The 66,477-nt window shown below is 45.9% G+C and overlaps 4 protein-coding genes across 5 annotated transcripts; 3 read left to right on the top strand and 1 right to left on the bottom strand.

The window, feature by feature from the left end:
* Positions 1-21,811: 21,811 nt before the first annotated feature.
* LOC309346644 (uncharacterized protein) lies at positions 21,812-27,780 on the top strand. The gene is made up of 3 exons (XM_081870528.1): positions 21,812-21,960; positions 24,788-24,935; positions 26,875-27,780. Exons 1-3 carry the CDS (start codon positions 21,918-21,920, stop codon positions 27,440-27,442), a joined length of 759 nt encoding a protein of 252 aa, XP_081726654.1. The 5' UTR covers positions 21,812-21,917; the 3' UTR covers positions 27,443-27,780.
* A 2,027-nt stretch (positions 27,781-29,807) lies between these two features.
* On the top strand, positions 29,808-36,984 carry LOC309346020 (uncharacterized protein). Its single transcript, XM_081869647.1, has 3 exons — positions 29,808-29,959; positions 34,760-34,907; positions 36,259-36,984. The coding sequence occupies exons 1-3, from the start codon at positions 29,917-29,919 to the stop codon at positions 36,815-36,817; spliced, it is 750 nt and encodes a 249-aa protein (XP_081725773.1). The 5' UTR covers positions 29,808-29,916; the 3' UTR covers positions 36,818-36,984.
* Positions 36,985-48,408: 11,424 nt separating this feature from the next.
* On the top strand, positions 48,409-54,105 carry LOC309346040 (uncharacterized protein). Its single transcript, XM_081869689.1, has 3 exons — positions 48,409-48,563; positions 50,860-51,007; positions 53,253-54,105. The coding sequence occupies exons 1-3, from the start codon at positions 48,521-48,523 to the stop codon at positions 53,755-53,757; spliced, it is 696 nt and encodes a 231-aa protein (XP_081725815.1). The 5' UTR covers positions 48,409-48,520; the 3' UTR covers positions 53,758-54,105.
* A 3,848-nt stretch (positions 54,106-57,953) lies between these two features.
* LOC309346084 (uncharacterized protein) lies at positions 57,954-66,095 on the bottom strand. 2 transcript variants are annotated; one of them, XM_081869765.1, is made up of 4 exons: positions 66,027-66,095; positions 64,330-64,395; positions 60,580-60,673; positions 57,954-58,619 (listed from the first exon to the last, which is right to left on the bottom strand). In XM_081869765.1, the coding sequence occupies exons 2-4, from the start codon at positions 64,370-64,372 to the stop codon at positions 58,148-58,150; spliced, it is 609 nt and encodes a 202-aa protein (XP_081725891.1). In that variant the 5' UTR covers positions 64,373-64,395; positions 66,027-66,095; the 3' UTR covers positions 57,954-58,147. The 2 variants fall into 2 exon arrangements, with proteins under 2 accessions (XP_081725891.1, XP_081725892.1); XM_081869766.1 differs by having other exon boundaries at positions 65,911-66,058.
* Positions 66,096-66,477: the final 382 nt, after the last annotated feature.

The following is a 66,477-nucleotide window of genomic DNA, read 5'->3' as shown; positions in this document are numbered from 1 at the left end:
TAGGCTCTGTGGTTTAACCCACAGTGCCACCCACATCCCAAAGACATGTTATGGCCCCCCAAAGCTGTACCTGTAGCAAGCCAGCTCTTAAAGCAGGCTTCCCCGACCTGTTTCTTCTCCAGATGTTTCCGCCTGCCACTCACACAGGCCTGGTGGGAATCAGAGCCCAAAACATCTGGAGAAGAAGCAGGTTGAGGCAGGCTGTCCTAAAGGCATGCAGGGATCTCTGTCGGGAAGAAAATACTAGCTGCAGGCAGTTTCCACCACGTGGTGACGAAGCCCCAGCTGTTTGCTTATCTGCTAGAAAAATAAACCCCCAAGATGTTTTCTGCGTGTCTCCATGAACCTCAGATACGGTCATCCTGACCTCTGGTCTCAGCAGCGCTTAGGAGGGTTACTTTAGGTCAGACTTTGAAATGAGAAGCACGCTTTGCATTGCAGCCCGAAAGGGTAGCTGTGTGCTAGTTCCTTTTCTGAGCGGACGTTCCCAGGACCCCATTCTTTTATTCTGAATTAATTGCCGCCAAATTGTGGGATTAGAAGGGGCTTCCAATGAGCTGCCTAGCCCTGGGGTTGCCAGCTTTTCAAACCAGCCCTGCACCTGTGTCTTTTGATAAAAAGACGCCTGCTTCTTGGGAGAAAAGCAATGACAAACCTAGACAGCATCTTAAAAAGCAGAGACATCACCTTGCCAACAAAGGTCCGTATAGTTAAAGCTATGGTTTTCCCAGTAGTGATGTATGGAAGTGAGAGCTGGACCATAAAGAAGGCTGATCGCCAAAGAATTGATGCTTTTGAATTAGGGTGCTGGAGGAGACTCTTGAGAGTCCCAAGGACTGCAAGAAGATCAGACCTCTCTATTCTGAAGGAAATCAGCCCTGAGTGCTCACTGGAAGGACAGATCGTGAAGCTGAGGCTCCAATACTTTGGCCACCTCATGAGAAGAGAAGACTCCCTGGAAAAGACCCTGATGTTGGGAAAGATGGAGGGCACAAGGAGAAGGGGACGACAGAGGACGAGATGGTTGGACAGTGTTCTCGGAGCTACCAGCATGAGTTTGACCAAACTGCGGGAGGCAGTGGAAGACAGAAGTGCCTGGCGTGCTCTGGTCCAGGGGGTCACGAAGAATCGGACACGACTAAATGAACAAGCAACAACAATGCAGATAAACCAAGTGGCCGAAGCTTTTCCTGAAGACCTATAGAGGAAGAACTTCACCTTATTTTTGACATTTCACCAATAGCAACAACAGGATGGGTGTGGGAGAGCAGTTGGTAAACAGTAGCCAGGGTTGCCAACTTTTCAGCCAGCCACTGCAGCTGTGCCTTTAACAGCAGCCTGTTCTGAGCTACTTAGCAGATGACAGTGTTTTACCTCCAAGCCGTGGAGGTAAAAACCACCCAGAGCTGCAGAAGAGCAGAGAGTGCTGTTCTGGTCAATTGGCAACATGGTACTAACCAGTAACTATATTAATAAGTCTTGCAAACACAGCCAATTAAGCTCAAGGCCCAATTGTTACAAGAAACAGTGGTGTGGTGTGGGGAGGAATATTGTTTTGTAGGCCCAGCTGAAGACTTTGGCTTCCAGAAGCAAGCGGCTTCTTTAAGAGCTGCAATACAGGCAGGCGTCCCAACAGGAGATTTCCTCCCCATCGCCATATCTCCAGACTGGGGGGAAAGTCACCCATTGGATTTTTTTACCTGTTGTGATTAAAGCAAGAAAGGGTTCTGCTGGGAAAATAAAACTCCCATTGTGCCTCAGCTTAATTCCTAGCTAGAAGCTCGAGAAAGGCACTTGTGTGTGTGTGCTTGTGCTTAGAAGGGTGTGTGAAATGGCGCTGATGTTAAAAAACAACAACACTGTTTCATAGAACTTCCTACCCAGGTGTTTTTAGACACCGAGGTGTTTTTAGAGCACCTCAAAGGCCCTGCTTGTAGTATTCATCACAGCACCTCAGCCAAGCCTACAACCCAAAATACAGTCTGTGGTGGAGGAATTCCACCTCTCATGTTGACTTCCTTCCTTAAAAACTGGACAGGCTGTGTAGTTTGAGCTATCCGGGGTGGGAGGAAATTTGGGGGCTTGGAGTCCTGTTCCCCACACACCACAGGAGATTCACAGTAAAAAAGGCTTCAGTGGTAGACTTGGCAATTAAACTCCTGCGGTTCAGGAGAAGCAGTAAGGCCAAACAAGGACAGCAGCGACTGCGAGGCGATAAAGGCCACATTCACATAATGTATTTAAAGATTTCTGGGAGCATCACAAGGATGCTGAGAGTTGTTAGGAGACACCTATCCCCGCCCCTCCCAGAGCTACAATTCCCAGACTTCCCTGGGGAGAAGGATTTAATGCCAAACCACTCTGGGAATTGTAGCTCTGGGAGGGGGAGCCAGCATTTCCTTGTGACTTCCGGCACCCTCAACAAACTGCAGGTCCCAGAATTCTTGGGAGGAAGCCATGGCCCATGACCATTTAAAATTGCCTTGTGTTTTAAACATATGGTATGCATGTGGCCAACGTCAGTGGGTGGTGAGGGGGAAGTAGTAGACCCTCCAACACCAGAAAGGGTGTTCTTTATTTATTATTATTTTAATGTATTTTTAAATTTTGTTGGAAGTGGCCCAGAGTGGCTGGGGAGACCCAGCCGGATGGGAGGGGTACAAATAAATTATTATTATTATTATTATTATTATTATTATTATTATTATTATTATTAAATTTGCAATCCTCTTTATCTCACCCAGAGCAACCCAAAGCAACTTACAACCAAAATGTTACCCTGAGCCCAATACATTTGACTCCTGAAGAGGCACACCCCTGTGATGCCGTCCCCTTGCTGGTGGTTGTTATTCCATTTGCTGCCTTTCAATGGTGCCCCGAATTTGCTGTCTGAAACAGCAGCCTCGCTTTACCTCAGATCCATCCATGCAACTCTGTGACCCGCCAAGCTGAATGGATTGTGGGCTCCGTTTGTCTTGGTGGGTCACGCAGGTTGTATGTTTGCTCTACTGCTGAGGCAGCAAGAAGCCTGTTAGCACTTGTCTAGAAAACAGCTGTCGGCACAAGGCAGAACCTCAGACTGTCACTGGTTGGGTGTGTCTGCAAGAGTTTGTGCCTTCCATGTGCTCATTTTGTTAGGCCTTGATTTCTTGTTCAGTTCAGCATGTGCCTGGCAGGGTGAATTAGCCTCTTTGGCTCACAACCCTGCTAACCCTTCTCTCTCGAAGCACCCTTATGAAATCCCTCCTGTCAACAGAGTCACAAGAAGAGAAGTCTCCTCCGTCCCAGTGAGCCAGACGTTTGTGACAGGACACCCACCATTTCCTGGTTCCTGCATCCTAGTAGCAAAGAATGACGTTTTTCCCAGTAAAACCCCACCTCACTTCTGAAAGTTCTGTCTAGAGTTGTGCACAAATGGCCTCTCAAAATTCTGTGCTCTTATTTGTGGGCAGAGAAACCATGGGGAGAAACATTCACAGCCAGCCCTACCGTTGGGCAGATTGAGTTGGCTGCCTCAGGTGGCAAAATGCAGAGGGTTGGGAGCAGTGGCCAGATGATAGTGGACTGCATCATGTGGTCTGCAGCCTCCTAAGCTCAGGTGCTCTGGAAGGCACTGCCCTGTTGAGAACGGCGAAACAAGATTCAGGGCAATGTCTGGACACTGCTGCATTGAATGAAAGACTTCAGTGGGCCAGATACTATCTTGTTGTTGTTTAGTCTTTTAGTTGTGTCCGACTCTTTGTGACCCCATGGACCAGAGCACGCCAGGCACTCCTGTCTTCCACTGCCTCCCGCAGTTTGGTCAAACTCATGTTAGCAGCTTCAAGAACACTGTCCCACCATCTCGTCCTCTGTCGTCCCCTTCTCCTTGTGCCCTCCATCTTTCCCAACATCAGGGTCTTTTCCAGGGAGTCTTCTCTTCTCATGAGATGTCCAAAGTATTGGAGCCTCAGCTTCACGATCTTGCTTTTCACCCAAAGCAGCCAAGGCTACATTTGCACCATATATCTAAAGATCTCTTATACAAGTTTATGTCTCATGGCTCCCCCCAAAGCATACTGGGAACTGTAGTTTGTTAAGGGTACTGAGAGTTGTTAGGCGATCCCTATCCTCGCCCAAGAGCTACAATTCCCAAAGCGGCTTAACAAGCAATCCATCTTCCCAGAGAACTCTGGGAATGGCAGCTCTGGGAGCAGAATAGCAGTCGTCGCGCTGTGGGTTCGAAAGCACGTCAAAGTGCAAGTAGATAAATAGGTACCACTCCGGTGGGAAGGTAAATGGCATTTCCGTGCGCTGCTCTGGTTCGCCAGAAGCGGCTTAGTCATGCTGGCCACATGACCCGGAAGCTGTATGCCGCCTCCCTCGGCCAATAAAGCGAGATGAGCGCCGCAACCCCAGAGTCAGCCACGACTGGACCTAATGGTCAGGGGTCCCTTTACTTTTACCTTTAACATGGCTTTGTATTACACTCTATTGTTCACAGTATCATAGAATTGTAGAGTTGGAAGGGACCTCCAGGGGCCATTAAGTCCAACCCCCTGCAATGCAGGAATCTCAACTAAACCATCCATGACAGATGGTCATCTAACCTCTGCTTAAAAACCTCAAAGGAAGGAGAGTCCACCACTTCCTGAGGGAGACCATTCCACTGTTGAACAGCTCTTACTTGTTCCAGGGTCAGTTTATGGTACCGACTTTAACCACTGCACGCGAAACTAACACTTTAACATGCAAACCAGAGGCATTCCCTTCCCATTCATCTGGGTCCCACTCAGATGCAGCAGCTAGACTGGTGACTGGGGGCGGCCGCCAAGACCACAAAACACCGGTCCTGAAAGACCTACATTGGCTCCCAGTATGTTTCTGAGCACAATTCAAAGTGTTGGTGCTGACCTTTAAAGCCCTAAATGGCCTCAAAGGCCCAATATAACTGAAGGAGCATCTCCACCCCCATCGTTCTGCCTGGACGCTGAGGTCCAGCGCTGAGGGCCTTCTGGCGGTTCCCTCACTGTGAGAAGCAAAGCTACAGGGAACCAGGCAGAGGGCCTTCTTGGTGGTGGCGCCCGCCCTGTGGAACGCCCTCCCACCAGATGTCAAAGAGATAAACAACTACCTGACATTTAGAAGACATTCAGGGAAGTTTTTAATGTGTGACATTTTAATGTATTTTTAACCTTTGTTGGAAGTCACCCAGAGTGGCTGGGGAAACCAGCCACATGGGCGGGGTACAAATAAATATAATTATTATTATTATTATTATTATTATTATTATTATTATTATTATTTTGTGTGTGGATCACCAATGCGCACAAAACAGTTTTTTTCACAGCCTTAAAGGGCAACGTCTTGACCTTTTTCCCCCATGAAGAAATGAGCGTCTTCAACGCTTCAGATCAGAAAAACAAAGCATCAAACCGTTGCTGTTGTTTTCTCATCAACTTGCCAGCTTTTTTTTTTTTCTTTTCAAAGATCTGGCTCATTGATTTTAAAATCTTGTGCTGAAATTGCTGGCACACTGGCCCTCTTGCCATGCTGTGCCCAAGGGTCAGAAATCAAGTGTTATCTCCTTGCCAGCCCGACGTGGCATTCTCATGCAGTCATATAGGAGGGAAACAGAGTCCAAGAGTGCTCATAATATCTCATTTTGCCAACGGTGGAAGGGAAGGTGCAACGGTGCTGGCATCACTGCTATCCGAGCACAAAGCAGCAAGCAAGGTTGGATCTGCAAGTTGTCAGAGTTCAGCTACCTTCCTTTCTGACCTCTCCACACTTGCCCTGGTTTCATTATCTCAGCCACTGTTGTTGTTGTTTAGTCGTTTAGTCGTGTCCGACTCTTCGTGACCCCATGGACCAGAGCACGCCAGGCACGCCTGTCTTCCACTGCCTCCCGCAGTTTGGTCAAACTCATGTTAGCAGCTTCAAGAACACTGTCCCACCATCTCGTCCTCTGTCGTCCCCTTCTCCTTGTGCCCTCCATCTTTCCCAACATCAGGGCCTTTTCCAGGGAGTCTTCTCTTCTCATGAGGTGGCCAAAGTATTGGAGCCTCAGCTTCAGGATTTGTCCTTCCAGTGAGCACTCAGGGCTGATTTCCTTCAGAATGGAGAGGTTTGATCTTCTTGCAGTCCATGGGCCTCTCAAGAGTCTCCTCCAGCACCATAATTCAAAAGCATCAATTCTTCGGCGATCAGCCTTCTTGATGGTCCAGCTCTCACTTCCATACATCACTACTGGGAAATTCTCAGCCACTAGGGACAGGCAAATCTGTCCATTCTCTTTTTTCCTGCATTGTTTCAGGAAGTGCCAGCGAGGTAGGTTCACCTTTAAATGCAAAATGACTCAAATTTCCTCTCCTGTCTCTAGGAGAGCAGCAGAAACCTTTGCTCTGCGGCGTTCAGATGTGCCACAGATGTGCAGAATTCTCCCCAGCTTTTCCCACCGCAAAGTTAATTCACCAGCCTCTGACTCTCGTCCAGGGCTGTTGAGAAGCTGAGGTCCCTTTCAGCAAAGTATGAATCATAGAATCACAGAATCCTAGAGTCCAACCCCCTGCCAAGCAGGAAACACCATCAGAGCACTCCTGACATATGGTTGTCAAGCCTCTGCTTAAAGACCTCCAAAGAAGGAGACTCCACCACACTCCTTGGCAGCAAATTCCACTGCCGAACAGCTCTCACTGTCAGGAAGTTCTTCCTAATGTTTAGGTGGAATCTTCTTTCTTGTAGTTTGGAACCATTGCTCCGTGTCCGCTTCTCTGGAGCAGCAGAAAACAACATTTCTCCCTCCTCTATGTGACATCCTTTTATATATTTGAACATGGCTATCATATCACCCCTTAACCTCCTCTTCTCCAGGCTAAACATGCCCAGCTCCCTTAGCCGTTCCTCATAAGGCATCCTTTCCAGGCCTTTGACCATTTTGGTTGCCCTTCTGCTGGATTCAATGAGATTTACTCCCAAGCAATGCAAGTGTAGGCTCTGGCTCAAACTTCAGGGAGTTCTGTGTCCGCATCCTCCCTGATGTGCTTTTTCAAAAATTAAAAACACGTCTAGAACATGTATAGTTAAGACTGCTTCATCCTCGCCCCCTCCTGTCCTTTTTCAGCTCCAGATCACACTTCACCAAGTGGCTTCAAAGATAACAAGGCCCGTAAAGCTTTCCCTCTAAGTACAGTGATACCTTGGTTCTCAAACACCATTGTTCTCAAACGCTTTGGTTCTCAAACTCCGGAAACTCGGAAGTGTTCCAGTTTCCAAATGTTTTTCAGAAGCCGAAAGTCCAATGCGGCTGTCAGCTATTGTTTCTGGGGCACCTGCACCAATAAGAAGCTGTACCTTGGTTTTTGAACATTTCAGACGTCAGTGGAGTTCTGGAACTGATTAAGTTTGGTGCTTTTGTTTTTGCTATTTGTATTGTTTTTGTTTTTGAGGCTTTTTCGATTAATTTGTTTTTGTGACTGTGTGGAACCCAATTCAGCTACTGATTGATTGATTGTGTGACTGCGGAAATAGATAAAAGCCCCCCATCCAAACAATGACTATCATCAATGCAGATGTGGAAAAAATAATAATTTTAATTTTTATCCTCTGCAATACTGTCTTCTTTATAGTACAGTACATTGATTATTGCTTTCATTTTATGGATCAATGGTCTCGTTAGATAGTAAAATTCATGTTAAATTGCTGTTTTAGGGGTTGTTTTTAAAAGTCTGGAACGGATTAATTTGTTTTGCATTACTTTCTATGGGAAAGCGTGCCTTGGTTTTGGAACGCTTTGGTTTTGGAACGGACTTCTGGAACGGATTAAGTTTGAGAACAAAGATACCACTGTATGAAAAACAAGCCTGGGGAGGGATTATTTGAAAAATGACCAGAGAGGAAAGGAGCCTCACGCCACCCACTTTTTCTCCTCAGATGGAGCCTGCCCTGACTCCAGAGGAAAGAACTGTGCAACCTTCCAGAACACTCTTTGTCTGTGTGGGTCAGCAGCACCATTACCCAAATAGTTTTGCAAGAATTTTTAAAAACACTCTTGGTATCTTCCAGAAATGTCTGCTCAGCAAGAGACTCCAGATTCACCTCAAAATGTTGTTTTAGGTGACATTTGCTGGCAACCCAAGGGAGGACATTCAGTGTCAGGTACAGGCCTGAGGTACAAAATGCTCAATAGCAAAACAGCAAACTCCTAATAACAGAGGCAATTTAGGCAGTCTTTCTATCTATACATTTTCTAGCAAGTGCTGCTAGAAGTAGACACGTATACAAGTAGACGTGTATAGTATTGCATTTGTGAATTTATTTAATGTAGTTGCTTGTGGTGAAACTGTATTTTAATCAGATTCAACCTTGCCCAAATCCAGGGAACAAGAGAGCTAGATGTGTCATTGCTAGTCTTATGTAATGTGCACATGGCACAGTACCTAGTTTTTTTCTAAGTGCTTATGAAATGTTGTTGTTGTGGCTGTTGTTATAAGAAGACTTCCCACCACTTCCTGCCAATGTGCAGCTGGGTTGCACATTTTCTCCATATGCCTCATTCAAGTACCGCTGAAACAAGGTGGATTTTTCTTTTTATGTGAATGAGGGTCAAAAGACAGGGCCAACTACAGCATGGTTGGGGGGGGCTGGGGGCGAGGGGGAAATTTAGTTCAGTTCACATGGAAAGGAGAATGTATCGAATCTGCACTTTCGAAAAAACAACAACCCCAAAACCAGTGAGAACCAAAACACAGAAACATCCTTTGAAATTTGCATGTATCTGAATTTTGTGGTGTGGTTCTCCAACAAAACAAAAAATGCATGTACTGCTGGAACTAATGATATATCGGTGAAGATAACGTACAGAATGCATTCTATTGGGGGGATTGCTTGCAAAACTATGGACACTAATTAAAATTGCAAAGAAAGATTGTTTACTAGGAGAAATTAAACGCTGATGAATTTTCGTTCTGGAGGTCTGTTCTGAAACTGAAACTGTTCTTAACCTGAAGTACCACTTTAGTTAATGGGGCCTCCTGCTGCCGCCACGCTGCAGCCACGCGATTTCTGTTCTCATCTTGAAGCAAAGTTCTTAACCCGAGGTAATAATTCTGGGTTAGCAGAGTCTGTAACTTGGAGCGTATGGAACCTGAAGCGTATGTAACCCGAGGTACCACTGTATTCTTAAAAGATTCGGTTCACAAATTGCTACAGAAATGTGAAGAACTGAATTTCAGGATTGGGAAAATCGGGAAATGGGCTAACCCTAACTTGACAGATCTTTCTGTCAGGAGTGGAAGCCCATTACCTATAAAACACAAGCGCTGCGTTTGAGGAAGCAGCCATAATGGGACCTGTGGGAAGGAACAGTTTCTTGGGGACCACAAGCACCCCCAGAATACTGCACTCCGATCTGTGTGTCTTTCATTGCATGACAACATAAGTAAACTTTTGAAATATATATTCCATTCCTTTGGAAACCTCCTCCCTAGATATGCATTTGAGTCCAAAGTCCTTTTTCTGCCTGTCCTCCTGGGCTGCTGCTGTTTTCCCCAGCCCCTTGACACACACCCATGTTGTGTTCCTCTGGCGCCAACTTCCCCTCCTCTTCCTCTATCCCAGCAGTGCTGCAAATCCCTCAAACAACAGAACATTTTTTATATATTAAAAAAAATAGATAATCAGAAAGAAAAGAATCTCTACATCTCCCCTCTGACTTTGATCTTGCGGAGTCTGATCCACTCACAGATCTAGGGGGGTTACTGGAAGAACAAGGCAACATTGTTTTGGGGAATTTACTGACGGGATATCAGAGGGTGTAATGAATGACTCAGCCAGAGCCATACAAAGTAACTCATTGGCGAAATCTGGAACAAAGCGCCCAGGATCTATGCCTCTCCCCCATGCAACCAAGACTTAAGCAATGGGTCCCATCCATGCTATACATTTAAAGCACATGACTTCCTCCAGAGAATCCCGGGAACTGCAATTTACTGATCGCGGAGCTACAGTTCTCAGCACCCTTAACGAACTATAGTCCCTGGGATTCTCTGGGGAGAAGCCATGTGCTTTATAGTGTGGATGTGAGTAGAAACAAATCAAATGGATATTCATGGCCTGATGCACAGCAGATTTGCGATGCGATTACAGCTGGAAGGTTTTGCCCGGTTTGTTTTTGAAACTGACTCCAAGGCAGGTTCTGGATCTACAGCAGTGGCCAGAGGAGGAATGACCGCTGGGTTGCACCGTGGTGCAACTGCAGCAGCACACCCGGATGCCTTCTTCTGCCCCAGCTGCAACAAAACATGTCTCTCCCATATCGGTCTCTACAGCCAAAGCAGGCACTATAATCTTCACCGCCAAAGGGGTGTCTCCTGAGACAGACAGGTGCCAACCTATTGAGGGTGGCAGGTTTTGCTCGTGCCATTCCCATCCATTGCACTGAACTCCTAATGGGCAGCGCCTTGTTTTAAGTGGCAAGGGAATGGCTGCTTGGGTCTTCTGCCTTGGGCAACCGAAAGGTCTCAGGAGGTGCAAGGAGATAGGATAATAATATATTAAGGGTGGAATAACAAATAAAGTGAATAACGCAATAATAACAAAAATAATAGTGGAGGGAAGAACTGGACTGTGGGGGAGGGAGGTGAAGGGATTAATTGAAACTGTTAAAGATTGGTATAGGATTTAAGAGATTTAAATTTTCATAAAGATTCTATAAGGAAAGCAGAAAGCAGCAAGAAATATCAAGTAAAGGTACTGGAGAGGAGATCAGTGTAAACAAAAACATGAGACTTACAGTTTTGTTACATATGATTTTATTTTGGAGTTGTTTGTTGTAAAGAATGTATATTATGTGAATAAAATAATAAAGGATGAAACAAAACGTCTCAGGTCAGCCCTTCCAAGATGGTGGCGATGGACACTGTGTGTTGCAAACGTTTCCTGTTGTGCTTGCGGTTGCAGTCATGCAAAGACCCTTGTCCTACTCATAAGAGGTTCTAGAATCCAGAAGACCAGGATTGCATGTACCTCAAAGCACAATTCTCTCTCTCTAAAAAAAAATCCCAGCCTATGACTTGTGATCAGCTGCTTTAACCACAGAAGGCGCAGCCTGCCTTGCTTCAGATGCTGAGACAGCAGTGTACCCTGAGGCCTTTAGCTCTACTGGGATGGCAAAACAAGCTGAAACAGCAAACCCTGTACGTTGGCTTGTGGGGTGAGAAGAAACAGCCACTGCAGAGTTAAATCCAGCTAGAAAAACAGTCGGAGCCTGGCATGTAGGAATTGGGAAATCAGCACTAACAGCAGTAATGACTCCAAAGACATGGTGTGCCAATTGGAATAAAACATTTCTCCATGTAATCCCTGTCAGCTGAAAGCAGGAGCGCCACTTTAGATTTTAGGGAGAGATTTCATTAGGGGAGGAAGTATTTTCAACTCATGTCAAACAGTTCTTTCCTTTACCCCTGCCCAAAGCAAGGACTGTGGGCCATCAGTTTAATTGTTTATAACAGTTGCTATGTTTGAAGAACAAATAAGTTAGGCAGAAATATTCGGGTGCTTCTTGCATGTGCTGTTTTTAAGAAAAATTCCACTCTGTTGGAGGAAATGTGGCCGAGTTGGAATGTTATAGTGGTTATGTGAAGCTCTAACTATATTTTGGAAGACAACCTTTCAGTAGATTAGCACAACTGCCCAACAACCTGTACCCCATAATTGGCTCTATCTTAAAAAGCAGAGACATCACCTTGCTGACAAAGGTTCGTATAGTTAAAGCCATGGTTTTCCCAGTAGTGATGTATGGAAGCGAGAGCTGGACCATCAAGAAGGCTGATCGCCGAAGAATGGATGCTTTTGAATTATGGTGCTGGGGGAGACTCTTGAGAGTCCCATGGACTGCAAGAAGATCAAACCTCTCCATTCTGAAGGAAATCAGCCCTGAGTGCTCACTGGAAGGACAGATCCTGAAGCTGAGGCTCCAATACTTTGGCCACCTCATGAGAAGAGAAGACTCCCTGGAAAAGACCCTGATGTTGGGAAAGATGGAGGGCACAAGGAGAAGGGGATGACAGAGGATGAGATGGTTGGACCGTGTTCTCGAAGCTACCAGCATGAGTTTGACCAAGCTGTGGGAGGCAGTGGAAGACAGGAGTGCCTGGCGTGCTCTGGTCCAGGGGGTCACGAAGAGTCGGACACGACTAAACGACTAAACAACAACAACAGCAGCAGCAATTTTTGACACGGAGAACAGAGACTTAGCGCCTTTGCAAAATGTTCTTTGGCTAACTCTATTTTAGGTGGCTAGCAGGGGCAACACTTTTTTTTGTCATGATTGTTGTGTATCTACTTGTAATAAAATAAAATTGTATCAGTGCAGAAGAAAAGAAAAGGTTGGGAAGCTGCTCTGCTTTCTGTTATAAGCCACTAACCTGGGTGGCATGAAAAGGTAAAGGACCCCTGGACAGTTATGTCCAGTCAAAGGTGACTATGAGGTTGTGGCACTCATCTCGCGTCAGGCCGAAGGAGCCGGCGTTTGTCCACAGACAGCTCTTCCGGGTCATGTGGTCAGTATGACTAAACCGCTTCTGTTGCAACGGGACACTGTGGCGGAAGCCAGAGCGCACGGAAACACCGTTTACCTTCTCGCCACAGCAGTACCTATTTATCTACTTGTACTGGTGTGCTTTCGAACTGCTAGATTGGCAGGAGCTGGGACAGAGGAACAGGAGCTCACCCTGTCGCAGGGATTCGAACCGTGGACCTTCCGATTGGCAAGCCCAAGAGGCTCAGTGGTTTAGACCACAGTGAGCCACTAACCTGGGTGGCAAGTAACCCTAAATGAAACCATAAGTTAAGGAGGAGCACACTAACATGAGGTTCCCAGAGAGGAGATTGTGGCCCTACCATAACTCCCCTGGTCCTTGAAGGAATGAATGATGTGGTGCCGTTTTTCCTGTGCTTATCTCTACCTGGTAGCTTCAGTTCCTGAAACTTTTTTGGAGGGGTGAAACCCATCCCAATCAAGATAAGGGGTTCTGGTAAGCAAATCAATAAAAAGAGGCACTCAAGACAAGGCTGAGCTCCTGGTGGGTGTTCTGCCTTTATCAGGGGGCTAGCTGAGAGCTGTCCTAAGAGGGGACCTGTCTCACCAGGAATGCGGCAGCAGGAAAAACAAAAGGACGCTTTTGCAATCTGACAACAAGAGGCTAATTGGAAACAGATACATTCCAATTGCATGGACCAAGGAGTTGGGTTGCAGCACAGCAGTGCTGACCCGGCGGGCCTGTGACCCCGTGGATGTTGCCAGACAACAATTCTCATCATCCCTGATGATGCGAGTCTAACCAGACGCTCTTCTCAGAGTTCTAGAGAAGCCAAGAGCGCTTCCAGCTGTTGTCAAAATATGAATAAAAACAAAACGAAACAGGGCACCGAAAATATAGCAAGACGTAACTTGAATTTTCCTTACATAATAATTTTTTTTAAACCAGGTCAAATGTTCCTATAGCTGCTTTTCTGCCTGAATATGTCTGCCTAAGGACTTGCTAAACTTTTCGAATGCCAAAAAGAATCAACAAGTCTCTAAATGTGAGGCTTCTTTGAACCTGAGCCCCCTGTTCCCCGAAATGGCCTTCCTGACCCCCCTGATTGGCCCTGAGTCAACCATAATGGTGTGGGGGGGTGTTTGTCACCCATGCAGTGTTGAAAAATCCTATTGCCTCATACCGAGGCTCAGCTGAAAGGGGTGGACTGCGGATGAGGGGGAGTATATTTAAAAGCAGAACTGGAACATTTTTTTTAAAATGCCCTGGGTTTCCACATTTAGGGCAAAGATCGCTGAAAGTTATAATTGCAGTCATGAACATTTGCCCTTGTGACTCCACCTGCATGAGAAATTCAGTGTCCTTTCCTTAAAGGAATAAATAAATAGAGATATTTACATATTACTATTTCCGTCTCCTGTACGGAATGGTTTTTTGGGGTTTAATTTGACCAGACCCTCATTTTATGATCAGGGGAAACGGTTCTTGCTATGCTAGGGCTTGCACCACCGTAAAACAATTAGGAGCCTGTTCTTCCTCCTGTTTTTTAAAACTTCAGCCACAGCAGTAGAAAAACAGACACAGGCTCTTTCAGATGTGGTTGGCCAATGGTTCTGGACGATGGGATGATGCTACAATTCCACAACAGGTTTTCCACCCTGGTAGGGATGCCAGCTTTTGAATTATGGTGCTGGAGGAGACCCTTGAGAGTCCCATGGACTGCAAGAAGATCAAACCTCTCCATTCTGAAGGAAATCAGCCCTGAGTGCTCACTGGAAGGACAGATCCTGAAGCTGAGGCTCCAATACTTTGGCCACCTCATAAGAAGAGAAGACTCCCTGGAAAAGACCCTGATGTTGGGAAATATTGAAGGCACAAGGAGAAGGGGACGACAGAGGACGAGATGGTGGGACAGTGTTCTCGAAGCTACCAGCATGAGTTTGACCAAACTGCGGGAGGCAGTGGAAGACAGGACTGCCTGGCATGCTCTGGTCCATGGGGTCAGGAAGAGTCGGACACGACTAAACGACTAAACAACAACAACAACAACAACAACAACAACAAGGGATGCCAGCAGGATTTCCCAGTGCTTGGTGCATCACATGTGGATTGGGCCCTCTGCACACACCCTTGAAATCTGCTACTTGTGTACATTTATTAACGTCGCTTGGGCCACATTCACACAATACACTGAAAGCACTATGGTACCACTTTAAACAGTTATGGCTTCCCCCTAAGAATTCTGGGAGCTGTAGTTGGTTAAAGGCACTGAGAGTTGTTAGGAGCAGAGGTGTACCATCCTAGAGGGTCCCTTGTGCCCTTGGCAAGGTGCTGTATCAGCAGCCCCCCACCCAAATAAATCACTGTCCTCCAGTGGGCAGGGGCTAACATGTGTGCATGCAAAATCTATAGGTAATACACACCCTCCACCCTCCCTGGAGACCCCTTCCACCCAGGAGCTTGCCCAGGGGCACCCAGCAGCAGCAAGATTATTGCACCCCCCCCTCCAAGCCCTTCGTGGGGGCCACCTTCACCAACCTCAAGGTATGCCCCTGCTTAGGAGACCCCCTATTCCCCTCCCAGAGCTGCAATTCCCAGAGTGGTTTAGAAGTCAGCCCCTCTTCACAGATAATTCTAGACATTGTAGCTCTGGGGGGAAGGAATAGGGGGTCTCCTATTCCCCCTCCCAGATCCACAATTCCGAGAGTTCGCTGGGGAGAAGGATTTATTTTCCATCTGTTATGTACTGAAGTTCTCACCCTGGGCCAGCAGGGGGATACTGTAGATAGTTTTCACTCAGGTCCACATATGCAAATAGGGGATTGAAGGTGACGTTCAGTGATTGGATAGTTACAGGAAGTGGTTACTGTTGCGTTGTAGTAGAGCTCTGTATAAGCAGGCTGGCTGAACCCTTCAGTTCAGTTCTGTTTTGGCCTGTGAATAAACAAGAGCTGTTTGAAGAATCACTGTGTCATCTGATATGTTCACCCACAACTTAACACCATCCACTCTAGAAATTGTAGCTCAGGGAATGAGCATTTCCTTATGATTTTCAGCACCCCTAACAAACTACAGCTTCCAGAATTCTTTGAGGGAAGCCATGACTGTTTAAAGCAGAGGTTTACAACCTTCTTGAGTCCACAGCTCCCTTGACCAACTACATTTTTTCTGTGGGAACCCCTGTGGGGCTCAGGAGCCTAATTCTGTCACCTCTTGCCTGCAGAGCTGGCAGCCCCTCACCCCTTTTCGAACACCCTCCCTTGTGCAGTGTTCCCCCAGCCTCCTCTCTTCTCCCCTCTCCTTGGGCGTCCTCCGGGCAGCCGCAGCTGCTGCCCCTGGTCTCTTAGTTGCCCCCCTGCCCCAAAGGGAGGTGCCTCCTCACACTGCCCCACAGGGGCCTGGGAAGCACCCCCTGGCCAGCCCCAGAGCCACCATTCATCTGAGGAGCTTGTAGCCAGGGCTGCTGCAACAAACAACTGTGCAAGCCTTGGGGAGCCAGAGACACAAGAGGGCATCAGAGGAGGGAGGGGGGGGGAAAGAGGGACAGAGGCCAAGGTTGCCCATGGCACGCCAGACCATCATTCTTTATATATATATATACATTTTTATTGGTTTTTTAAACATATCATTTCCAACAATCATATAACATAACCTCTTATCTTATATAGTGGTACCTCGGGTTAAGTACTTAATTCGTTCTGGACGTCCGTTCTTAACCTGAATCAGTTCTTAACCTGAAGCACCACTTTAGCTAATGGGGCCTCCCGCTGCCGCCGCGCCGCTGGAGCATGATTTCTGTTCTCATCCTGAAGCAAAGTTCTTAACCCGAGGTACTATTTCTGGGTTAGCGGAGTCTGTAACCTGAAGCGTATGTAACCTGAAGCGTATGTAACCCAAGGTACCACTGTACAATGTTTTAGACTTTTATACAATGTTTTAGACACCTCTGGTGATTTTTCGTTCATTATCACTTATTCTGCATTTCTTAATTTCTCTATTACTCTTAATTGTCATTAACTAATAACTTTCCTCATAGTCTTTCTTGCAATATTTCAAACAGTCCTCCTTACAAAACTTCTTGCAGTCCTACTAGCATAATCTGTTCATTACAATTACTTTTCAAATCGTTCGTATATTTACTCCAGTCTTCTAAGAATCTCTGGTCCCACAGGTTTCAAACCCTTCCTCTTAGCCCAGACCATCATTCACGGCACCCCAGGGCTCCCCAGCACATTGGTTGAAAACCACTGGTTTAAAGTCGTACCGTAGCACTTTAAATGTATGGTGCGTGTGTGAACCCTGGGCCTACCTCGCAGGGCTGTCGCGTGCTAAAAGGGAAGGGGGGATAACACACACCACCTTGAGCTTTTTGGTTATGATTCACAGATCATGTGAAGAAAGCCAGAAAAACAGCCTCCTTGCTTTAACTGCAAGGCACACACTGGGGTGGTTTCAAGAAAAGAGCCCGGCTCTGAGTGACGGACTCATCCTTTCTGAATCACCTGTTCGTGGGGTGCCTTGTCCTTAAATTGCGCTGTCCCATTTTGATCCTTGAGCCAATGGGATCCACAGGATTTGATACAGCAATCATTCTGCAGGCTAGATAAATGTAGGAAAACTGCACCACACCATCCAAGCCAGTCTTCAGCGCCCTCTAGCGGTGGATTGCTCATTTTGCATTTCATTTTAAAACGTAATGCAGTGGTACCTTGGTTCTCAAACACCTTGGTACTCAAGCAGCTTGGAACCCAAACACTGCAAACCCGGATGTAAGTGTTTCAGTTTGCGAACTTTTTTCGGAAGCCGGTCGTGCTCCGTTTTGAGTGTTACGCTGACGATTTGAGTGCCACACTTCCATTTTGAGTGTTACACTGAGGTCTGTCTGTTTTTGCAATTTATTTTGCATTATTGTTTTTGCAGCTCTTCTTTGTTTTGTTTTTGTGACTGTGTAGAACCCACTTCAGCTACGGATTGACGGATTCTGTGACTGCAGTACATTGAATATTGCTTTCATTTTATGGATAAATGGCCTCGTTAGATAGCAAAATTCATGTTAAATTGCTGTTTAAGGGGTTGTTTTCAAAAGTCTGGAACGGATTAATCCATTTTGCATTACTTTCTGTGGGAAAGCACATCTTGGTTTTGGAACGCTTTGGTTTTGGAACGGACTTCGGGAACGGATTAAGTTTGAGAACCAAGGTACCACTGTAACTTCTGGTTCTTAAGCCTTCGTTTCCCAAGGTATTTTTCCTGCACCCTTGAGAAACATCTGCATTTCACAATGCTTCCCACAGAAGCACTTAGGATGTGTGGGTCTGGCCTTTACATTCCAGGATGGAGAACTAAAGCTCTTCCACTTTTTTAACAAGACAGTATTCAGAGGGGTGGGACGCGGGTGGCGCTGTGGGTTAAATCACAGAGCCTAGGACTTGCCGATCAGAAGGTCAGTGGTTCGAATCCCCGCAACAGGGTGGGCTCCCATTGCTCGTTCCCTGCTCCTGCCAACCTAGCAGTTCAAAAGCACGTCAAAGTGCAAGTAGATAACTAGGTACCGCTCTAGTGGGAAGGTAAACGGTGTTTCCGTGCGCTGCTCTGGTTCGCCAGAAGCAGCTTAGTCATGCTGGCCACATGACCCGGAAGCTGTACGCCAGCTCCCTTGGCCAATAAAGCAAGATGAGTGCCACAACCCCAGAGTCGGTCACGACTGGACCTAATGGTCAGGGGTCCCTTTACCTTTACCTTTATTCAGAGGGGTGTAGCTGTACCCATTCGTTATAGCGAAAACTACAAACAATCCCAGGGCACCTTCAGTTCTAACAAATGGATAATGGACTCTTCTCATCCTCGCCAGTCTCACCCCCACAAGGCCACCCCTCTCATCAAGCTTGCTTCACATTCTCCTTGAGTGTTTCTGCTTGTCTGGAATACGTCCTTGAATTCGGATAATGGCTCTTGCTAACCCTGAACATGTGAGCAAGTGCGATGTGTGTGCAGAAACTTGCTCGTTTTACAAAGGTAAAATTTACATTCAGTGCTCTGCCCCGTTTTAACTCTGGCCCTGCCCACCTCTGAATGTGGCCCCCAGAAGCTGGTCTGGAAGAAGACATGGTCCCCCCAGGGACGGAAAAAGATTCCAGGCATCCCCACCCCCATTTACTCATGTTCTACTTGCGCATGGCCACATATATGCGCAGCGCCGGGAAATAAAATTTAATAAATAGAATAATAATAATAATAAATAAATTTTATTTATATCCCGCCCTCCCCAGCCGAAGCTGGGCTCAGGGTGGCTAACAACAATCAAAATAATCCAACGATTCTAAAAACATTTCATTATAAAAATTAATTAAAATCAAATTGATGGCAACCATTAAGCAAAATTCTGTGCAGGTTGCCAGAGGAGGGGGGTCAGGCTGCGCCCTGACCAAAGGCCTGGTGGAACAGCTCTGTCTTGCAGGCCCTGCGGAAAGATGTCAAGTCCCGCAGGGCCCTAGTCTCTTGTGACAAAGCGTTCCACCAGATTGGAGCCGCGGCCGAGAAGGCCCTGGCTCTAGTTGAGGCCAGCCTAACTTCTCTGTGGCCTGGGATCTTCAAGATGTTTTTATTTGCAGACCGTAAGTTCCTCTGTGGGACATACCAGGAGAGGCGGTCCCGTAGGTACAAGGGTCCTAGGCCGTATAGGGCTTTAAAGGTTAAAACCAGCACCTTAAACCTGATCCTGTACTCCACTGGGAGCCAGTGCAGCTGGTATAGTACCGGATGAATGTGATCTTGCAGCGAAGACCCCATAAGGAGTCTCACTGCGGCATTCTGCACCCGCTGGAGTTTCTGGGTCAGTCTTAAGGGCAGCCCCACGTAGAGCGAGTTACAATAATCCAGTCTGGAGGTGACCGTCGCATGGATCACAGTGGCTAGGTCAGGGCGAGAGAGATAAGGAGCCAACTGCTTAGCTTGGCGGAGATGAAAAAATGCTGCCTTTGTTATAGCTGTAATCTACGCTTCCATAGAGAGGGAGTTATCAAAGATTACACCCAAACTCTTAACGGACAATGCTGGCACTAATTGCACCCCCGCAAGAGATGGGAGTTGCCCCCTCAATCCCATATCGCCCCGTCCCAGCCAGAGGACCTCTGTCTTCAAAGGATTTAATCCCACCAGGAAATGGCAGGAGAGAAAACTATGGATTGACAAAGGATTTATTTAAAAATAGAGTTATGAAAGAGATGCTGAAGGGGAAATCATTACATTAAGATCCACAAGGGAGGGTTAATTCCTTTGTTTATGTAAAATATAAAATGCAGTGTTAAAATTGCTTTTTTATTTTTTTAAAAAAGGAAATGACAGGAGAGATCTGGATAGTCCTTGTGGCTCACAAGGAGACCCTCCTCTCTGGACGTCAGTGAGGGTGGAGGAAGTCCAAAATACAGTCATACCTCATGTTACATTTGCTTCAGGTTGAGCATTTTACGGTTGCATCCCGCGGTGATCTGGAAGTACCGGAAAGGGTTACTTCCGGGCTTTGCCGCTCGCGCATGTGCGCAAAATGACTCCCCGCGCATGCGCAGAAGCAGCAAATCACAAACTGCGCACACACAGATGCGCAGATGCAGGTTGCGTTCTGCTCATGTTGTGAACGAGCCTCCGGAACGGATCCCATTCGCAACCAGAGGTACCACTGTAGACTGGAAGCACAGTGGGATTTTATTTAGGCTGCTCAGCCTCCCCGCCTAGCAGCTGACACGTGGGGTAGTGCAGCCACAGCCGCTTTCCCCCGTGTCCTCCAGGCTCCAGCTGGCCCCAGGGTTTTGATTCTCTGCGAAAGAGAGTTATGTGGTGGAGAGACAGTGGGAGAAAGAGGTGCAGATCAGGGGGAAATGAGCATTTGGAGGCTTACGAGAGAGTACTCCCCACTTTATGTGATTTCACATATGTGCGGGGTGGTGGAACATAACCCCCAAATAAGTGGGGGGTGCCTGTATATCCACCCTTGTCATAAACCTTCGTGGACATAGCCAGGAGAGGCAACTGTCCCCCCATCAAGTAAATAAGTATTTTTATTAAGTAGATCAAATCTATGCTTCCAGGTGCCATAAGAAAGCTGCAGAGATAGTGCAGGATAATATGCACCCCGGAAATGATCTCTTTCAGCTTCTGCCTTCTGGAAGAAGCTACAGGGTTATAAAGACTAGGACTAGCCGCCTGAGAAACACTTTCTATCCAAATGCGATTTTGGTTTTAAACGCAGTACAGTGGTACCTTGGGTTACAGACGCTTCAGGTTACAGACGCTTCAGGTTACAGACTCCGCTAACCCAGAAATAGTACCTCAGGTTAAGAACTTTGCTTCAGGATGAGAACAGAAATCACACGGCGGCAGCGGGAGGCCCCATTAGCTAAAGTGGTACCTCAGGTTAAGAACAGTTTCAGGTTAAGAACGGACCTCCAGAACGAATTAAGTTCTTAACCCGAGGTACCACTGTATAAGGTAGTCTCTGTGGGAGTATATTGTATTTAATTACGGGGTATCAGAGTTTTTAGGGGGTTAACCAGGCTGGGATAGCTGGGATAGTAGGCTTGTTGGTTTTTGAATGTCTGATGTAGATTTTTTCAATTTCGTTGTTCTGTATGGGACAATGACAATAAAGATTATTGTATCGTAGGCTAAAAGTAGAAATAGTTTGAATCTTTGAAACGGAAATGCTCTTTGAGGTCACTTGGGTGATGTTGTGGCGCATTCTAGTGACACAACTGGCAGCCCAACTGAGCAAGAGACAGAGCCAGACAGAGGATGGCGACAGGTGGGTGTCCTGTCCCCCACCTCCATAAATCCTGGCTATGCTCACGACTTCATCAGACCACTTCATCAGATACATCCAACAATGCCGAGAAGACCCTCTGTCGCCTTTTGTTAGTGGGTACTCATCTCCGGAGTTAAGAGGAACCAAACGTAAGATCATCATCGCTGCTGATGAGTTCATAGTCTCTGACTTCCTCTTCCCCCAAGGGGCCTGGCCCACAGAGGCCATCTCACACAAATCAGGGAAGTCTTTGAGTCAATCAATTCCTGGAGATAAAAGCAAGGTTGACAGAGGAATGTCTTCCTTGATAGAGGGGGATATCTTCTGTCCATTGCAGCCATCTCACTTTGCTTATCAAGCCGGAGTTATTCGGCTATTCCAGTCAGTGCACCCCCTTTTTCGTTGTTGTTGCAATGCTTTTCGGAGACTTTGGCAATAACTCGGGGATGGAGAAGACGTCAGGTCAGCAGCCTGCGTTAATAAATGACAGAAGGCAGGGGTGGGCCCGGAAGGAAAGGATCATATAAATCTGTCCCCATGCTCAGAGAGAGACCCTGCCTTCACTTCACTGGTTCTCAAGAGAACCTTCCAACTGCACCACCATGAAGTTCCCTGTCATCACACTGGCCTTGCTAGCATTTGTAGGTAAGTAAAGGATTTGCCTCAGGTTGGAGGGAATTCCTGAATTCTTTTCAGGGGGCGGGGGGGGGGCCTCTTCAATTTGCCACATCCTTGGGGGTCTGAGGCACAATGGTCAAAAGATACATTGTTTACCAGAAGGTTGGTTGTTTGAGTCCGCCCAGGGATGGCTGGGTGGATTCGAACGCAGGGCAGGATTCCTGCATCACAGGCGATTGGACTGGATGACCCCCCAGGGTCGCTTCCAATGCAATGATTCTGCGATCATTTGTTTGTTTTTTTTAATCTGACTGGCCCAACACCTCCTGACCAGCTCTCAATTCAGGTATGACCCAAAATGGTCCACATCAGGAGTCTACGGACTACCAGTGGTCTGTGAGCTTCATTCAGGTGGTCCGCGCCTTAGATAGTCATATTGCCACCTGGATCTCCTTGGAGGAAAGGTGGGATATAAATAAATAAATAAATAAATAAATAAATAAATAAGAAGAAATAAATAAAAGAAGAGCATAAGAAAAACCTGCAGGATCAGGCCAATGGCCCATCTAGACCAGTTCTCACAGTGGTCAACCAGACGACTATGGAAAGCCTAGAAACAGTATACAGTGGTACCTTGTTTTGAGTCCAGAATCCGTCCCGGAGCCCCGGACGCTAGACGAAAGGGACGCTCAACAAAGCGCCGCTCTACACACACGTGCGGAACGGTTTGCGGTTCTGCGCATGCGCAAAACGCTATTTAGCACTTATGCCCATGTGCTAGCAGCAAACCCGGAAGTAACCCGTTCCAGTACTTCCGGGTTTGCTGCGAATGTTCGCTGAAATAGACGGTCGACAGGGTGGACGTTTGCAGAGGTATCACTGTAGAGACTTCAAATCCTAAAGTAATAAAATACAACATAAAAAATAAAAGAAGCAATTAGAATACATCTAAGAACCATACAGGTAGAAAAATCATTAAGTAGTATGACACAATCCGCAGCAATTTCCAAGCTTCTTTTGGGGGGTGGAGTTCTCTGGTCCAGAGGTTATGTTTTCTTGTTTTCTAGTTTGTTAATGGTTGCTAGGAGTTGTAACTCTGTGAAGGGTAAACTACAGTGCCCAGAATCCTTCGGTGCGGGTGTGTGGGTGTGTGCTTCAAATGTGTTTCAAAGGTAGCGTACACCGTCAATGTAGTAAGCTTTTGCATTGCACCGAACAATTCCTGCCTCAAGAATTCCATCCAGCTATGAACTTTGCTGTCATCCCTTCCCACAAAACGCCATTAGATGGAATCAGGCTTGGAAAGGGGTGAGAAGAACCCTTATTTGTCCTCTCAAATCCCTTGCTCCAAGAAGCTCATGACACCATACACGAGGCAATTCCATCAGGTTTATTTCCTTTTATCCTCACAACACTCTTGCAAGGTAGTATAGGCCAAGAAATTGCAACTAGGTGAGGGTCAGTCAGTGAGCTTCATGGCCTCTCTAATCCATCCTGCTTTCCAAGTTCAGCCTTTCCCAACCTGGTGCCCTTCAGAGGTTTTAGACTACAATTTGCATCGGCCTCCCCATTTCTCCCATTGTTTTGGATATATTGTTGTTGTTGTTTAGTCATTTAGCCGTGTCCGACTCTTCGTGACCCCATGGACCAGAGCACACCAGGCACTCCTGTCTTCCACTGCCTCCCGCAGTTTGGTCAAACTCATGCTGGTAGCTTCGAAGACACCGTCCAACCATCTCGTCCTCTGTCGTCCCCTTCTCCTTGTGCCCTCCATCTTTCCCAACATCAGGGTCTTTTCCAGGGAGTCTTCTCTTCTCATGAGGTGGCCAAAGTATTGGAGCCTCAGCTTCAGGATCTGTCCTTCCAGTGAGCACTCAGGGCTGATTTCCTTCAGAATGGAGAGGTTTGATCTTCTTGCAGTCCATGGGCCTCTCAAGAGTCTCCTCCAGCACCATAATTCAAAAGCATCAATTCTTCGGCGATCAGCCTTCTTTATGGTCCAGTATAATACCAAATGGGAAGGATCTCAAAAGAGAAGATAGACAGGGACTGGAAGGTGTTTAAAGGATACTTGCAAAACCATATTGAAAAATCAGAACTCCTATTTAGAATAAACAAGTTCCGTTTTAAATACTGAAATACTAAATAAGATGGATAACAATGTGTAATAGAAAAAGGAGCATGAAATTAGGTTAAAGGTGTGTGAAAGAAAGTAACAGAAGTAGAAAGATATTGTAATTACCGTATTTTTTGCGTTATAAAACTCACTTTTTCCCTCCTAAAAAGTAAGGGGAAATGTGTGTGCGTCTTATGGAGTGAATGCTGGCTGCGCAGCTATCCCAGAAGCCAGAACAGCAAGAGGGATCGCTGCTTTCACTGCACAGCGATCCCTCTTGCTGTTCTGGCTTCTGAGATTCAGAATATTTTTTTTCTTGTTTTCTTCCTCCAAAAACTAGGTGCGTCTTGTGGTCTGGTGCGTCTTATAGAGCGAAAAATACGGTAACTAGATTGGAAGTCTAACACAAAGGTGGGGTGAGGGGTGGTGGATGGTGATGGGAAAAGGAATTATCTGCAGGATTGAGCGTAGGTATGTTTGAACATTTCTAAGGATTGTATGAAATGTATGTTTGTATGCTTGTATATTCGCAATATGTGTGTATTAATGCTGAATTATTTTAATAATAAAAACGTTTTTTTAAAAAAATTGCATCGGCCTCAGCCCTTGGGGGTGAAACTGTGCCTCCTAAGACATTTGTTTTGCATAGCAAAGTTTTGGTTCACATGTGGATGTAACACTGTTCCCTCTGAGCTCCAGCCACAGATACAGCCGTTCAGATTTGCTTTTGTCTTCCAGGATCCCAAGCGTACGTCCTCCGAGATGAGCCGTATCCTCACCTGGCCCGGCTAAACCTGGAGCTTCAGGAATACCTGAGAAACATCACCAGGGTAGTTGATGAAAAACTAGAGGTGATCAGAAGGTCGGAGCTTGGACAGTCAGTGATGTAAGCGATTCGAGCCAATATTTTCACACCAAGTGGTTCCCAAACTTATCCCTCCCCCCACCAACCACTTGATGGCCTTTCCGGACAACTTAATGATTTTTTCCTGCCTGGTGTAGCATTTGTGCTAGGTGCTGTATGGTTTTAATTGTATTGTATTGCTTCTTTTATTTCTCAGAATGTGTTTTATTGTAGTTGCAATAAAGCAACGGCACTTTCTCACCCTGGCGCCGTCGGGCCCACCCTCAGTTAAATTTAGTGTGACCACCTCACGGTACACCAATTTTTACAATTTACCCCAGATTATCTAGTGTGGGGGGGGGACTTGTGTGAGGGAAAACTTAAAGAGTTAGAGTCTCAGGCAGGAGTTGATCAAACATACATGAAAAGTATTCTTAAACAAAGGAAGTTTATGACACAAAGTGGTTCAGAAAACTTGTTCTTTCAGGTAGAATTCAACCTAGTTACTTTAACTAGAAGATGTCTCAGGCTTAAACACAGTGTTATAGGTACAACTCTTCTTAAACGTCAGTTACTAAACATCGGTTGGCACACTTCAGGTAGATAAATATTCAGGTTACCAGAAGGGATGGTAAAATGTTCAAATCAGTGTCCGGCACTTAGATAATACAATACTTTCAACACTATACTTCCTTCTTGACAGCTTAATACAGTGGTACCTCAGGATGCGAATGGGATCCGTTCTGGAGCCCCATTCGCATCCTGAATAGAACGTAAGACGCGACGGCGTGTGCACAGGTCGCGTTTTGCCGCTTCCACGCATGCACGTGATGTCATTTTGAGCGTCTGCGCATGTGCGAGCGGCAAAACCCGGAAGTAACATGCTCCGTTACTTCCAGGTCGCCACGGAGCGCAACCCGAAAGCGCTCAGCCTGAAGCACATTCAACCCGAGGTATGACTGTACTTTGGTTCATGAGTGAGGGGCATTTTTCCTCAGTTACCCCCTCTCTTAACAATCCCATACCTGAGGTATTTATGGTATTACAGACCCAGGGGATCCCCTCTCCCCTTGTCACTGGTTGAGAGTCTTCAGTACCTAGAAGAATTCTCCCCTCCTAGTTAGACTGACACCCAGGGCAGTGGCGAAGCTGCATGCTCTGGCACTGGGGGCGGAGAGCAGGTGGGGGCATGGCTGGCGCGTGTCCCGGGGGCGTGGCATGCCACATGCAGGGGCGTGTCATGCATCCTGGGGGTGTGGTGCCCAGTGCAGTGGGGGGGTGCACGGCACGTGTCCGGAGGCGGCCGCGATGGTACCCCCCTCCCCGATGGTGCCAGGGGTGGTGCGCTCCCCCCGCCAGTGACCCAGGGAGCCTGAATTCCCACAGGATCTGTCGCTCCTGGTTCAGACTCTGCCCTCCCAGCACACTCCTGTTTGGACACCTTCCCCAGACCCTCAGCCTGGTCTCCCTATCCGAGCTGTGAGGCTCTGCCCTCTCCCTATGGATAGTCTCCTCAGTGTGTATATCCTTTTCCCCTCAGAACCCCTTCACCCTCTCTCCCAATCTGAAACCTGTCTAACCTTTCCAAACCAATCATATCCCTCCCCTGGAACTCTGGCCAATCAGACGCTGTTGCCAGCCAACTGTTTGCTGGCAAACAACAGCAACACTTGGTGACCCAAACTGGCCAGCATACTAACTTTCCCACCACATAGTACAATTTGCATTCCATGGAATCCCATATCCACCGTCTCTTTTCCCTTATGTCAGCCTGGCGGGCAGCAGATTGGAGGAGAAACATGCAAGTGATGCTTTGAAGGGTGGAGGGCCCACAATGACATGCCCTCCTGCAGTTGGCATAACATCAGAGATGGGGAAGGGAACCTGGCCTCACCACAGCTCTCCAGTCCAGGAGTTTCTCACTCAAAGAAGGGAGTTCTGCTTACCTTTTGTGACTCTGTTTTATTTCCACCCCCTGCAGAGACAAGCTCCATAACAGCTTTGCAAAAATGAGCAAGCGCTTGCACAACCTGAAGGAGAAGTTACCTGCTGAGGTGGTTCAAGGGTACGACCTGGTGGTTGGGGCGTCGCTGGGCGTGGTGGACAAAAGTCTCAACACCATCCGTGCCTTGCATAGAAAGGTATCGCCTGCCTCAGACGAGCTCGCGGAGGCTCTGTACACCATTGTGGCACCTTATGCAGATTCGGTCTTAGAGAAGGTGGATCGGTACTCAAAGTCCCTGCAGCGTTCTCTCATGGCCAAGGCCGAAGAGCTGAACCCCAAGCTGAACGAGAAGCTGAAGCAGCAGCTGGAAGACCTGAAAGATCAGCTGGCCCCTTACGCCGAAGTTCTCCAGCAGGAACTGCAAGAATTCCGGTCATCCATAGACCCCTACGTTGACCAGGTCCAGGAGAAGCTTGAGGAAGGAGTGGAGAGGGTCAACCAGATTCTTCAGCCTTATTTTAGCCGTATTTTCAAGGCACTCCAAGAACGCGCTGAGAAGTTTAAGAAGTGGGTTGAAGCCCCTACCTTTCCCCCAAGTCAGTGATGATGGTGGTGATTGTTTTGCACACGACGGAGGATGGAAACTTGGCCAACCCCAAGACAGACAGAAGATGGTGGTCTCTTCTGTAACTCATATCATAAACCAGATGTCCCTGTTGATGTCTACACATTGTTCCGGATACGTGGTTCCAATTTCTCATTACGTAGTGGTAGCTTCTGCTGGCTGGTTACAAGATGGTGTCCGTGCCATCACACCTAAGTCGAAGTAAATGGCATTTCTGTTTTATTCTTTCGCCCACAGTCTGAACTTTTCCTTCTTGTTCACTCTTAGTGCTCCGTAAACTTTGATTCCCTTAAAATAAAGTCGAGTTAAGCTTTTAATTGCCTCCTTTGCCTCGGTGTTGTCCGCCTATGCTAATGCGTTTATTAACCTCCTTGGAGAAAAGCCTGCAAGCGCCGCACACACGCTCCTCGGGGCTCCTGAAAGGGAGCGCTGAGCAGAGCCTGGGATGCATACAGGCTCGCTCAGCGCTCCCTTTAAAGAATTTTTCCCCCTTGCATGCCCCCTCTAAAAACTAGGTGCGTCTTATGGTCAGGTGCGTCTTAGGGGCGAAAAATATGGTATTTCAAGAAGAACAAATCTTATCCACGCTTATCCACAGAGTTCTGCCCCCACTCTGTTCAGACAGAGATCCACACTTTAATGCCTCATGTGCAAGTTGTGGACTCTCTTTCCTTTGAGGTTTTTAAGCAGAGGTTGGACAGCCACCTGTCATGGATCATAGAATCATAGAGTTGGAAAAGACCACAAGGGCCATCGAGTCCAACCCCCTGCCAAGCAGGAAACACCATCAGAGCACTCCTGACATATGGTTGTCAAGCCTCTGCTTAAAGACCTCCAAAGAAGGAGACTCCACCACACTCCTTGGCAGCAAATTCCATTTAGAATTTAGAATTCCATTTAGAATTCCATTTGGGCTTTAGCCAAGATTCCTCCATTGAAGGGGGTTGGACTAGATGACCCTTGTGGTCCCTTCCAGCTTTACAGTTCTATTATTCTATGATTCAAGTGTTTGGGGCGGGGGTTTGCCCCAAGCTTTCCCCATGAAAACCAGTTCTTTAAGGTTGAATCAGTCCGTGGGCACAGAGCTCTAAAGTGTATTGCGATCACACTAAAAGAAGAGCTTTCAGATTCTGCTTGTGGGATTTCCAGACGCATCTGCCTTGTCACTATCAGAAGAAGGAAGCTGGGCAAAATTTGTAGTCTGATGTGGCAAGCCTTGAGCATTTATTATGACTTCCTTTCCCTCTGCTTCCCTGCCCCTACTCAAGGGTGCCCCTTATGCCTTTACAAAGAGGACAAAACAAGCCACGGGTTATAACAAAATTTACAAATGCTAATGGATATTTATAGTACCAATTTTAAAATAATATCTATGATTTAAATAGAAATAAAATACAATGCACCACTGTGGGTGGGTGGGTGGAAGGAGCTGTCTGCGGTCCGGTAAGCTGTGTGCCTATCTTCTCAGTCTGCTGCCCAGTGGCTAAGCATTGATGGGCAACGTCTCAGGGTTCTTTACCTTTCTTTTTAAAAATTGTCTTGGTTTTACATTTTTAACAACAAACTATCACGTCACATAGAGAGACGTGGGTGGCGCTGTGGGTAAAACCTCAGTGCCTAGGGTTTGCCGATCGCATGGTCGGCGGTTCGAATCCCCGTGGTGGGGTGAGCTCCCGTCTTTCGGTCCCAGCTCCTGCCCATCTAATTCTCTTTTAACAATATGCAATATTCAAGTGACTTGGACCACACAGCCCTTCGAGTGGAGGACTATTCACTGTGAAGTCGGACACACGCTTGCCCTACTGTACTCACAGTGTAGGAAGAGCTCCAAAGATTTCCTAGGGTGCTGCCACTTAGAGGAATCACGTTGGGGAAACTTGCATGCAGAGTGACAAGATGACTGAGGTGACAAGGAAGCTCTTTCCCCAAATAAAGGAGATGTCCCTGACAAACTCTGATAGGTGTGGTGCCTGGAATGAGGGGTGGACGTGGAGGGAACGGATCCATTCTTCCCTTGCTCAGAGACAGACCCTGCCTTCTGAACGACCATATGGTTCCTTCTTCTCACACTGGCCTGACAAGCACATGGAAGGTCAACATCAGGCTATGAGCTGTCCAGCATTCCCCTTTGTTGGATACACATTTTAAATGTTTTGAGATGGTTGCTCAATCTGTTTGGATATCCTGTGTTGCCTTCTTTGGTTAAATCAGAATTTTTTTAAAGTTAGTCCTCTCTGTAGTTTTGCAATGACCATGGGAGATAACAAGTGATGGTTCCCCCTCAAAGGCACCTGCCCTCCAATAGCCCCACAATGTTAATGAGTGACCCAGGAGGCGAGGGAGGAGGAGGAGGAGGTTGGGAGGAATAAGTAGCCTCCCCCGTGGCTCCCCGGACTCAGAGACAGCCCCTACCTTCATCCCAGCAGGTTCTCAGGACCCTCCGCCAAAGCACCATGAAGTTTTTCGTCCTCACACTGGCCTTGGCCATCCTGACGGGTGAGTGGAAGGTCAACATCAGGCTAGCAGCTGCCTTGCGTTCCACCTTTTGGGGTGTAAATTTAGCAAGATAGATATCTGTTGGACACTGAGATCCAACGCCGAGGGCCTTCTGGCAGTTCCCTCATTGCGAGAAGTGAGGTTACAGGGAACCAGGCAGAGGGCCTTCTCGGTAATGGTACCCGCCCCGTGGAATGCCCTCCCTTCAGATCTGAAGGAAATAAGCAACTATCTTATCTTTAAGAGACATCTGAAGGGAGCCCTGTTTAGGGAAGTTTTTAATATTTAATGCTGTATTGTTTTTAACACTCGATTGGAAGCTGCCCAGAGTCGCCGGGGAAACTCAGCCAGATGGTCGGGGTATAAATAATATATTATTAGTAGTATTAGTATTAGTATAATAATAATATTAGCTAAACTGAAGCTCCACGTTCAGTGGCTGGGAGACAAAGAACGGACTGGGCAAAATGGGTCTTTAGTCTGATCAGCCAAGGCTTAAAGCCCTTATTATGACTTCCCCTCCCTCTGCTAATCTGCCCCTGCCTAAGGGTTCCCTTTGACAAAGATGACAACAGAAGCTGCCGGAACTGTCTGCAGTCCGGTGAGCTGTGCGGTTGTCTTCTCAGTCCAGCTGCTAAGCATTGATGGGCAAAGCCAAGAGCCCTGAAGCTCTCTCCCTTCTCAGGGTTCTTTCAACTGAACCTGGACCACACAGCCATTCAGGTCTTCTCTGTGAAGTAGGACATACGTTCGCCCTACTGTACTCACAGTGTAGGAAGAGCTCCAAAGATTTCCTAGGGTGCTGCTACTTAGAGGAATCACTTTGGGGAAACTTGCATGCAGAGTGTCATGACAAGGAAGCTCTTACTGCAAACAACCACTGCAAGAAGTTAAGGCTGAAAGGGCGGTTGGCATTGGGCCTGCTGCTACTGCCCCTCAGTTGTGCCCCAATATAGGAAGGGCCTTCAGTTCATATGATAAAATCCTGTCCTGTCCACCTTCTTGGTGTCTCACATTTCAAATGTCCTAGACATGGCTTTGTGGGAGCAAAGTCCGTTCTGCAAATCACTGTTGGAGGGTCAATAGCCAACGACTGGAGGGTCAATAGCCAAAGGCTGATCTCTTTCCTTTGCTGACAGACCAAGTTGTGTGTGGGGTTGTGTGTTTTGTGGGCTCTATTTCCTGAGGATGTGCTAGCAGGCCAAGCTGGGGAGGGTGATCTATAGGGAAACTGTAAATACCCCTTCAGTCTGTACTATTTCCAGAAGAACAAAACTATGTAAGATCTGGCTGGGATCCTATTTAGGTTCTCTGACACGCGGCTGGGACCACAGACCTTGTGTTTTAGAAACCTCACGTCCCCATTTTAGAGAGAGAGTTATAATCCAGTGTTGGGAACAGTGCCGGATTTATGTATAAGCTAAACAAGCTATAGTTTAGGGCCCCATTCTCTTGGGGAGCCCCCAAAAAATTTAAAGGGGAAAAAACTGGATGTATATTTCCAAAATATAAGATAAAAAAAGAAACAAAATAAAACCTACATACAGCAACATTGTTTTGTGTTGTGTATGGACCTATTAGGTCCATAAATTACCATATAGCATATATTCAACACAAAAAATGTGATAATTTGTTGTTCACAAAGGACAGCTGGACATATAAAGGGCCCCATTGCCTTCAGTAGCTGAGGGCCTCACCAAACCTAAATCTGGCCCTGGGTGGGAAGCCACTCCATAGATCTAGAAAGTGATTATTCCACAGGGAGTGTTGTTAGCGAGTGGCCCAGAGGCACAAGCCCCAGGTGTTTTGTGCCACACCTGAAACCACCTGTTCCTGGAGTGTCTGCTCCTTTCCCTGGTAACAATACTAGACCATATTTCAGCCTCAGCTCCCGCACAGACAGCATCTGTAATTACACCATTTCCCACATAAAATAAGGGACCTGACTGAGAAATAACATAAACCAGTGTTTCCCAAGCAGGGACCATATGGCCCGTGGGGCCCCCAGGATATTCCTAGGAATAGCTGTCAACGTTTCCCCCTTTTTTAAAAGGGAAATTCCCTTATTCCAAATAGGATTCCTCGTAAGAAAAGGGAAAAGTTGACAGCTATGTTCCGGGGGGTGGGGGTGGCCACAGGTGAAATTGGTGTAAATAAGGCTGTAGCACCCTGCTTGTGGTTAACGCTTAGCTGGAATGAAATATTCAACGCAGCAATAGAGAAATTAAAATAGTAATTTATTTGTCAGACAAATAAATAAGAGGCTCAGTGGTACGTGGTTACCAAGCTCTGGCCTGCCCTCCTGCCATTCTGGCCAGCACTTATATTCCCTTAATCCAGCCCCCTTTGCTCCTCCTGTGGCTGCCTCTGTCCAATCAGCCTGGTTGAAATTCCTATTGGCTGTTTGCTAGAACCAATCACAAAAGATACACCCACAAAAGATACACCCACTTCCTTGCCCTTATAAGGGAGACAAAGAGCTATATATATGACATATAAGTAATAATATATCTTACATGGAATCTTAATTACCAGCTCACCTCTTGCCCTTCTTTCCCTATTGCCTTTTAAAACAAATGTTTAATCTTACATTTTATGTTCAACAGATGTCAAGGATCTTGAGTTTCACATCAACATTGAAAGATTTCCTTCATTTAATGTTTCTAAACAAAATGCCTGACAACTATATATCAAGACTGCTTAGATGGCGTCTTCTGTCTGGCAGGGGGGGGGGCTGGTGGCTGACTTAATTTCAGGATAAATACAACTCTTACAACCATATGAAATAAGAATCTAGCATTCCTTAAATCCTTTGCATAATTACATTTAAGCCAATATATTTAAGCTAATATATTTCATACATTTATCATAGGTAGCCTCTTAAAAGAATAAAGCTTTTCAAAGTAAAAAGGAAGGAACTCAATAAAACACAGCTTTTAAAAGAAGCCTCTTCAGTTTGCACCTCCCCCTTTCCCCCTCCTCTCCAGCCTCAAAATAAAATAGGAAGAAGCTGCTTCTTCTGCCAAGCCAGTTGCCTTTCCAACATTTAACACATTTTAACCTTTTTAACTCTCTCAGTTTAAGAAACAGCTTTAGAAGAGACTTCCCCAAAAATGCTCTCTTTCTTTCTAGCTAAATGTTTTTCCTTCCATTTGCTCCTGGCCTTTCAACCTTAGAAAGAAGATCTGGCTCATTTTACTGGGAGGCACATTAGTATTATCTTTCCCCATTCCTAATGGTGTTTTCTCAGCCTTGGGGCAGCATATGTAATTCTCCCTTTTTATGACTTTGAGAATTGTTTTTCTACTATAAATCAATGGGGCCCTCTTGTCTTAGGAGAATGGCCAAGGTTTCTTCTGCCTGGCATGAAACATTTGAAAATCCGTTTTAAGCTCATTTTTAAATACAAGCCTTGATTGAAATATATAGAAGCTTTGATAAAAATGCAGGCTTATGGTTAGGTGCCTCAAGGCTAGAGGGAAGTGAGAAGTGAAGGGAAACAATAATTTTTTAAAATCCCTGATTGGATGTCTATCTGCCTCGCCAATCACAAGCGGGTAAGGGGGACCCACCAGGGCCTAGTGCTCCTTTTTGCCACGTGTGTTTTCTTGGAGCAGTCCTGGTTTGCTTCAGGCGGGACCAGTAGATCCCAGGATCCAGAACCCCCCGGGTCAGGTAAGTGCGGTGGTGGGGTGGCAACGGGTAAGGCTGGGCGTGCTGGGCCAGTGCTAGGCCCGGTGGCAGCCTGGGCCTGACTCTGCAAGGTGCGACTTGCATCTAGTACATAACTAAGTCTGCTGGCTTGCATCTAGAAAATAACTAAGTCTCTACTTGGAAGAAAGCTGCACTGAGTTCAGTGGGCCGTACTCCCAGGTAAAGGTGTGTGGGGCTATAGTGTTTTATCTAGGCAGCCAGGGCTACTCCGGATAACAAGATCTTTTTGCAGCAGGTCAGTGAGGACCACTTGCTTTTTAAAATTCTCCCATATATACAGAACTCCCTGTGCACCTTTTGCCCGATATCTGTAGTTTCCCCCTCTGTGTCAAACAACTGGTGTTCTGCTCCCACGTAATAGCTGGGGGAAGAACAGAAGCGTTGTCACATAAGTGTTGTTTGCTTTTTATAATGTATGGAAGATGGATCTCCCTCAGGAGACTCTCCTTCCTTGGAGGTTTCTAAGCGGAGGTCGCGTGGCCATCTGTCCCATGACAAACTCATGTTTTAGCTGAGTTTCCTATAGGGGTTTTCAATAGACAGAATACCCTTGGGGTCCCTTCCAGCCCCATGATTCTATGTTTTTCTGCTTCAACAATATTTTATTATCTTCCTATCATTTTATGTAATTTTCTAAAAATTATTAAAATTATAAATGAAACATGTTGTATTGAAAAACAAAACATTTAAATAACTACTTTTTCACCAGTAGACAAGAGGGGGTATGGGCATAGCCAGGATTTGGGGGGGGGGTGGAGCATCAGATTTGCATTGATTTTTACTTATTGGGGGGGGGGCAGCTGCCCCCTTGGGCTACATCCATGGGGGGGGTGCCACAGGAAGAAAACAAGGTCAGAAAAGGCCATGGCCAGAAAAGGGTTGGGAAACATAAACTATTTTGTTTCTACCTTTCTTGAGGGGGTTGAGGCACCAGCCCTAACAAAGACCTTCTAATTTAGACCCTCAAACATTAAAGAAAGGATTCTATATGTGAAGCTTTGAGTTGCAGCTTGGTGTACCAAACAGGCTTGACGCTTCCTGCAGTGGACGGTGCAATGCAGAATTATTATTTTTTGGGACTTCTAGGGACTTGGGCTTCTGTTCTCCGAGACGAGCCGGATTCCAAGCTGGAGAAGCTATTCCAACAGGGAAGAGAAGATGCCGATAAATTCATCGAAACATTGTCTAGGAAAGTCACCACTGTTGAAAGAGGAGAGGAGGGCCGGGAGATTCTGTAAGCAAATTAGTCTCGTTTCTGCTCTGTACTGCTCTCTTCCCATGTAGAAAAGAGGAGATGTTATTTCTAGAGAATAGATGGATGGAAGTCATTACCGGCATAACATTCTTGGGTTGGGGAAGGTATGGGAGCTGAACTACTGGATTCTGAGCCAGCCCCACTGCCACCACTTCACCCCATGGCTTGGCCAGCCCCTGGGTCCCTGGGTCCCTGTACCTTCCCCTCCCACTCTGGGCAGCATGTGTGGCAGGGCTGAGGGTATAACAGGTGGCACACACTGCCACATGAAGCCCCCCAGGCAGCAGACAGGGAGGTGCCCACTTTGGAATCCTCCTCAGAACAGAGTCTTAAAATCCTGGGTGTTTGAACAGAAATCTTGGATAGCGACAGCTCAAGCCACTTCGACTCAGGGTGGTGCCTCCACTTCGGCAGATGGGCAGATCAAGTGAACCCTCCCAGGAAGGCTCTCTCCCCACTTAAAGCGAGGAGAAACAGGTGCAGGCAAAGCCACGTGGGACTGCCCCACCTGACAAGAAAGGAAGGCTGCCCCTTAAATCCAGGACCTTCCCACTCAGTGAGAGAGGCCTGCCTACTGTGACTATGCAGGTCCAAGCAGGTTTTCGTTTTTTCCACCCAGGGCCAGATTTAGGTTTGATGAGGCCCATAGTTACTGAAGGTAATGGAGCCCCTTATATGTCCACAACAAATTGTCAACAACAAATTTTTGCAGTTTTTTGTGATGAATATACAGTCATACCTCGGGTTACAGGCGCTTCAGGTTCCTTTTTTCCGGGTTATGGACCGCCAAAACCCAGAAGTACCAGAACGGGTTACTTCCGGGTTTCGGCGGTCGCACATGTGCAGAAGCGCCGAATCGCAACCCGCGCGTGCGCAGACGCGCCACTGTGGGTTGCGAACGTGCATCCTGCACGGATCATGTTCGCAACCCGAGTATCCACTGTATGCTATATAGTAATTTATAGAACTAATAGGTCCGTACAGAACACAAAACACTGTTGCTGTATGTAGGTTTTATTTTATTTTATTTTTACCTTATATTTTGGAAATGTACATTCAGTTTATTTTCCCTTTAATTTTTTGGGACGCCCCCAAGTGAGGGGGGCCCTAAGCTGCAGCTCGTTTAGCTTATATGTAGATATGGCACTGTCGCTTTCCCTAGAAAAATCTACTGCTTACCGCTAAATCAGAACAAACATCAATCCACAGAAAAACTATTGACACTTGTGCCAGTTCAGGGGTAAACAGCAGTGGGACAAACAGGTGTTTGGACACCCTCCTTTTTCCTTCTTAAAGCTTTCCAATTCTCTGTTCTTTTTTTCCCCTACAGGAAATTTATTGAGTATGCCTATATGAATATCAGCAGGCGCTTGAATAGCCTGGAGAAAGAGTTACCTGATGAGGTCATGGAAGCTTTGGATCTGGTTTTGGGGGTGCCATACCAGGTTGCGGAAAAGGCTATCACTGCCCTGTTTGACCTGCAGAGACATAGAAGGCATAACTTAGAAGAGCTTGGCAAAGCATTGCAATCTGCCCTGGCGGGTTACATGGATCCCATCCTGGAGAGGGTGAGTCCGTACGCAGCAACCGTGCGCAGTGCCGTCGTCGCCAGAGCTCAGCAGATCAACCATGAGATAGATGAGAAGCTGCCGCAGCAAGTGCAAACTCTGAGAGCCCAGCTGGATCCACACATTAAGAAGCTGCAAGAATTGCAGGCAACCCTTCAGCCCTATCTTGACCACGCCCAGGAGCTGATCAGAAAAGGAGCAGAGACAATCCACAAGCACTTACTGAAGCCGTATGTTGGTCCCCTTGTGCAGTTGCGCCAAAAGTACAAAAAGGACTTTAGGGAGTGGTCCAGAGCCTCAGTGTTTCCCCCAAATCCATGATTATTTCTCTCACATGTATACGAGGAAGGAATCTCCCCCAGCATCTAAAGAGAGATCAGAAGGAAAAAGCTTACATTGGTTTTTGTGTCTTCATGACCTTGGCTGGGAGGTAGGGCAGGTGTGCAAGTCTTCTCCAGACGGGATAATAAAGGAGACATTCCTAACAACCTCTGTTCGATGCGTGGCCTGTTTCTCTTTAACCTTCCTCCTTCTGTTGGCTGTTGGAAATACATCTTCTTCGCACAAGCAAAAGTGAAGCGCTCTCAATACACCTGTAAGCCAACACGTGGGTTATGTTGTGCACATCATATATTATAATAATAATTTATTATTTATACCCCACCCATCTGGCTGGGTTACCCCAGCCACTCTGGGCAGCTTCCAACAAAATATTAAACTACAGTAATGAATCAAACATTAAAAGCTTCCCTAAACAGGGCTGCCTTCAGGTGTCTTCTAACATAACAGTTGCGTAGGGGGAGTTCAACTTCCTTGGCCCGCAGGGTGGAAATGAGGAGGAGTCCCTTTAACTTTCCCTACCTTGAAGCTGCTCCTTGAGTTTCAGAGGAAGCCTTCATCGGCCCAAGTGAATAGAGGGCTCCCTCGAAATAGCACCTTTGGAGAGGCCTTGGGACTCAGGCAAGGGAGGCGGGGAGGGCCCACCTTTCCTCTTCCCATCCATTCTCTTGAGGCAGTGCAGGTTTACACACACACACACACACACACACCCCACACCAACTATCAATAGGCAAAGGTAAAGGGACCCCTGACCATTAGGTCCAGTCATGACCGACTCTGGGGTTGCGGCGCTCATCTCACTTTACTGGCCGAGGGAGCCGGCGTTTGTCCACAGACAGCTTCTGGGTCATGTGGCCAGCATGACTAAGCCACTTCTGGCAAACCAGATCAGCGCATGGAAACACTGTTTACCTTCCCGCTGGAGCGGTATCTATTTATCTACTTGCACTTTGTGCTTTCGAACTGCTAGGTTGGCAGGAGACGCGGGTGGCGCTGTGGATTAAACCACAGAGCCTAGGACTTGCCAATCAGAAGGTCGACGGTTCGAATCCCCGCAACTGGGTGAGCTCCCGTTGTTCGGTCCCAGCTCCTGCCCACCCAGCAGTTCAAAAGCATGTCAAGCGCAAGTAGATAAATAGGTACTGCTCCGGTGGGAAGGTAAACGGCGTTTCCGTGCACTGCTCTGGTTCGCCAGAAGCGGCTTAGTCATGCTGGCCACATGACCCGGAAGCAGATGCTGTAGCAGATGAAGGAAGGGATGCAGGTGTGAGGAGAATTTATCACCCACACACAAGGCACCTTTTCTGCTGCTGCAATACTCTGCTAAAAGCCAGGAAGAAAGCTTAAGGCTTAAATCGGCACAGGGTGAAGCGTGCCAGGCGCCATTACATTCCAGCAGCAGGGCCACTCTATGTACGCAGTTGAGAGTCCAGTCGCTTTCAGCTCCTCCTTTCCCAGAACAGTTTCTATCCAGCTGGTCATTGGAAGTACTTGCACCCCAAAACCAGTACCTCCTTTGGCTTATTTCCTCCTTCATCCCAAGCCATTTTATTTCTGTGCTATGTCTTTTTTTAAAAAGAAATTCATGTCCAAGGACAGGGACTGTCTTGCTTTTATTGATCGGTAACCTTCTCTGGCAGCAATCTTTGGCTGAATGCCAGGCGATACATTACAATAATAATAATTATTTCTTATTTAGACCTTGCCTTGATGGAGGTGGACATGCTCCTTCAGGTATTCTGGGCAGAGACCATTTTTTTTTATTTTTTGGGGGGGTTCTTTCTTCCCTAAAAGATCCTGGCCGCTACAATCTTCCAACAGATCAAGAAACTGAGAGACACCCCCCCCCCAAACAATCTCCCTATGGAGATAAAGCAGGGTCTATCAATGATGCAAAACATAGCTTGGTTTCTTCCTATCTCCCCCAGGGGTTTGGGACACAGTGTCAACGACCTCAGGGTGGTATACGTAGTAAATTCCCATATGTCTATAGATTCCCTATGCCAGTGTGATATGTTAACAAATGACTTTCTCTTGAAGGAGAGTTTGCTTCATTTGGAATGATCCAAGTAAGTTCCAGCCATAAAACCAGAATAGATGTTACCTAAAAATATCAGGATGATGGAGAGGGTATTTTAACATTGGATGATATAAACTGACTGACCAGAACAAGACCTTGAAATTGTGGTGGAAATCTTGATGAATATGTTGACCCAGGGGTGTGGCAGCCATGGAAAAGCCCAATTGCAGGCTCTTTAGGAAAGGAATTGGAAATGAAACAGCAGTTACCACAATGACATTATACAAATCTATGCTGCGACCACATTTGGAATACGGTGTACAGTTTTGGTTGCGTCACCTCACAAAGTTTCTGAAAAGGGCAACCAAAATTATCAAGGGGGTGGCGCAACTCCACTATGGGGGAAGGTTCCAGCATTTGGGACTACTTAAAGGTAAAGGTAAAGGTACCCCTGACCGTTAGGTCCAGTCGCGGATGACTCTGGGGTTGTGGCGCTCATCTCACTCTACTGGCTGAGGGAGCCGGCGTACAGCTTCCGGCTCATGTGGCCAGCATGACGAAGCCACTTCTGGTGAACCAAAGCAGCGCACGGAAACGCCGTTTACCTTCCCATCGGAGTGCTACCTATGTGCTTTCGAACTGGTAGGTTGGTAGGAGCAGGGACTGAGCAATGGGAGCTCACCCCGTTGCGGGGATTCGAACCGCGACCTTTCAGTCGGCAAGCCCAAGCAGCACAGTGGTTTAACCCACAGCACCACCCGCGTCCCATTTGGGACTACTTAGTTGAGAGGAAAGGCAAGAAAGAGATTAGATGACAGAGGTTTATACAATTGTGCATGGCATGCAAAAAGGTGGATAGATACCCCTTTGTATCCAACCATGCCACGTAGTACAACGAGGCTTTGCCCTCGAGTGGGAAAAATATTGTGCCTGGGAAAGGGAAGTGGGAGTCAACAGACACTCAAGGAATAGTTTCAGAGAAAAGGCTTTTATTTCTACCATCCATGAACTGGTAGAAGGAGCACGTGTGATAGTCCACAAAAGCATGCATGAGTTCACAATCATGTGCACAAGCATATATACCCCTTTCCAGTTCCCTCCTCATTTCTCCTCCCTCAGGAGTCCTGCCCATGAGTTCCTCTGAGCATGAACAGAAAGCTGTCTTGGGACTATTGTGGACTCTTGGCACCCTTCCCAGGAAAGGGGTTTCAGTGTGTTCAGATATGTTTCATTTTTTTAAAAAATGATATTTATTAAAGTTTCAGATAAAAACATATAAATACAAACAACAATAGAAACATACATAAACCAACAAACCAAAAACAAGTATAAATTCAAACCTTATTTTCTACACCTAATTTCCCCGACCTCCTCACACCTCCCCCTTCTGTATTCTAATCTCATTTATCTTATCAGCAAATCCATTCCCATATTTCCCATAGTTTTAATAATTCTGTTCTTTTTCCTTAATGAACGCCCCTGCAAACCACTAATTTTTAAACCCATATCTTTTTAGCCTTCATTAATTTTATAATGTTTATTAAGGTAGTCTTTGAACTTCTTCCAATCTTCTTCCACTGTCTCTTTGTCCTGGTCTCGGATTCTGCCAGTCATCTCTGCCAGTCCCATGTAGTCTATCATCTTCATCTGCCATTCTTCCAGGGTGGGTAGATCTGGTGTCTTCCAATACTTTGCAATAAGAATCCTTGCTGCTGTAGTAGCATACATAAAAAAAGTTCTGTCCTTCTTTAACACCACATGGCTTACCATTCCCAGGAGAAAGGCCTCTGGTTTCTTCAAGAAGGTATATTTAAATACCTTTTTCATTTCATTATATATCATTTCCCAGAAAGCCTTAATCCTTGGGCATGTCCACCAGAGGTGAAAGAATGTACCTTCATTTTCTTTACATTTCCAACATTTGTTATCTGATAAGTGGTAAATTTTTGCAAGCTTGACTGGGGTCATGTACCACCTATAGATCATTTTCATAATATTCTCTCTCAAGGCATTACATGCCGTGAATTTCATACCGGTGGTCCACAACCTTTCCCAGTCAGCGAACATAATGTTATGACCAATATCTTGTGCCCACTTAATCATAGCTGATTTAACTGTTTCATCCTGTGTATTCCATTTCAACAGCAAGTTATACATTTTTGATAAATTCTTAGTTTTGGATTCTAACAACTCTGTTTCTAGTTTTGATTTTTCCACCTGAAAGCCAATTTTCCTTTCCAACTTATAGACCTCCAATATTTGATAATAATGAAGCCAGTCTCGCACTTTATCTTTTAGATTCTCAAAACTCTGCAGTTTCCACTTGTTGCCCTCCTGTTCTAAGATTTCACAGTATTTTGGCCATTTAGCCTCCATATTGAGTTTTTTCAAAGCTTTTGCCTCCATTGGTGACAGCCACCTTGGAGTTTTATTCTCCAGCAAGTCTTTATATTTAATCCAGACATTATACACTGCTTTCCTGACAATATGGTTTTTAAAACCTTTATGAGCCTTAACCTTGTCGTACCACAAATATGCATGCCAACCAAAGAAATTGTTAAAACCTTCCAAATCTAATATGTCTGTGTTCTCGAGGAGCAGCCAGTCCTTTAGCCAGCAGAAAGCTGCTGATTCATAATAAAGTTTCAAATCTGGCAGGGCAAATCCCCCTCTTTCCTTTGCGTCAGTTAAAATCTTAAATTTTATCCTGGGCTTTTTGCCCTGCCAGATAAATTTAGAAATGTCTTGCTGCCAACCCTTGAAGCATTCCATCTTGTCCACAATTTGCAAAGTTTGGAACAAAAACAACATTCTAGGCAATACATTCATCTTTATAACTGCTATTCGACCAGACAAGGAAAGCTTCAAATTTGACCAAATTTCTAGATCTTTTTTCACTTGTTTCCAACATTTCTCATAGTTGTCTTTAAATAAATTCATATTTTTAGCTGTCATATTGATCCCCAAATATTTTACACTCTTAACCACAGTTAAACCTGTCTCATTCTGAAACTTCTCTTTCTCAATAACTGTTAAGTTTTTCTCTAATACTTTAGTTTTTGACTTATTCAATTTAAATCCTGCCACTTGACCAAATTCTTGCATCAATTCCAGAACTCTTTTGGTACTAGATTCTGGCTCTTGTAATGTAAGTACCAGATCATCTGCAAAAGCTCTCAATTTGTATTGTTTCGCTCCGACCTGAACCCCTTTAACCAGCTGGTCCTTTCTTATCATGTTCAATAAAACCTCCAGGACCGAAATAAAGAGTAATGGGGAAATTGGGCACCCCTGTCGTGTCCCTTTCTCTATTTTAAGTTCTTCCGTAATCACATTGTTCACTATGAGTTTAGCCTTTTGTTCAGAATATATTGCGCCTATACCGTTTTCAAACCCTTGACCTACCCCCATACCCTGGAGATTCTTCTTCATAAAGGTCCAAGAAATGTTGTCAAAGGCTTTCTCCGCGTCCACAAATATCAGAACAGCTTTTGTATTTATATTAACTTCTAACATTTCCAAAATGTCTATTATATTCCTTACATTATCTGATAAATGTCTTCTTGGGAGAAAGCCTGCTTGGTCACTATGAATCTCCCCCATCAATACTTTTTTCAATCTTTTAGCTAAAATGTCAGCAAAGATTTTGTAATCCACATTTAGTAAAGAAATTGGGCGGTAGTTCTTAAGTTGGGTCTTCTCAGTCTCTGTCTTCGGTATAAGCGTGATGTAGGCCTCTTTCCACGTTTCAGGTGCCTTTTTCCCCTCAAGAATTTTGTTGCAGACTTCCTTCAAAGGTTGTAGTATCCATTCCTTTAAAGCTTTGTAGTATTTGGAAGTCAGTCCATCAGGTCCCGGAGATTTGCCCAGTTGCATACTTTGAATGGCACTCTCTATTTCTTGTTCAGTTATTTTCTGGTTCAGAAGTACTTTACCCTCACTTGAAATTTCCTTCAGTCCATTTTTCTCCAAAAATTGTTCTATATCAGAGTCTTTTTGTGGCCCTTGTGCGTACAGTTGTTTAAAGTATCTCTGGAAACAGCTTCTAATTTCAGTTGGATTATAAATGTTCTTTCCATCCACTTCCAGATTTGTCACTGTATTCAATTTTTGTCTCTTCTTCAATTGCCAAGCCAGGAATTTACCACATTTATCAGCGGATTCAAAGGTCTTCTGTCTCATTTGTTTAATTTTCCATTCTATTTCTTGATTCATCAATTTCATATACTGGACCTGATATAATTTAATTTCTCTCAAGATCTCCTGAGACTTTGGTTTTGATCTTAATTTCTTTTTCTTTTTAATTTCTTTTTAATTTCTTTTTCTTTTATCTTTTCCAAAATCTTATCCTTTTTCGCATTCTGGCTTCTCTTTTTTATTGCATTTTGTTGTATCAAGAACCCTCTCATAACGGCTTTACTTGCGTACCAGATTACTCTTTTTTCAACATTGGTCTTCAGTTTGATCTAAAAGTAGTCTCTCAATGTTTTTTGGGCCTTTTTACAAAATTCTTTATCTCTAAATAGGGTGTCATTCATTCTCCATCTGAAGGTGCCAGCTGTTGTTTGGTTCATTTCCATCTTCACGGCGTTATGGTCAGAGCATGTTTTTGGGCAGATTTCCACTTTTTTTTATCTTTGGTGCCAATCCTCTAGTAACCCATATTTGGTCAATTCTAGTCCAGGTCATTTTAGCTTCAGAAAAGAAGGTTCCCTCTTTCTCAAGGGGATTCTTTGTTCTCCAAATGTCAACCAAATCCATATTGTCAGTCAATTCAAAGAAAGTTTTTGGTAGTCTTCCATCCTTCGATATCACTTGTCTTTGCGCTTTGTCCATGTTTGTAGACACAACTCCATTCATATCTCCCATCAAAATTACATTCCATTCTAAAAAGTCCAGCAAGGTCTCATGCAACTTCTTAAAGAACTCAGATTTACCTTCATTCGGTGCATACACTCCTACAATCAAAAATTTCTGTCCTTGGATTTGAATTTCAATTGCCAGATATCTTCCTTGTTCATCTTTAAATATCAATTTCGGCATCAATCTGTCTTTTGCATATATAACAACTCTTCTTTTTTTCACTCTATCAGATGAGACAAATTCTTGTCCTAATTTTTTGTTAATAAGTAGTCTTCTATGTGCTCTCATCACATGTGTCTCTTGTAAGCAAATTAAATCCAATTGTTGTTTGTTTAATATATGAAATACATTCTTCCTCTTCCGAGGAATGTTCAAACCATTACAGTTCCAACTCAGAAGTTGCAAGGCCATGATGGGGTTATTTACTTACTCCTCCTACAGCTCCTAGTTGTTGTTCCTCTTCTGCAATCCAAACAATAGGTTCGCTAAGTCCAGGATTCCTTTTCCCAATGTTGTTGGTTCCTCTCCAGCTTCCAGCTCCTTCACAAGATCTTCTTCGTGTTCTCTCAAAAATTTGTCTTTGTCACTCGGTGTCTTGATTCTTATTTTTTCCCCTCTGTATTTAAAAGACAGGCCTTGAGGGAATTCCCATCTAAAGAAGATTCTGCTTTTCTTCAATAATATGACCAGCTGTCTGTAGTCACCTCTCGTATCTAGAATAGGCTTAGGAATATCTTTAAAAATCTCCACAGAAGAATCTTCAATTTCCAATAATTTTTGGTAGTGCAGGTTCAGAATTTTATCTCTTTCTTCCTTTGATCTCAAAGTGATCAAGCAGTCTCTTGCCTTGTTCTTTTTTTGTCTTATTCCAAGTCTAAATGCACTCACAATCTTTACTTCATCCTCTTCTAGGCCCTCTTGCCAAAAATCAAGAAACTCTTTTGTATGAAAGTCCACCAAATTATCCTGTTCTTTTTCTGATACAAATCTCAATCTTAAATTCCGTTCTTTCCTTTGTAGGTCCAACATAGCAAAGGACAAATCATGGTCCGCCAATTTCTTAACAACCGGTGGTATTCTCTCTTGTGTTGCAGTTGCAAGCTCCTTTGCCTCCTCTGCAATTTTCCTGGTAGTTGCTGATTCTTCTAAAAGTTTCTCTATATTTTGAGCATTTGCGTTAACTTGTGTTCCCAATTCTTTTATGCTTGAAGTATTCAGATCAAGTTTTGCTGAGATCTCAGCTACATTTTTATTTGTTTCTGCAACTTGTTTACTTGTATCACTCCCTTGTTTCGTGAGAAGTTCCAAAGATTGATTTATTTTTTCCAATGCTTTGGCCAAAACATCTTCTGATGACATAGTTTTAGATTTTGTTTGTGAGGCAGCAGCTGCTCCTGTCAGTGAGGCCCTTCTTTGCTGTGAGGTATCAACTCTGTATTGTCTGCCGTATCTAAGACTTTTCTCCTGAAATGATTCTAATTTTCTTTTATCATTTGCCATGCCACTATCATGCCCAGCCAAGGTCAGTCTCAGGCTTGAGAATTTGTTTTCAATAGGAAATTTCCACTGGCTGGGCTTCTAGTAGCTTAGTTGTTTCAAAAAGTAACAAAGTCTGCTCTAGGGGGGGAAGTTCCCAACTTAGTTTCACAGTCTTTTAAAATAAAGATACTCTTTGCAAGTCCCCCCCCCCAGTTCTTTTTAAAAGGAGAAAGAAGTCCTAGTTCCAGCTCTTTTCTAAATAGTTGCAGATATGTAACAGTTTTAAAAGGCAGTCTTCAAATACAGTGTCTTTCAGTAAAGTTCAATAAAGTTCACAAAGTTATTCCACAATTCAGAGATCTTTATCCCTTTCAAGGCAGTCCTCCCTCAGGATGCAAAGACAATGGATATAGTTTCCCTTCTCATTTCATGCAGGCAATAAACTTTCAGCAGGTATTCTCCCCCACCGCTCCTGCCAGCTAGGTGGGGGGTTAAGTCTTGCTTTTTGTCAATGGGTTACACTTAGGCAAAATACAGCCTTCAAAGGTTACAGTTTAGCAGTCTCTTTGCTTTGCTGTGTCTACAGATCGGGAAAGGCGGACTTCCTTTTTGTACCTTTTCCCGTGATGGTATTTATAAAATTATTAAGTCCAATTTAAGCTTTTTAATCCTACTCATGAGTAGTTGTTTTTGACTCCAATTTGCCGGAAGAAATCAGCGCTCTCCGATAATGGCGATGCGGCTTCGCTCCACGGACTGGGTGACAGCTCTCAGTGCCACGCTCCCCCTGCGCCATTCCGAAGCCTTTAAAAAGGCTCTTTCACGGTTTGGGGAGACCCCTAAGGCACCCGCCGAGCCTCCTTGTTCGCAGGCTTCACTGCCTGCGATTTCTAAGGGTCCCCGCTTTGCCGTAGCGGCAGGACCCGAACCTCGGAGCTCCGGGAGAAGTCCGCCATTAATCGCTGGCGCCGACCGGAAGGGTCGTGTTCAGATATGTTTCAATCTCTTGTTCTGGCATGGTTCCCGGACAGAAAGTAAGTTGCAATGTGGTTCTTTAGCAAGTCCAGAAGGCATGAGAAAGGCCTGAGAAACAATGGACTACCTTTTGTTACAGCAGAGCGGAATGTTTCTGATGCTTAGCTGCTGAGAAGATGATTTTGAAAAGCTTTGAGAAGCTTTGAGCGTGCTTTGGTGGGGGGTGACTTCGGGCCTAGGTGAGGTCACCTGTCCTCACCTTCCTTCAAGTACTTTCTTCATTACAGGGTCCTGACTCATAAAAGTCACTCCAAACTTCCCCAAAAGCAGGGTAGAAACCCTTTAAACAATATCGAGGCAGGGATAAAGCAGGGGTCTGTGGACATTGCCTGGAGGTTCAGGGATGCTGTCTGTGGATAGTCCTGATGCAACACTGAATGAGAGACGGTGTGGCCTAGTGGTTAGTGTGTTGGACTAGTACCTGGCAGACTAGGATTCTGATCCGCACTCCAGCAGTTCACTGGGTGACCTTGAACCAGACATGGCCTCTTAGCTTAGCCTACCTCACAGGGGCATTGCTGTGAGAACAATATGGGTTTAGCAGGAAAACCAGTTGTGCCACCTTGAGCTCCATGCAGGAAAGGTGTAATATAAATGTAATAATAAATAAAGTAAATATGCACCTAGCTGGTGTGGAAGGTTTTACAGTCAAAACACAACTGCATGCTTGCTAGTTGGTATATGAAGGGGTTAAGGACCACAGAGTTTGAATTGCTGGAGTAGGCTCAGTTGGGTAGGGAGGAAGTGAGGGAGGAAGTGATGTATTCCTTCTCCTCTTTCCTCATTCTCCCCTTCGCAATGTGAGCCACGGAAGGAGGACATTCCTCACTATAAGCTCCCTACTTCAGACACATGTCAGAAACTACATTGCTGTATTTCTACCCAATAATATTTTTGACTGCATTTCCTAGTATTGCTCATAGGACAATGCATGACTGAGTTTCCTGCATTGCAGGGGGGGGGTTGGACTAGATGACCCCCGTGGTCCCTTCCAGCTGTACAATTTCTATGAGACCTTAAATCTGCAAGTAAATCATTTTTAAACATACTTCAGTGTGTGGTCTATTCATGCAGAAGGGGTAGAAGGAACCTGACACAGGATGAAGAAAGGCTGGCTAGCCTATTCCTATGCCTCACGAAACTGCCTGATGATGAGAATTAAATTCTGCTAGGGGCCGACAGTAAGGACTGACATAACCCGAGACCAGGAAGAAGAGACGCTGGAGGAAGATTGGAAGAAAACTTTTTTAAAAAATTGGGGGGGGGGGAATTGGTGTAAAATTAATGAGCATTAGGAAAAATGTTGGAATGAAAATATTTGGCTTTAGTAGAAATGATATAAGGAATTATGCACAAATAAATATTAAGTTTTAAGCTTTAAGGTATTTTATGGTAAGATAAGGTTAAAATAAATTAAGGTAAATTGAATGACAGAATATAGTGAAAGATGGAAAGGATTTGCTGAGTTAACTAATAGGTTAGACTGTTAAGACAAATTACTCAATAAAAATTGAGAAAGATGGAAAGAATTTGCTGAAACAAATAACTAAACTAGAATACAAAAAGGGAGGTGTGAGGAGGTCGATGAAACAAGTAAATGAAGGATGGAGATATGGAATATTGGATGTGTGTGTTTTTTATTGTTATTGGTGTATTGGTTTTTATGTGTGGTTTTTCCTTTTTTGATGTACTGTTATGTATGTTTTGTAAATTTTTTGTTGTTCTTTGCTTTTTTCTGTAATTTTTTGAAAGTTCTAATAAATATCATGTAAAAAAAATAAAATAAATTCTGCTAGGGGCCCAGAGAGTCTGCTAAGCTCCAGGCTTTGAATACAGGCTTGCAGCCATATTCCTTTGCTCATTGTTCCACACACATGGGCCTATAGAGGAGGAACTATAATTAATATATCTTCTTTCCAATTCCCATCAGTTGGCCCTATGAGTTACAAGATCAGACGGGCCTTTGGTCTGATCTCACAGAACCCTTCCAAAGTTTCCGTGTGGTTTTTAAATTCCTTCATTTTGTTTTAGCAACCCACCTGCTGTCCTTGGCAAACTGAAGTTCAAGCTCTTTCAAACATTACCTCTTCCTTTTCGTGCCAGTTGGACGTGGGGGCAATGACTCGAGGTGATGGAACAGGAAACTCACCCAGCGTCCTGTGTTAATGAATTACAGAATCCGAGGATGGAAGCAATAATTTATTCCCCTCAGAGGACCCCCTGCTCAAATAGTGAGCCCCTGCCTTCACCCTAGCAAAAGGCTACTCAGGACCCTCCGCTGAGCCACTATGAAGTTCATTGTCATCATACTGGTCTTGTACCTCTTCACAGGTGAGTAGGTGGTTACCTCAGTCTAGAGGGAAACTCTTAAGTCTCTTTATTTTTGAGTGGGTGAGCTCCCTGCTTTCTCGCGGACTTGGAACATGGAGGTATTATGAAGAGCTAAAAGGAGTTGTGTCATGTTTTGGAACAATTTTGCTTAGCCCAAAGTTGCCTGGTTGGTTCTTCAAAGACTTTGGGCACATTCCAAATTGGTCCAGAGGTTATCTATCGCTTCTCGGATCAATAATATTGGCAGACGTATCAGGCTTTTGGGTTGCACAGGCTCTCTGAAGAACATGGTCCAACTCTGAAACCTGCCACCAACAAACAATATGCTGAAAAACCAATGAGATAGGACTATGGAGTTAGCTTCAGAAAGCTTGAGTCGGTTATCAGTTTGGATCCCCTTACTCAAAGGCAACCAGGAGAACAGCAAATAAACCTTTATAGGATTATTCCATTTTGTCTTTCCAATAAGGTACGTTAGGCTGAGAAACTGTGACCTGGCTAAGACCATTCCATGAACTTCATAGCTGAGAGAGGGGTTTGAAGCCCAATATATTACCCACTATAGCATAGGCAGGTGGCTCTGTGGTCTAAACCACAGAGCCTAGCGCTTGCCGATCAGAAGGTCGGCGGTTTGAATCCCTGCAACGGGTGAGCTCCCGTTGTTTGGTCTCAGCTCCTGCCCACCTAGCAGTTTGAAAACATGTCAAAGTGCAAGTAGATAAATAGGTACCGCTCCGGCGGGAAGGTAAACGGAGTTTCCGTGCACTGCTCTGGTTCGCCAGCAGCGGCTTAGTCATGCTGGCCACATGACCCGGAAGCTGTCTGCGGACAAACGCCGGCTCCCTCGGCCTATAGAGTGAGATGAGTGCGCAACCCCAGAGTCGTCCATGACTGGACTTAACAGTCAGGGGTCCCTTTACCTTTATAGCATGGGCAAATAAAGACATAATCTCCAGACTCATGCCAGCACCATACCCAGTAGAAGCCACAGTGATCTATTTCCACTTTTCATTATTAGATATCTATTTCATGTGCAAAGGGTTCCAGGCTCCAAAATTCTAGATTTGGGTTTGCTGAAGCAGAGTCCATTCTGCAAATCACGTTGTGTTTTTTTAAGGGTCAATAGCCTGGGCCTGTGTAGGTCTAATCTCTTCTTTTGATGCTTTGACAGGACAATCAAGTGGGGATGGATGGGGAAATAATCATGACGTCTTTGGTAGTAGTTATCTTGGTAACCTAAAGTACCCTTTCAGCTTAAATTTCTCTTAAGAAGAGCAGATCCCCACAGGCCTGGATTCCTGTATGAATTCTGCAGCACACAGCAGGAACCACAAGCAAAATCTCCAGAAAAAGCACAGGAACCTTTTTTTGATGTGACCTATGCCAAAAGTCAAAGGACGCAGGTGGCACTGTGGGTTAAACCACAGAGCCTAGGACTTGCTGATCAAAAGGTCGGCGGTTCGAATCCCCGTGACGGGGTGAGCTCCCATTGCTCGGTCCCTGCTCCTGCCGACCTAGCAGTTCGAAAGCACATCAAAGTGCAAGTAGATAAATAGGTACCGCTTCGGTGGGAAGGTAAACGCCGTTTCCGTGCGCTGCTCTGGTTCGCCAGAAACGGCTTAGTCATGTTGGCCACATGACCCGGAAGCTGAACACCGGCTCCCTCGGCCAAGAAAGCGAGATGAGCACCGCAACCCCAGAGTCGGCCATGACTGGACCTAATGGTCAGGGGTCCCTTTACCTTTACCTTATGCCAAAAGTCAAGTTACCCAGCCATTCCCACCCCCCACCCCCCGCAATGGGACTAGGAATTTGATTTGAAATAATACCGTGTTAAAATAATATCACCATATGAGTGCTGGTTAACAACAGCTTGTATGCTTCTTTGAAAGAGGCAATGAGAAGGCATATGATTGGAGGAAATTGTAATGCTTTGTGTAAGAAACCTATAAAGAACCCCCCTCCCAGGGCGTTTGGGTGGGTCAGCCTTTGTAGAGCGATCCTGCTGAAACTCTTTACTGCAGTAAATAAATTTTCTGGATTCTTTCTTCAACCCAACTCACTAGTAGTTAATGGTGCAAGTTGTGGCAGCAGATTTGCCTTGCAATATTTTGGCGACCGCGTCAGGACAGAGGGGCCTGGGCAGCTACCCCGTTGGACCACAAGGGCCGCGATCAGCCAAACGGCCGACATCTTGGATAGCCCAGCGCACGCCAGAGTTTACCAGGACCGCGGCTGCCCCACCTTACTTCCTGCGCAACAAGACGTGACGCAGATGTTCTGCTTCTTTCCCCAGGCCATCCGACTTTTGCCCAAACGGATAAACGGGTCTCCAAGTTGGAGCAGTTAAAGCACGACCTCACTAAACTCCTGGGAAAGGTCAGCGAGAAAGCGTGGGATAAATTGAACTTTGTCAGAAGATCGAGGCTCGGACAAGAACTGAGGTAAGCAGATCTGCCTCCTTTCCCCCATTTTAGGGGATTGGGGACATTAACTAGGGACTTCATGGACTGAAGCTTTGAGAAGGGTGGCAGGGTTTCTTCTTTGCTAGATTTTCCTTTGCAAGGATGTGAAGCCTGGGAGCTAACTGTGGCCCTCCATACCTCTCTATCTGGCCCTTGGGGCACACTCTCTAGGTCACGTGTCTGCCCCAGTTACAGTGGCGTAGCGTGGGTTGTCAGCACCCAGGGCAAGGCAAGTAATTTGCACCCCCTAACCCGTGGATTTGCGCCCCCTAACCCAAACCCCCAGATGTTGCGCCCAGTGCGGCCAGCCCCCCCTGCACCCCCCACGCTACGCCACTGCCCAGTTACACCCTTTCCCCACAGGCCATACAGTTCACCAGCTTTGCATCGCTTCCTCCTGGTTGGAGAGCTTTTGCATGGCTGGAATAAGTGTCCTTTACTCTGCTAATGCCTCTTGCTTGCATTGCTGGGATATAGACCGCAAAGTCTGAGTGTGTGTAGAAATGGTAGCCTACTGCACAAAAGTGAAATTTTACAATTGTGGTTGGCACAAACTTTGGCCTCTGGCTCTGGCCACCAATGACAGGTGGTCCCAGAAAATTCATCCAGAATGAAGCATATAGCCTTTGGGGCTGAAAAGGTTACCCACCCCCACCCCCCCACCCCCACCCCCCCGCTCTTACTTCCTCTTCTACTTTGTTAATTTTTTCATTCTAGGAATTTATGAAATGTGTGTAAAAGTGTAACATGAAGGCTGGCTCCCCAATTCTTGAATATCTCACCCATTGAGGGAAGTTTGCCTCCTTTGTTTGTTATTCCACCTTTCCTCTGAAGTGCAACTTCATGTGTGTAACTTTAATCCCACAACAACCTTGGCTTGCTAGATTAGGTCCTTGTCTGGCCCAAGGTCACCCAGGGAGCTTCATGGCTGACTGGAGGTCTGACTCCTTGTGGAATAAATGAATAAACAAAGAGGTTCAAAAACAGCCCAAAGGAAGGGCCCCTTTGCAGAACTGTTTATCTGCACATTTTACATTGCTGGAGACACTACAAATGAGACAAAGCAAATGTTTGACAAGCTAGAATCCTCCCTAAGAGGATTCTTTCTGCTAGAATGTACAATTAAGTAAGGAATGTATTAGAAGCAGATTGATAGCCTATGCCAGGGGTGCCCAAACATTTTTTCAAAGAGGGCCAGATTTGATGAAGTGAACATGCTTGAGGGCCGACCAAAGTTGCTGATATTTTTTTAGGGTTTTACCTCAGGAAATGAACTGCCACAGGGGCCGGATTGAACCAACCGGCGGGCCAGATTAGGCCCCCAAAACGGACTTTGGACATACCTGGCTTATGCTGACCCTGAGAGCTTCCTGATTTATGAGGGCTGGGTGACTTGAAAACACACCCCTGTTGACGAAACTGATAATTCAGATGGACGTGGGATGTATGTAATGGAGGGGGGACATATTAGGGACATATTTGGGAGTAGGCATGAAATGGGCGTTTAGGGAAACCTGTAAACTGCAATTTCTCAACCAATAGGGATATTCGAAGGGTTTTAGGGTATAAATTGTCTGTGATGAGAACTGGAATGCGCAATCCCCTCTTTACAGCATGAGCTGGGGGGGGGGGTGTCGTTGCCCACAGTACTGTGTCGACCAGCTTATGCCTGATTGTGGTGTAAACTCCTTCTTTCAAAGAGAAATTTGAATCCATCTGGGAAAGGTCCCTGGGACAGATTTGTCCAACACTCCCCCCCCATCCTAATCCAGTATTCTAAACCAGGGGTCCCCAAACTAAGGCCTGCGGGACAGATAAGGCCCAAGGGACCCGTTTATCTGGCCCACAGCGACCCCCGCTTCCATTGCCCACTCTTACTAGCACTGAGCAGCTGCCCACTTCCAGGTTGGAGGAGCACCGGAAATAGCTTGTGAGCATGCACGTTATTTGCGCATGTGCAAGCATTATTTCCAATGCACATCCAGGTTGGAGAAGGCTCGTGCACATGCGCACACACTATTTCTGGTGCTCCTTCGACCTGGAAGTGCGCCGGAAATAGCATGTGTGCAAGTGTATGGGCACCCGCTCCTCCAGCCTGCCACGCGATCAGTGCTGGAGACACAGGCCCAAGGCACGGTAAGTTTGCTGACCCCTGTTATAAACACTCTACCACACTGGCTCTGTATCCCGCTCACAACGCTCTATGCCTTCTGAACCCCCACAGAATCTTGTTTCGTGATGATGTTGCAAAACTGCGCAAGTACATCCAGGACCTGCAGGCTGAGCTGCCCCCCGAAATCACACAGGCCTACCACGCGGCAGTTCAGTTGTCTGGGCATGCCCTGGTGGGCGCCAGCTGTAACCTAGCCGTATTACGGTCTGCCACAGAAGAGCTCTATGAGGGGCTGGAATCTCTAGTGACTTTCTACGCCAGCCCCGTCGCGGAGAAGTTGAGACCACACACGCAGGTCCTGAGAAATATGGTCGTCCCCAAGATGCAGGAGCTGGAGGAGAAGCTGAAGCAGAAAGTGGAAGAAAGGGGGCCTGAGCTGATCCCTTATGCGCGGAAGCTTCACCGCCAGTTGCACGAATACCAGCGGTCCCTAGAGCCTTATGCCAACCAGGCCCAGGAGAAGATCAAGCTGGGCATAGAGACATTCAGCCAGACCATGCAGCGCTACGTCACCCCACTTCTGGAGGCAATCAAAAAACGCACCACAGACTCTTAAGAGGAAGGGCTGACATACCCCAGTGCTTCCCCTAGATCTCTGAAACTTCTCATAAGCAATGGAGGATGGAATCTTGGCCAAACTCTTTGAAACAGAAAGGGTCAAAAAAGGGAAGCGACTGGATTGAGTGTCCTCAGCAATCTGGGGTGGGGAGCTGAGGCTGTTGGTGATATCTTCCCTCCCCCAAACCATGTAATAAAGGAGCTGTCCCTAATGATGCTGGTTTAGGGCTGTGTTTATGTCGTAATGTTTTCTGAAAATAATTTTATTGCATTTGTATATAAAAATATAAATGGAGAAAATGGCGTTACTTGTTATAATATAAAATCACTACATATTATAATATAATCAGGCTCAGCAATGCATGTAAATTTCAATAAAATTTAATCCGGACTACTTAGCCCTAAGTAAGTCTTGGTGGGCTATGGCTATTTTGTTCTTAAGAGGCAAAGGTAATGAAGATGTACTGTGTATCTTGAAATTTGTCCAATCCAGACCCTTTCCTCAGGAGTCTCAAGTTTATGCATTAACTTTTCCTTTAGTGCTGTGTTCCAGACCTCTTGAAAAAGGTAAGTTGAAGATTATTTCCAATTTTTGGCAATACCAAAGGCATGCCACAACAAGAAGAAAAGCCATAGGCTATCTGTGTGATACATTCCTGGAGAATTCCTGGAGAACAGGCGAAGTCCCGGCAGACTGGAGGAGGGCAAATGTTGTCCCTATTTTCAAAAAGGGGAAAAGAGAGGACCCAAATAATTACCGCCCAGTCAGTCTGACATCAATACCAGGGAAGATTCTGGAGCAGATCATTAAGCAAACAGTCTGTGAGCACCTAGAAAGGAATGCTGTGATCACCAATAGTCAGCATGGATTTCTGAAAAATAAGTCATGTCAGACCAACCTGATCTCGTTTTTTGACAGAATTACAAGCCTGGTAGATGAAGGGAACGCAGTGGATGTAGCCTACCTTGATTTCAGCAAGGCATTTGACAAGGTGCCCCATGATATTCTTGTAAAGAAGCTGGTAAAATGCGGTCTTGACTATGCTACCACTCAGTGGATTTGTAACTGGCTGACTGACCGAACCCAAAGGGTGCTCATCAATGGTTCCTCTTCATCCTGGAGAAGAGTGACTAGTGGGGTGCCACAGGGTTCTGTCTTGGGCCCGGTCTTATTCAACATCTTTATCAACGACTTGGATGATGGACTCAAGGGCATCCTGATCAAATTTGCAGATGACACCAAACTGGGAGGGGTGGCTAACACCCCAGAGGACAGGATCACACTTCAAAAAGACCTTGACAGATTAGAGAACTGGGCCAAAACAAACAAGGTGAATTTTAACAGGGAGAAATGTAAAGTATTGCACTTGGGCAAAAAAAATGAGAGGCACAAATACAAGATGGGTGACACCTGGCTTGAGAGCAGTACAGTGGTGCCCCGCAAGACGAATGCCTCGCAAGACGAAAAACTCGCTGGACGAAAGAGTTTTCTGTCTTTTGAGGTGCTTCGCAAGACGAATTTCCCTATGGGCTTGCTTCGCAAGACGAAACGTCTTGCAAGTTCTTGCGAGTTTTTTCCATTTCCCCCCCTTTTTCTAAGCCGCTAAGCCGCTAAGCTGCTAATAGCCGCGAAACCGCTAATAGTGCTAATCCGCTAAACCGCTAATAGCCGTGCTTTGCAAGACGAAAAAACCGCAAGACGAAGAGACTTGCGGAACGGATTAATTTCATCTTGCGAGGCACCACTGTACATGTGAAAAGGATCTAGGAGTCTTGGTTGACCACAAACTTGACATGAGGCAACAGTGTGACGCGGCAGTTAAAAAAGCCAATGCAATTCTGGGCTGCATCAATAGGAGTATAGCATCTAGATCAAGGGAAGTAATAGTGCCACTGTATTCTGCTCTGGTCAGACCTCACCTGGAGTACTGTGTCCAGTTCTGGGCACCACAGTTCAAGAAGGACACTGACAAACTGGAACGTGTCCAGAGGAGGGCAACCAAAATGGTCAAAGGCCTGGAAACGATGCCTTATGAGGAATGGCTAAGGGAGCTGGGCACATTTAGCCTGGAGAAGAGGAGGTTAAGGGGTGATATGATAGCCATGTTCAAATATATAAAAGGATGTCACATAGAGGAGGGAGAAAGGTTGTTTTCTGCTGCTCCAGAGAAGCGGACACGGAGCAATGGATCCAAACTACAAGAAAGAAGATTCCACCTAAACATTAGGAAGAACTTCCTGACAGTAAGAGCTGTTCAACAGTGGAATTTGCTGCCAAGGAGTGTGGTGGAGTCTCCTTCTTTGGAGGTCTTTAAGCAGAGGCTTGACAACCATATGTCAGGAGTGCTCTGATGGTGTTTCCTGCTTGGCAGGGGGTTGGACTCGATGGTCCTTGTGGTCTCTTCCAACTCTATGATTCTATGATTCTATGATTCCCCCAGAATGATGTGATATCTGGGCACAACCACCACACATGGACTAAAGTACTCCACACTCCACAATTTTTTTGAACATAACGGTGGCAGCATGTGCTTTATTCTATGGAGGGTGCAGGGCATGAAAAATTATTTTAATAGCATTCTCTCTTTTTCTGGCAGAAGCAGATCGCAATGGTGCTCACTCAACAGAGAGCTGCAGGATATGTGACAATGGTTGAACTACATGTTCTGTTAGCTACCTAGCTGTGCCTTTTAAGAGTAGAGTTTTCTTCTGCTTTTCCACAAAATTGCAAAAGCAGGGGGTGGCTGATTGGATCAGGAACCAAGAATGGCAAGGCAAGTGGTGGTTTAACTCTTCTCCCTTCCCATGATCCTGAATTTCTGTTTGCTGCCTTGAGAGATTCAGCAGAAAGATGGCCTAGAAAACTTTAAATGATGCTATTCAGTCCATTGTGTATAAAGTACAGCCATACCTTGGGTTACAGATGCTGTCTCGCCAGAGTGGTGCATGCTCTGGTTATCTCCCGCTTGGACTACTGCAATGCACTCTATGTGGGGCTACCTTTGAAGGTGCTGACCTTTAAAGCCCTAAACGGCCTTGGTCCAGTATACCTGAAGGAGCGTCTCCACCCCCATCATTCTCACGCTCAGGTCCAGCGCCGAGGGCCTTCTGGTGGTTCCCTCATTGCGAGAAGCAAAGCTACAGGGAACCAGGCAGAGGGCCTTCTTGGTGGTGGCGCCTGCCCTGTGGAACGCCCTCCCAGCAGATGTCAAAGCGATAAACAACTACCTGACATTCAGAAGACATCTTAAGGCAGCCCTGTTCAGGGAAGTTTTTAACGTGTGATATTTTACTGTATTTTTGCTTTCTATGGAAGCCGCCCAGAGTGGCTGGGGAAACCCAGCCAGATGGGCGGGGTACAAATAAGAAATTATTATTATTATTATTATTATTATTATTATTATTATTATTATTATGCTTCGGGTTGTGTGTTTTCACACCATGCCAAACCTGGAAGTACCAGAAAAGGCTACCTCATTTTTCGCTCCATAAGACGCACCTGACCATAAGACACACCTAGTTTTCAGAGGGGGAATGCAAGGAAAAAATATTCTTTAAAGGGAGTGCAGATCAGAGCCTGTATGCATTCCAGGCTCTGCTCAGCGCTCCCTTTCACGCTCTGCGCAGCTCTTGCGGGCTTTTCTGGGAGATGGGGGATGGCTAAGCCAGAAGCTAGAACAGCAAGAGGGAGCGCAGTGATCCCTCTCGCTGTTCTGGCTTCTGGGATAGCTGCGCAGCCTCTTCAGGGCAGCAGGATGAAGGCTCCCTGCTGCCGTGCAGAGGCTTTGCGCGGCTGTGCCAGAACAGCGAGAGGGAGCACTGCACAGCAATCCCTCTCGCTGTTCTGGCTTAACTGCGCGAAGCCTTCATTCGCTCCATAAGACGTACATACATTTCCCCTTACTTTTTAGGAGGGAAAAGGTGCATCTTATAGAGCGAAAAATACGGTACTTTTGGATTTTGGTGCTTGCACATGCGCAGAAGCGCCGAATTGCAACCCGCACGTGTGCAGACGAATGCTGCGGGTTGCAAACGTGCCTCCCACACAGATCACGTTCGCAACCCGAGCGTCCACTGCAGTGCAGAAATTCAGATATCTCATCCCTACCTCAGTTTAATGTCCATACTCCTTCCCTGCCTCTCCAACACACACACAAACAATCTCCATGAAATTCACAAAGACAACAAGGGTAATTAAAGGCTAGATCTTTTATTGCTCCATTAAGGGGATGTTTACAGGCATTAGGAGCCATTGTGTCAGGGAGAGTGTGGCTCTTCAGCAGCTTCAACCTTTGCTAGGCGCCTGTCTGAGAATTTCCAGCACAAAGGCCAGACTCCCTCCATCCTTATCCTGCTGCTCACCCCCTCTTGGTTGCTAAACCGGGTTCTCACTGGGGCGGCAGCATAAACTTGGCCAGACAACCCGGGAAGTCTTCAGCGCAGTCTTGCAAGCTTTTGTAGGTCTGCTTGAGATTGCCGTGAAGTCGCTGGATGACGGGGCGGAGCTCCTGGGTCCGCTGTTGGATTTTGGTCTTCATGTCCTCCACAACAGGCTCCAGCTGGGCTCGGATATCCTCCACGTTCTGCGTCAGCTTCTCTCTGCCGGAGGCCAGGGTCTGCTGCAAGGTCTCCATCCGTTGCTCTGCCTTCTCCTGAAGCTTCTCGGTGTAAGGAGCTACGTGCTCCTGTACTTTGGTGATGCCACTCCGCAACTTCTGGTCCAGAGCTTCTGCAAAAGGTTGCACCTTCCGATTCAGCTCCTGCAGGTCCTCCGTCACCTTTTGGAGGGCCGGAAGAAGCTGGTCCTTCAGTTCCGCCAGGTGGCTTTGGACTCTGTTGAATCTGTCGGCGGCCTGGGTGCTGCAGAGGAGAAATAGTTTACATATATATAATTTTTTATTAGTTTTTTAACATATCATTTTCAACAGTAATTAAACAGATTTTTACATCTTATTCAATTTTTTTGACTTCCATCAGTCCTGTCTGAAAATTTTCCAATCTGATCTCTCCGTATGCATTTCGTATTTTCCCTATTACATTTCAAACTCATAACCAATATCTCTATCTTTTTCTACTTTGTAACACTTCGTATATTTCTCCTTACAAAACTTCTTGTAGTCCTACTAGCGTAATTTGTTGATGACAGTTGCTCTTCAAATAATTCATATGCTTCTTCCAATCTTCTGTAAATCTCTGGTCCTGCAGGTTTCGAACCCTTCCTGTCATTTTGTCCGATTCTGCATAGTCCATTAATTTCGTCTGCCATTCTTCTTTCGTCGGAAGCCGAGGAGAAATAGTTTAACCTGGGAGAAACCTACAGGCCAGTTGTCCTTCAAGGAGTATGTTGTATTGAGGCCAGTTATTCAAGTTGGCTTCTCTTTCTCCTCAAGAGGAAAAGCCAAAAACAAGCACTTCTTCACACAACACACAGGTGAAACCTACTGCAAGCTGCGCTGACGCCTACCAACTTAGATAGCTTCAAAAAGGACTAGGCAAATTCATGGAATACGAGGGTAATTTATTTATTTGTTTAACAACATTTATTCCCTGTTTAATTGTAATAAAACCTCAAAGGGGTTTACAAAAATACAACTATTCTCAGTAAAAAGCAACTGAGAACGAGCAATGAAAGCCTTTTAAATATAGTTAAAATCAGCAGTAATCTTAAAAATATATATATAAACACATTTGACATGTCTGGACAGGCTTGCGAAAACAAAAATGTTTTAAGCAGGTGCCAAAAAAGAAATACAGCAAACACGCCTGCCTGCGGTTAATAGGCAGAGATTGCCAGTGTGTAGGTGCTGTTACAATAATTATACAGTGGTACCTTGGGTTACATACGCTTCAGGTTACAGACTCCACTAACCCAGAAATAGTAACTCGGGTTAAGAACTTTGTTTCAGGACAAGAACAGAAATTGTGCTCCGGTGGCGCGGCAGCAGCAGGAGGCTCCATTAGCTAAAGTGGTGCTTCAGGTTAAGAACAGTTTCAGGTTAAGAACGGGCCTCTGGAACAAATTAAGTACTTAACCCGAGGTACCACTGTATGTGGAAATAGATGTTATATGTGGAGGCTGTAACAGTTTCAGTTCCAAAAATCAAAGTGATCAAGCGGGCACTTGTGGGGTAAGGCAATCCCCACACGTAAATTTCCACGCTGTTAATGGTTTTATATACCAGCAGTAACACTTTAAAGGTTTTATATTAAGGTTTTATATACCAGCAGTAACACTTTTGCTTTTGCTATAAACTTGTTCTGAACATTTACTGGCAATTGTAATGTATATTATATATATACTTTTGTATATATATATATAAAGCCACTTAGAGGCTTTATTGACAGTTAAGCAGCATACAAACGTTGATCAATAAATAGCAGGAGGGGAAATCCAGCAGGGCTCTTGCACTGACCATGTGTGTCTTTGCTTTGCTCTGCCACTGGTGGTCTGGCCTCCTTTGAGAGATAAATGTCACACCCCAAAGGAACCCTAAGTACATTTTAAACCTGCAGTTCCAATGAAAGAGATGCACCTATGTCCCAGGATGCCCGTTCTAAATTCCAGCTTCTTAGATGATGTTGAAGGACCCTCATCTCTGTGAAGCCCCTGTGAGTGAGCCAAGTTTGTATCTGCTGCATCATAAGTCTAGTCACAGGGTAGAGATTTCAAATCACCCATGAAGATTTATCTTATCAAATTCAACGTGGCATCCCGTGATGTCAGCCCTAGTCTGGGTCAGTACAACCTGTGCTTGGGAGGGTGATGTGGTTTGTTTGTTTGTGTGTGTGTGTGTGTGTTTATATAAAGATATTGTGTCACCTGATCTCCTCGGGTAGCTTGAAACTTTCAAAGGGGCTGAGGATCTGCTTCCAAGTCAGGGCGGTGCTGACAGGTTCATCGCTTGAAGCTGAACCTGTGGGAGGGAAGGAAGGAAGGAAGGAAGGAAGGAAGGAAGGAAGCCAGATATAACAGGGTTGCCATCAAAAAGTGAAAATACAGACACAAAAGTTGTTGAGTGTCCCCCTCCCCTTTTTTTTGCAAAATCTCCAAAACAGGTAAAGTTTTTTAAAGCTATTTTATTGGAATAAAATAGCCTATAATTAAACATTTTCGATACGGGCAGCATTTTGGACTCGCAGCTGTCCATGGAGGCACAGGTCAAATCTGTGTCCAGGGCAGCTGTTTATCAGCTCCATCTGGTATGCAGGATGAGACCCTATCTGCTTGCGGACTGCCTCGCCAGAGTGGTGCATGCTCTGGTTATCTCCCGCACGGACTATTGCAATGCGCTCTACGTGGGGCTACCTTTGAAGGTGACCCGGAAACTACAACTAATCCAGAATGCGGCAGCTAGACTGGTGACTGGGAGCGGCTGCCGGGACCACATAACACTGGTCTTAAAAGACCTACATTGGCTCCCAGTACATTTCCGAGCACAATTCAAAGTATTGGTGCTGACCTTTAAAGCCGTAAACGGCCTCAGCCCAGTATACCTGAAGGAGCGTCTCCACCCCCATCATTGAGCCCAGACTCTGAGGTCCAGCTCCGAGGGCCTTCTGGCGGTTCCCTCCCTGTGAGAAGCCAAGTTACAGGGAACCAGGCAGAGGGCCTTCTCGGTGGTGGCGCCCTCCCTGTGGAACGCCCTCCCACCAGATGTCAAAGAGAACAACAACTACCAGAATTTTAGAAGACATCTGAAGGCAGCCCTGTTTAGGGAAGCTTTTAATGTTTGATGTATTAGAGTATTTTAATGTATTTTTTTGGAAGCCAGCCAGAGTGGCTGGGGAAACCCAGCCAGATGGGCAGGGTACAAATAAATAATAATAATAATAATAATAATAATAATTATTATTATTATTATTATATGCCCGGCTTTTCCCAGCCATTATAACCGATTTCTGAAAATTCCACCTGGACCCCATTTTTGGATGGATGGATCCCGGACACATGGCAGCCCTAACTTTATAAGAATGCATCCTCACTATGGAATTGGCCTTGAGGCTCTCCTGCCTTGACACAAGTGTGAATTCTTTTACCTCAGAAAAACAGAGCGTGCCCACGTTCACAGCACATTTCTACAGCACCGCTTTAAATCCTGCCAAAGGATTCTGGGAGCTGTAGTTTGTTAAGGGTGCAGGGCGTTGTTAGGAGACCTCTATTCCCCTCGCAGAGCTACAGTTCCCAGAGTTTGCTGGAAATAAAGACTGGCCGTTAAAACTTTCAGAGAGAGGAATACCGGGGGGGGGGGCTCCTAACAGCTCTTAGCGCCCTTAGCAAACTACAGCTCCCAGAATTCTTTTTTTTTATAACCTTTTTATTCAAAATTAAAACAAAACATATTATCCAGAAACATATCATCCTTATTTCCCCCCATTTTTCCTCCCTCCCCCCACAGAACCCACCCCCCCGTCCCCCAACTTCCCTCAGTTCCAGTCTTTGATTTCTCTAAAAATGCTGTTTTTTGCATGTTACACAGTTGTATAGATCCTCAAACTATTTAGCTGATTATTATCAATAAAAAGTTTGTGAATGTTTATTCAAAGCCAGCCTAGGAGTCCAGATCGCTTTTTTGCGTCTTCAAATACTTTGTAAAGGGTTCCCATTCATCTTTAAAGTCACAGTTATCCTTGTCCCATAGCTTGTATGTCAGTTTTGCCAGAGCTCCCAGAATTCTTTTGGGGGAAGCCACAACTATTTGACGTGGCCTTTTTGGGCATCTCTGCGGTGTTTTGATTTTGGCAGGTCTCAAAGGATCACGAGGATCAGTGACCTTTGTGCCTGGTTATCACGATCATTTTCAGGGGTATCTCTCCAAGCGCTCCTGCCTTTTGAGGGAAAGAGGGCGCCAGCCAGAAAAGGGTATTTTCAGTGGTTACCGCCCCGCCTATGGAACTGCAAGTCTCTCCTCACCCCAGAGAGGTTTGCCCAACACCAAGCCCTTTATTATTTCCATGCCAGGCAAGGGGTCTTTTTATTTTTCCACACCTTCGCATTTTCCATCCTTTTACCTTCGCTCTTAGATCTATTAATGCTGGGGATCTCCCCCGTTCCCCTCTTTACAGGCTTTCAATGTTTTTTAGTTATTGTTAGTCTATTGTAATTTTTAATATTTCATAATATTGTTGTTAGGTACCCTGGGTGCCCTAGTTGAACTGAAGGGGCAAATTTCATGAAATTGGGGAGGAAAGAGAGTTAAGCCACCATTTGATGGATGAAGACCACCCAGGGACAACTGCAGGCACAATTCCTGCATCGCAGGGGGTCGAACTAGATGACCCTCAGGGTCCCTTTCCAACTCTATAATTCTGTGATCAGGTGAAGATTCACATCAATAATAAAATAATAATAATAATAATTTTTTTATTTATATCCCGCCCTCCCCAGCCAAAGCCGGGCTCAGAGTGGCTAACAACAATAACAGTTTACATAAATCCAGTTACAGATAGGTAGCCGTGTTGGTCTGCCATGGTCAAAACAAAATAAAAAAATTCCTTCCAGTAGCACCTTAAAGACCAACTGAGTTAGTTCTAGGTATGAGCTTTCGTGTGCATGCACACTTCTTCAGATACCTGAATCTGAAGAAGTGTGCATGCACACGAAAGCTCATACCTGAAGCTCATACCTGAAAGCTCATACCTGAAGCTCATACCTGAAAGCTCATATCTGAAGAAGTGTGCATGCACACGAAAGCTCATACCTAGAACTAACTCAGTTGGTCTTTAAGGTGCTACTGGAAGGAATTTTTTTATTTAGTTTACATAAAATCACCATCAATTAATTGAAATGCATTCTAAAATCAACTCATTCTAAAATCAATTCAAAATCAAATTAATCAAATTAATGGCAACCATTGGGCTGGAGTTCTATCAAGAGCTCCAGAAGACAAATACTGAGGATAATTTTTACCAGAGACTCGTTTCTAGTCTCTGTGAAACAGAACAGGGTGGGATATACCTTTATTACAGGCAGATGGGACTCACTCATGCCCTGCCTTCTGCCTTTGGAATTGCCCAAACTGACATCAGCATTACACAGGCTTGCAAATCAAACGGCTGCTATTATTATTGGGTGGAATTCAATGCAGCGCTAAGGAGATAGTTTTGTCAACACAAGAATTTCTGCTTGCACAGCAGAACAACCTCCCCTCTCCTCTTCCCAGGTGCTGTTCTGGGGGGTTCACTTGAGCCTCCGGAGATTTGGGGGAGGCATAGGAGTCCATAGGGGGAGAAAGCCCATTGTACCAGCTTCTGCCAGTGGGTTGGGTTAGCTGAATCCAGCCCTCCACTATTCACCTCCTGACTGAAGCGTTGCATCTTTCATTAATACACAATGGGTCAAGATACAACAGATAACATCTTACCCACTTTCTACGTGCCAGGAAGAGCTGCACCTGTGGGATTTCTGCTCCCAATGCAGCTGTTAATACCACAGATCCTGTGTAGGGCCAGTGGTAGATCTTTCTCCCAACTCATTGCATTGAAAGGTTTTTTAGATCCTGGCTGTGTTTGCCAATGCTGTATGAGGGGAAGGCAGGCAGGTGAAAGCCTAACCAGAGGGAACCCCACTTACCTATGATGGCGGCCAAGCTGAGAAAAACAGCAAGAAGCTTCATGGTGCAATGGGCCCAGGGAGGCACTGGAAAGGCAGATTAATTGGGAATGTCAGAAAAGAGATGAAAGGCATCCATTTATGGGGTGGCAGGGCAGGCTGACCACTCTGACCCGGTCACTCATTAACCCGGGGCTCCAAAGCGGTTTGGCAAGAGAAGGGCCCGCTGGCCTCTCTCCCGCTCGCTACCCATCACCCTGCCCTCAAAAACTCAGGGTGGGCAATGGCCCAGGAGAGGGTATTCTCTGGGGCAGCCCCTGAGTTGTGGATCCCCCCTTCCCACAGACGTGTGCCTGGTGTCTTCGTCAGACAGCTTTCTGCGAACGAGGAGGAGGCATGTCTTTAACTTCGGACCCCTTCTCTTCCGGTGGTTGCAAACTCCCCTGGGACCTCAGGGTGATGGGTGTGAATGTCATCATATAAAAGGATTTGACTCCAGAACCAAAAGGGGGGTGGGGGAATACTAGTAGTATTTTCCAGGGGGGTTCGGGCCTAAAGTTTAGGAATTTCTTTTCATTGCACAAAGTTAAAAGGTCATCAAGTTCCTACAGGGTTGCTCACTTTCCCACTAGCTTTTGCTCCTGCACTTCAGTAAGCAACTAGATCCACAGACATAGCCAGGCAGTTATGATGCAGTAAGGACGCAGGTGGCGCTGTGGGTTAAACCACAGAGCCTAGGACTTGCCGATCAGAAGGTCGACGGTTCGAATCCCCGCGACGGGGTGAACTCCCATCGCTCGGTCCCTGCTCCTGCCAACCTAGCAGTTCCAAAGCACGTCAAAATGCAAGTAGATAAATAGGTACCGCTCCGGCGGGAAGGTAAACGGCGTTTCTGTGCGCTGCTCTGGTTTACCAGAAGCGGCTTAGTCGTGCTGGATACATGACCCGGAAGCTGTACGCCGGCTCCCTCGGCCAATAAAGCGAGATGAGCGCCACAACCCCAGAGTCGGCCACGACTGGACCTAATGGTCAGGGGTCCCTTAATGATGCAGAACCTTGCCTGCATTTTTTTATTAAAAAGCTGATTTCTGCAGATCAGCTGTTGCTAGAGGCATGGGGCAGCTATCCCTAACCTGCTGCCCTCCCGATTCTATGGGAATCCAACACTCATCAGCTCCCAGCCAGCATGGTCAATAGTCAGCTGCCCATCCCTGACCAAAACTTTACAGCTTGATCCTATCACCAGCCAACTCCCCCCTGCCTGCCGTCTCGCTTACAACCAGGGGGTGGCGTTGCCAGTCATCTTCCTCCTTTTTAGTCTCAGTGCCGCCCCTGAAGCAGGGATTAGGGCAGGGGCAAAACTAGAAAACATTGGCTCTGCCAGTTGTTGGCTCTGGTGCTTGTGTTGGTCTGAAATCCGCCACCTGACTTAAGGCAGGGATCATCATCAGCTCACTTCTTCAAACATTTGCACCGCTATTAAGAAACTGTTTATGAAGTTTGGTTAAAACTTCTGAAACAATTCTACATATATGGATTATGTCTCTACCCCCCCCCCATCTGTCACTATAAACTGAAACGGCTACACACACACACATTTACCTCAGATGGCATAGAAATCAGCAACCAGAGGAAATTTGAATTCTGTCTGAGCAAACTCTGCTTGTATCCAGTTCCACACTGGTCTCAAACCCCACCCAAGCGGCTGCTCTCCTTACCTAGCTCTGCAGGCTATTGGCTCCTCTTGAGTAGGCCAGCTTCTCTGCCTGTGTCTATATTTATAGTTGGATCAGCAGGAGATAAGGATTTGGAAATTGCATCTGCAGACCTGGTGGCACGACTGCCACCCCACCAGGCCCCTCCCAGAGCCAGGGCACTGTCCCTGAATTACCTCTGGGGTGCTCAGTGAGCTAGGAAGGGTAGAGATCATAGAATCAAAGCACGGTGGAGTTACAAGGGACACCGAAGGGTCATCTAGCCCAACCCCCCTGCAGTGCAAGGACGAGGGGATGAAGGTTTGTGGACTTGGGAACCATGAACAGGAGCAAAAGGACAGCACAGGCTCCAAACGGTTCTTAGTTTCACAACCAGGCTGCCTCTTTTGATTCATTCCTCATGGCACAACAGCCAGTGGTAGAACATCGGCTTTGTGTGCAGGTCACAAGTTCG

This window comes from Podarcis erhardii (genome assembly GCF_964252035.2).
Source record: "Podarcis erhardii genome assembly, chromosome: 7".
Taxonomy (NCBI): domain Eukaryota; kingdom Metazoa; phylum Chordata; class Lepidosauria; order Squamata; family Lacertidae; genus Podarcis; species Podarcis erhardii.
This window is presented reverse-complemented; position numbering and strand designations above follow the sequence as displayed.

Bases quoted from the DNA above. Each gene is read 5' to 3' on its own strand.
- LOC309346644 (XM_081870528.1), top strand. From the start codon at position 21,918: ATGAAGTTCCCTGTCATCACACTGGCCTTGCTAGCATTTGTAG. The intron at 21,961-24,787 runs GTAAGTAAAGGA...TTTGTCTTCCAG, and splicing joins GGCCTTGCTAGCATTTGTAG to GATCCCAAGCGTACGTCCTC. The intron at 24,936-26,874 runs GTAAGCGATTCG...CACCCCCTGCAG, and splicing joins GAGCTTGGACAGTCAGTGAT to AGACAAGCTCCATAACAGCT.
- LOC309346020 (XM_081869647.1), top strand. From the start codon at position 29,917: ATGAAGTTTTTCGTCCTCACACTGGCCTTGGCCATCCTGACGG. The intron at 29,960-34,759 runs GTGAGTGGAAGG...TGGGACTTCTAG, and splicing joins GGCCTTGGCCATCCTGACGG to GGACTTGGGCTTCTGTTCTC. The intron at 34,908-36,258 runs GTAAGCAAATTA...TTTCCCCTACAG, and splicing joins GAGGAGGGCCGGGAGATTCT to GAAATTTATTGAGTATGCCT.
- LOC309346040 (XM_081869689.1), top strand. From the start codon at position 48,521: ATGAAGTTCATTGTCATCATACTGGTCTTGTACCTCTTCACAG. The intron at 48,564-50,859 runs GTGAGTAGGTGG...TTCTTTCCCCAG, and splicing joins GGTCTTGTACCTCTTCACAG to GCCATCCGACTTTTGCCCAA. The intron at 51,008-53,252 runs GTAAGCAGATCT...GAACCCCCACAG, and splicing joins AGGCTCGGACAAGAACTGAG to AATCTTGTTTCGTGATGATG.
- LOC309346084 (XM_081869765.1), bottom strand. From the start codon at position 64,372: ATGAAGCTTCTTGCTGTTTTTCTCAGCTTGGCCGCCATCATAG. The intron at 60,674-64,329 runs GTAAGTGGGGTT...TCCCTCCCACAG, and splicing joins CAGCTTGGCCGCCATCATAG to GTTCAGCTTCAAGCGATGAA. The intron at 58,620-60,579 runs GTGACACAATAT...TCTCCTCTGCAG, and splicing joins AAGCTACCCGAGGAGATCAG to CACCCAGGCCGCCGACAGAT.